The following is a 59,950-nucleotide window of genomic DNA, read 5'->3' on the forward strand; positions in this document are numbered from 1 at the left end:
TTAAACAAAAGTGTGGACATCATAATATTCTACCGCTAAAAACTTCAGTAGTATTTCTCAAAAAGAACATTTTCTCATAGCACTGAAATTACATTATCCCCCAACACAATTAAAAATAATCCCATGTGATACCCAGTACATCAAGCTTCCTCTTTTGTAAGAAAGGCTGATTGGGAGGAGTTTGGGTTGAGGAGGGACTTGACAAGCCCTCAAGAAGGAAGTGGGATTCTGGGGCTTCCCTGGTGGTGCAGTGATTAGGACTCTGCACTTTCACTGCCTCAGGCCGGGGTTCAGTCCCTGGTTGTGGAATTAAGATCCTGCAAGTCTTGGGACATGGCACACACCCTCCCCACCCCACCCCCCAGCCCCCAAAAGAAGGAAGTGTGATTCTGAACAAGGCCTAGAATGAAAACTAAAAGCTAGCTCGCTGTGGCAGGCTGACTCCAAGCTGGCCCCAGAGGATCCCTGTCTTCTGGTATCCACTCCAGCCTTGTGACTTGGTTTTAGTTCACAGAACATTGCAAAAGGAGTGAGATGGCAGTTCTTTGATTAGGCTACAGGAGCCTGTGACTTCCATCTTGCTAGCAGACTCTCTCCCTCTGGTTTTGATGAAGTAAGCTGCCATGCTGGAGAGATACATGTAGCAAAGAGCTGAGACCCTCAGTCCAACACCCTTCGGGAACTATCAACAACCACCTGAACCTGGAATTAGATTCTTCCTCATCCAAGCCTCGGTTGAGACTGCCTCCCTGGCTGACACCTTGATTACAGCTCAGAGCACACAACTAAGCCATGCCCCGAGTCCTGATCCACAGAAACTGAGCTAGTTACCATGTTTAAGGTGTTAAATGTGTGGTAGTTAGGCAGCAGTAGATAACTAATACACTCATTTAGTAAAACAGCCTTGGAAAAAGAATTCACTTTCATCCCTTTTTACCAAAGAGGAAACTAGAGCTGAGAGAGGCTGGATCAATTGTCCAATCAATGTATCAGTCATCTTCTTGGTTGTAAAAGCAGAAATAGACTTCGACTAATGTGAACAGAAGAGATATTTATTGGAAGGTTATTGGAAGGTTAGGGAATATCTTGAATTTCCCTGGTGTCTAATGATAAAGAATCTGCCTGTAATGCAGGAGACCTGGGTTCGATCCCTGGGTCGGGAAGATCCCCTGGAGAAGGGAATGGCAACCCATTCCAGTATTCTTGTCTGGGAAATCACATGGATAGAAGCGCCTGGCGGGCTACTGTCCATGGCGTCACAAAAGAGTTGGACATGACTGAGTGACTAACAACAGGGAATAACTTGCTCATAGAATTGATAGAAAGGTCAGAGTACCAGGCTTAAAAAACAGGCAGGAACAAAGGGAAATTACTTCCCAGGTGGCTCAGTGCTAAAGAGCCAGTGCAGAAGACGCAGGTTGATCCCTAGCTTAGGAAGATGCCCTGGAGGAGGAAATGGCAACCTGCTCTAATATTCTTGCCTGGAAAATTCCATGGACGGAGGAGCCTAGCCTAGAGGAGCCTAGCCTAGAGGAGCCTAGCTTCAGCCCATGGGGGTCACAGAGTCAGACACGACTGAGAGACTGCATGCGTGTGCACACACACACACACACACACACACACACACACACACACACACACACACACACACACACACACACACACCCCACCATGGAAGAGTCTGGTTCCGATAGTGTCCCCTGCCCTGCCCCAGCACGGATTGTAGCTTGCATGGTGAAAAACTGGAGAGGCTAACTGTGGGCTGCAGTGTCAGGAATCTGCCACCAGAGGGCACACAAGACTCAGAAATCAAAGGGAGCTGGAGGGCTTGGGAGCAGTAAAAACCGAGGGGTAGAGAGAAGTCGGGCTTGGCTGGGGCTATGGTGTGTTGAGGCTGTAGGGGCTCAGAGAAGCGCGAGCGCTGGTGTGGGCACCATCTGGTTTCTCTTGTCCTCATGGCCCTGACTGCCGCATCTCCCCATTGTTGGAGCTTTGGACTCTTTCAGTCTTTGCTCTGAGATCTTGGGAGGACTTTGGACTCATTTTTTATGGCATCAATTCTCCAGCTGTTAACACTTCCCCCACCCCCATGCCATTAACTCCAGCTCAGCGTTGGAGTCTAGTGCAGGGGTGAGGTGAGGGTGTGGCCATGGCCCTGAAGGTGCGACGGGGCCCGGGGTGGGCAGTGGCTTGCTCAGCCTAGAGCTTGATATGGTGGTGGGGCAGCAGAGGGTAGGTTTGTCTTCTCTGGGCTGTATGGAGAAGGCAATGACACCCCACTCCAGTACTCTTGCCTGGAAAATCCCATCGAGGGAGGAGCCTGGAAGGCCGCAGTCCATGGGGTCACTGAGGGTCGGACACGACTGAGTGACTTCACTTTCACTTTTCACTTTCATGCATTGGAGAAGGAAATGGCAACCCACTCCAGTATTCTTGCCTGGAGAATCCCAGGGATGGCGGGGCCTGGTGGGCTGCCGTCTATGGGGTCGCACAGAGTCGGACACGACTGAAGTGACTTAGCAGCAGCAGCGACTGTAACTTCCAGCGTCTAGCACAGTGTCTGGCATACAGTGGCTGCTCAATACATATTTGTCAGTTTGGGATTATTATTTGTTGTGGATCAACCATGCAGAGGGAACCAAGACAGGTCATCAGGGTACTTCAAGTCCAAACCTTTCACTTCTCAATAGCCCACTATTATCACCATCCTTGTCTAAGACATTGCTGTTTTCCACCTGAACCACTATAATAGCTTCCTAAGTGGTTTCCCTTGCATCTCTTGATCCCTTGATTTATTCTTCATCTAGCAGCCAACATGATCTTTTAAAACCATAAATCAGATCATGCCGCTTCTGAGCTTAACATATTCCAAAGGCTTCTCATTACACTTTGAATGAAATCCAAGCTCCTCACCCTGGCCTCCAAGCTGTTGCACTAGCTAGGGCATGCCTCCCTCTCTGACCTCATCTTTACTCTCTTCCTCCAGCACACTGGGCTTCAACCTCATTGACTTGCTTTCTGTTTCTTGAACCCAGTGAGCTTGCTCTTGCCTCCGGACTTTTACATTAGTTGTGCCCTCTGCCTGGATGCTCTTTACTCATATTTTTTGCACGGCTGATTACCTGTCATTCAAGTCTCCATGAAAACATTACTTCCTCAGAGAGGAACTTACTTCCTATCTGTCCCCGCTTTTTTTTTTTAATATTTATTTTTGGCTGTGTCAGTTCTTAGTTGCAGCATTGGGGACCTTTCAGTGAATCGCACGGACTCTCTAGTTGTGGCACGTGGGCTCAGTAGTTGCACAGCATGAGCTTAGTTGCCCCGAGGCATGTGGGATCTCAGTTCCCCACCAGGGATCAAACTTGGGTTCCCTGCGTTGCAAGGTGGATTCTTAACCCCTGGAACCAGGGAAGTCCCTGTCCCCATTTCTAAAGATTATCATCACACCTATCACCATCAACATATCTTCTCATCTATTCATTTGTTTCTTGTCTCTTCCCACTAGAAGGAAAGCTCCATGAGAATGAGGACCCAGTCTGCTGAGACTGTAGCCCCAGTACCTATGAACAGAACAGTACCGGGCCTTAGTAAGCACTTGATAAGTATTTGTGGAAAGAAAGAGAGAATGAATGAATGATGGGGAGCTAAGGAATGAGGAAGTTCGTATCCATCTTGGGTTGACAGTTAACCATTCCATTCCCATAGATGGCAGTGGCTGTGGGACTGGTGGCAGCCAAGGGCTCCTGCAATCTGGGACCTAGAGGAAGCCAAGAGTCTCTGGGGTGGTGATGGTGGCAGTAGCCATGTTCCGGTGGGGTAGTGGACAGGGGATATACGAATGTGGGTTGTCTTGACACATCTTTCCTACTTTCCAGAAATGAAATACACAGAAATCTGATCTTGAAGAGAGAAAAGTCAGGGAATGGTTGTTTGCACTGTAAAGGAATCCTTGCCTTGTAAAAGGGAGTAGGCAGAGGCTTGCTTAGCTGTTTCCCAAACAACCCAGGGAAAGCTCAGGGGACTCAAGGTCTTCCATTACTTATGTTCCAGGGTGCTTTCAACGCTGGATATTTATAGCACTGTCCAGATACACTTACAGTGATATGGAACTTGCATTTACATATGATGCACTTTTCTCATAGGAATTTCCTCTTTGTGAAAATGGGTTGAGAGTATATCACTCTGTGACTGTGGTCTGTATTAGAAAAAAACCACAGTCATTGACATTAAGCTAGACTTGGACGACAGAAACAGTTCATGCCAGCTGCCTCTCTCTTTTTAATTCTCTTTGTTAGGGTTAAAACTTTCCAACTGATTCCCGACTGGTTTTATTTCCCACCCTGGGATAAGAAGGTCTTTTCTGAATATTTCACTTATTGTAGTGGTTCTCAAACCAGGCTTCGCAGGGCTGGTGTTCCCTCAGCTGGATCAAGGTGTTCCGCCATGAAAATTGAGTAATAGCCATTGTGTTCTGGCTCAAGGACTAAAAATTAATAGAATTTTCTCAATTTTAAAGTTTCTCCAATATTTTTTGTAAAACATAGGTGCCTGTGATTCTAGAGTTGTTAGACCTGGCAATGCACAACATTATGTATTTTAATATATTAATATTTCATCCTGGTCTGCTAAGAGTACCATTTCTTCCAGGGGCTCAGGATTAAGTCTGAGAACCACCGTCTCAAAAATTCCATGTTTGCTATGCAAGCTCTTTTAAATAGCCTTGGTGCATTTCAGAGGGAGGTGATTTGACTTAAAAATGTCCCACACGTGCACCCTTCTCTCACTGAGGGGCTGGTGGAAGGCCCAGACTCTAACCCGTGCTCTAATCTGGAGTCCCTGGTCCCCGACAGTCAGTCACTAGCATCAGGTCTCACTCTTCCAGGGTAAGGAAGCTGCAGATCAGGGGCCCACTGTCCCTACCCTTCAGTGCATTCCCCACAGCCAAAGGGGAGAAAAATGTTGCCGCCTGCCAGCAGAAGAATGTCGTGCCTCTGAGGGAATATAGGGAAGGATAACAACTCACGTCTATATGATCTTGGGTTGGCTAAAAGTTCATTTGGGTTTTTCCCTAAGATCGTATGGAAAACCCCAAACAAACTTTTGGGCCCGCCCAGGGAAGCTGAGTGGAGAGGGAAAGGAACCAGGGCCAGGGCTCTGTGTGCCCGTCCTCTTCTGTTGCCAGTCAGCTGTGTGACCATTCGTTGTTGTTGTTCAGCCCCTAAGCTGGGTCTGACTCTGTGACCCGATGGACTGCAGCACGCCAGCCTTCCCTGTCCTTCACTATCTCCCAGAGTTTGCTCAAACTCATGTCCTTTGAGTCAGCGATGCTATTCAACTGTCTCATCCTCTGCCACCCGCTTCTCCTGCCCTCAATCTTTCTCAGCATCAGGGTCCTTTCCAATGAGTTGGCTCTTTGCATTAGATGGTCAATGTGTTGGAGCTTTAGCATCAGTCCTTCCAATGACTATTCAGGGTTGATTTCCTGTAGGATTGACTGGTTTGGTCTCCTTGCAGTCCAAGGACTCTCAAGAGTCTTCTCCAGCACCAGAATTCGAAAGCATCAGTTCTTTGGCACTCAGTCTTCTTTATGATCCGACTGTCACATCTGTATACAACTACTGATAAAACCATCGTGCTGTGCTAGATCACTTCAGTTGTGTCCAGTTCTTTGTGACCCCATGGACTGTAGCCCTCCAGGCTCCTCCGTCCATAGACTTCTCCAGGCAAGCATACTGGAGTGGGTGGCCATGCCCTTCTCCAGAGGATCTTCCCAACCCAGGGGTTGTACCTGCGTCTTTTATGTCTCTTGCATTGACAGGCAGGTTCTTTACCACTAGTGCCACCTGGGAAGCCCATAGCTTTGACTATATGGACCTCTGTCAGCAAAGTGATATCTCTGCTTTCTAATATGCTGTCTAGGTTTAGGTGATCATAGGCAAGTCCACTCCCATTTCAGGGGCTGGGTTTTCCAGAGTCAGCAGAAGACAGTGGTGACACACAGACCCTGAAGCCAAGCAGCCCGTGCTCAGAATCTGGACCTACCACTCTATGACCCTGGGACTACTGAACCTCTCTGTGCCTCATTTTTCATCCTCATTCCAAGGTGAGGATAGTAACAGCACCATGAACGCAATTATGAAGATTAAATGAATTGTTTTAAGTCAAGGGCTTAGAAGACTAGTCAGTGCACAGTAAATGATATGAATGTGCTTGCTATTTTGTTTATGGAAAGTATAGCAGCTGCATTACATAAAGATTTCTTCCTGCTCTAATATCGTATAGATTAAAATGTTTAATGATTGAATATTCCCCACATGCCTAGCACTAGCTCACGTTTCCTATCTGTGAAGTAAAGGGCTGGAATCATTTTTATGGCCCCAATAGCGCTAGAAACAGATTCTCTGTGTAAGGTGCTGATAGTAGGGATCAAAGGAACATGCTGGTGCCAGCCTTGCCCTTCAGAAACCAGAAAAGGACTGCAGGAGGCCAGACCGCCGTAGCAGCTTCCCAGGAGGCAGAGGGGGGCTAGGGACGAGATGCGTCCCTAGCATGTTTCTCCAGCTTACTTGGTTGATGTCCCCCAAATTTTCTTTTTCATTCCAAAATAAAATGAAGGATCAAGGCTTCCATTTTGAAATATAAAATTTCATAACACACACATTTCTTTCCCTCAATGTCTTTTGTATTTCCCCAATACTGTCTGTAAACATATTATTCTAAGAGATAAATGGCAGATACTAGATTCAGATTGGAGAGGAAATTTTGACAGTGGTCAGAACACTGGCTACTTGAAGGGAGAAGTCAGGCAGAAAGGCCCCAAAGGTCAAATTACAGGCCAGGCCTGCACCACTGAGACTCATACATGGAAGAATAAACTGTCCCTTTTTCACTTTCAATTTTCAAACATTTTAACCAACATTTTTCTAGCGTATCCTGAAAATTTTGTAAGACAAGACAGTTTTATCCCTATTTTATAGATGAGGCACCAAGAGAGTAAGTGATGATTAACTGCAGATGAAGAGTTTCCAATTATATATGCCTGATAAGTGACTGAAAGAGGCTTTTTTTTCTCTTGTAAAAAATATTTATTTGATTGTACCAGGTCTTAGGTGCGGCATGTGGGATCTAGTTCGCTGACCAGGGATGGAAGCCAGGCATTGGGAGCACGGAGTCTCAGCCACTGAACCATCAGGGAAGCCCCCTGAAAGGGATTTTCTTAATTCTTCCCCTCTCTTTCTGGCCTCAGGCTCTGTCCTGGGCTTCGGGATCCTAGTAGGAGTTTGGCAAGGACAAGAGTTGGGTCCTGAAGCACAGTGCAAGTGAGGGCAGGAGGGCTGGGTCTGAAGAGCAGCTTCCGATATCTAGGCTGGGACCTCCGGGTGGGGAACGCGCTGCCAAAGCAAGGATGAACTGCTGGTCTGGTTGAGGACCCTGCGAGCCGCCTCCAGGGGAAGGCTGACAAGCTGCCCTCTCCCCAGCTCGGGAGGGCTGGCACCCCCTCTAAAGCCAGAATCCTGGGTGAGTTCACTCACCCTCCTCTCCTTTCTGGCTACACCGTCTTTCTAACCATCAAAGGGTTAAAGCGGTTTCCACGTGATTTTCCCATCATCCAGGTTACTTGGGCTGCAGCTCCCGGCTTGAAAACCTGGGAAATAAATAAAAGTCCCAAACAATTTCTCAGTGCCCTAGCAATGCACCCTCTCTCCACCCCAACCCCCACTCCACAGAGAAGGACAACCCTTTGGGTAAAAAGTGTGTGTGTGAAAGGTGCAGGTGTGTGTCTACATATGGGCAGGTGCTGGGGAGCGGCCTCCCAGAGAGAGTGGGGCCACGTGGTGAGTGCCCCTTCCCTCAGTCCCCCTGGGGCTCTGGGTGCAGGAGATTCACGTGGGGCCAACGCTCCGGAGGGAGGAGGACGAGGAAAAAAGTGGTGTGTGGGGAAGCAGGCCGCGCACACCTGGCGCCTTGTGGAATGAAATCTTTATTAATTATTAAACCGAGTTCCCTCGGGAGCGAGCAGAGCCGTGGCAGGCGGGGCGGGAATGGCGGGGTGGAGGCTGGGGTAGGGAGGAGGGGTGAGGAGTGGGTGCTGGGCACCCGTTCAGTCCCAGGGTACCCCGACAGGAAGGAAGCTGACCCTCTGGGCGCGGGCCGGGGGCGGGAGGGGGTCGGGTAGTCGCTGCTGGAGAGTGCGTTTCCCCTGCGCGTGGGGGGACCCCGGGAGTGAGGGTGGGAAGAGAATGCTCGAGGAGGCAGCCCGGGGGTGGAGGGAAGTGGGGAGAGTGCCGGCCGGCCGGCTCCTCCCCGGGGTCTTGATCCCAGAACAGTAGCCGCCTGTTTTCCCGAGACTGGGGGAGGGAGCGGCCGGAGGAGAGGAGGGGGCGCGCGGAGGGAGGGTTTCCATTCTTCTTCGGGCTCGCTCGCCCCTACCCCGCTCCTCCGAAGGGAATCGGGCCGCTCGGCCGGGCGTCCGGGGTGGTGGCGGGGGGGAGGGGGTGCCCAGACAAAAGGAGCTTGTGCCTTTAAGGCGGGGAGTCCGGGAGCCGGCGGGGAGGGGACTTCTGGATCCGGGGTAGAGGGCGGCTGCGCTGGACAACAAGGGAGGGGGCGCGGGCCCGGCGCTCGGCGGACGGCGGGCGGCACGGCCGGGACGCACGGGCGCGGAGCAGGACCGCGGGACTGCCGGCCGGCCGGCCGGAGCCCGCGGGGACGGCGGGGCGGGGGCCCCGGGGACGCGCCGACCCCGGCCGGCAGGTGAGACCGCGCGGAGGAGCGTCCGGGGAGGCGGCGGCGCCCGGCGCTCGGGTCTCGGCGCGGCGGCGGGCGGACTCCCGCGCAGCCCCCGGGAGAGGTCTGTGGTCGCGGAGGAGCGGGGAGCTCCGGGCCGTCGGGACTGGCGGAGGGAAGTCCGGGAGGGGATGGATGGGGCACGGTGGACTCAGGCCCGGGGCTGCAGCCTCCCACCCTCACCCCTCGCTGGGCGCTTCTCTTTCTCCACCCGGAGTGAGTTCCCGGCTGGCGGGGAAGATGGGGAGAGGCATGTACAGCGGGGAGGGGCTGCCCTGAGGTTTTTGCAGCCGGGCTGTGGGTGCGTCTCCGAGTTTGAGGTAGAGTGTGGTTGTGCTTGGGGAAGAAGGGAGGGAGGGGTGCCCTCTGCCTGCAATCACCCACCTCACCCCAGACCTTGGGAACAGAAAGGGTTGGTGTGCTGGCTGGCTGCTAAGGCAGACTTTATTCAGAACAGCTCTGGGGCCCGACTGAAAAGCTTGAATCAAGAGTCAGGCGGTGGACTCTTTCCCCAGCCTCCCCTGCCCCGAGTGCCTTGTGACTGGAGGAGCCTGATGGGGGTTTTCTGGCTGTGGCGGAGGACGGAGCTCAGTGCCATCTTCACGGAGACCAGGGGCTACGGAAGGGAGGGATAGGGTCGCCGGACCTCCTGATACAGGCCCTGGCCAGGCTCATCCACATCTGGATAGGCCTGGAATTGAGGCCCACGTCCCAGCCTGATGGGTGGTGCTGGCACTGAAGTGCCCAGCCTGGGCAGCGCCTTCTGCCATGAACTTTCTGAAGTCCTTTTAAAGTCCCCCCGGAGCTTCCTTTTGCCAAGGAGGGCAGGGGCAGAGGGGTCCTGGGAACAGGAGGTGGCCAGGAAGAGGGTGTAGAGTGAAGGGTGTAGGGCGAAGCAGCAAGTACAGCCATCCTTGGGGCTGGGGCCTGGCCTGCTTCAGGCTCCCAAGTCGCAGACCCACCGGAGGATCCAGATTTGGGGTCAGGGGCCCTGGGCCTGGGTCTGCCAGGCTGCATGGACACAGCTCCCAGATGGAGCCGGAGGTGCCTGTATCTGTGTTGGAGCAGAAGATCGGTGAGAGAGAGCAAAGAGACCAGGAGCCTGGGGAGGAGGGGTCCCGGGCACAGGCTCAGGAGCCTGCATCTGGGGAGGAGCGGGTGGTCTGTGGTTCACAGAGTTGGGTTCCTGGACATGTAGGGGTGGGGGCCTATATAGGGAGGTTTTGTGGCTTTGAACAGTACCCTGCCCTGTTCCCTGCCGTACCAGCCTGGCATGGGGTGCCAGGAGTGAGTTCTCCCAAGTTGGGCAGCGCCTGGAGTGGAGCCCAGGGTGGGATGGTTGCAGTTGGTTGGACAATTACAGATCTCCAAAGCTATCCGCTTGTGGGGTCAGAGTGTTCTTGGGAGGGTCATGCGTTCTGCTGGACAGTGTGTGTCCTTCCTCTGTGAGTACAAGCCACATGCTAGAATGTGCTTCCAGGGGGCGGGAACATGGCCAGAAACGGGTCCTTTGGGAACAGAGGTCTGGCCAGTGGCGAGGGGTGGTGGTGGTAAGGACAGGTCAGGGGACGGGTGAGGGTGAGGAGACTGAAGCGAAATATCACAGGGAATGGGCAACCTGCTCGCTCTGGGCTGTGTCTCATGCAGCTCTGGAGACTGACAGTTGAGGACATAGCGACACGTGACTGGCTGGCAGGCGTGGGGTTTTGCTCATGATTTTTCCTCTCTTTCCATCTCTTGGACATTGACAGGCTTTTGGGTTCAAAGTGGTGGAAGGCGGGGAGAAGAGCTCACGTTTATTAAGTGTGTACTATGTGTGTGGCAGGGACTGTTATTCTTTCCTCGCAACACTTCTTATTCCCATTTTACAGATGAAGAAAGTGACATAGGGAGGTGATGTAACTTTGTCCAAGGCCGTGAAGCTAGCAAATAATCACAGTACGGTTTGAAGCCTGGTCTCATTCCCAAGACCCCGTATCCAGGGAAGTGTTTTGAAGAGCCAGGCTTTCTTCGGTGACCTTTTCCAAACGCCAGCCTGGCCAGAAGTCTTAGGTTTGGATCTGTTTCTCCAGATGGTGCTGTTGGTGATGTTAAGGGGTTGAAGGACACCGAGGGAACTCGGCGGAGTGTGCTTGGGAATGGGGGTTCCCCATGTGAGGAGAGGTCCCCAGGCTGCCTTCTGCTCTGGGGGTCCCTGGCTGTCAGCTTGAAGCACTGCTGCTGTGGCCACCTGGGGCAAGTGCTGGGTACTCCTCTCGTGAATACGAATGTCAGTGCTGCTCGCTCTGCAGGTTTAAGTATGAGGAGCCCCTCAGGGTGCCCCGTGGCCATGGAGGAGTGTAGCCCTGGAGGGGACACAGGCATCCGTGGTGGCAGGGCTCTCACCCTCACCTTCTGAGCTGGGCTCAGCTGGAGACACGTCCACGGTTTTGTCAGGGAGTCCTCCCGGCCCAGGTCGAGACACTTGCCTCCCGGAGACGTGAGATCTGGGGCTGTCTTGGTTACTCGTGATCTCTAGAGTCTGGGCCGGCCGTGTAAGACTACAGTGGACCTCAGTTGCATTTTGTTTTGTTTGGCTGTCAAATCTGTCCTGTGCACTGGGTGGCCACAGGACCAGCCTCACAGCGTTTTGGTGATGATCAGATAGTAGTTCAAAGCAGAGGGAAAGTGCATGGAAGTGTTATCTATCCATCCGTCCCCTAACCCACCTGTCCACTCAGCGAACATTCATTTAGACCCTTCTAGGTGTTGTAGATGTGGCAGTGAGCAAAACCAGCCAAAATCCTTGCCCTCGTGAAGTTGGCATTCCAGTTAGGAGAGACAGACAATGAACAAATAAGAAAAATATATAGAATGGCAGTTGCCGATAAGAGTGGTAGAGAAAAATAAAGCATAAAGCTCGGAAGAGAGATAGGGAGCGCCAGGAAAGGGGGTTGCTATTTTAATAGAGTGGTTAGGGAAAGCTCACTGATAAGGGGGTGTTTGAGCTGTGACCTGGAGGAGCCCTTGTTCTAGGCAAAAGGGACAGCAAGCACCAAGGTCCCAGGCTGGCTTGTGCATGGTGTGTTGGGGAACAGCAAAGAGGCTAAATGAAGCAGAGTGCAGAAAGAGAGATGGAGAATCATAGGATTATCACTATTAGTTATTATTTCACGTTAGCTTCTCTGAACTAGTCCCTTGAGCTTGCTTTTTTCCTATCTTTTCAACATATAAATTGGTTGAGTACCTGCTATGAGCCAGGCTCAATGCTCGGGGTACTTGGGGTGGGGATAAAGTGCTGAAAAAACTAGGTGTCATCTGTCCTTTCATAATATTGTAGTCTGGGGGCAGAGTCACACAATAAACAAGGGCTGTTGTGGTTGCTGTTCCGTCTCTAAGTCTTGTCCGACTCTTTGTGACCCCCAGGACTGCGGCACACCGGGCTTCCCTGTCCTTCATCATCTCCTGGAGTTTGCTTAAACTCATGTCCACTGAGTCAGTGATGCCATCCAACCATCTTGTCTTCTGGGCCCCCTTCTCCTCCTGCCCTCAGTCTTTCCCAGCATCAGGGTCTTTTCCAAGGGATGGTTTAGTTTCAGTTGTGATCAATACTACGGAGGGAATGCATGGAGAGTGAATAAGGGACCAAACCTAGTCTGGGTGGGGGCACTGGGACACCTTCCTGAGGAAGTTACGTTTAAGCTGGGACCTGAGGGAGAGTTTGACTTTCACTCGGTGAAGTGATCGGTGTGTGTACACGAGCGCACGCGTGCAAGATCCCCCCCATGTACAGAGGTCACCAATTGGCAGCTCACAGGCTGAATTCATTCCATAGATGTGATTTATTTGGCTTGCAGTATTGAGAAATGTTGGTTACTTGCCAAAGTTTAATTTTTCTTTTTAAATCTTTTGACCGCGCCACATGGCATGTGGGATCTGGTTCCCTGACCAGGGATGGCTCCTGGGCCCCCTGCTTTGGGAGAGTGGAGTCTTAACCACTGAACCACCAGGGAAGTCCCTTGCCAACATGTAAACCCAGGAGATGTCGTGTTAAAGTCTATTTTTTTTTTTTTAAAGCTTCTGTTGAAAAATCAGATCAGATTCCACTGGGACGCCAGTGGCACCAGTCCCCCAGTGCGGGGTGGTGCTAGCCCCTGTCTAGGGTGTGCCCTCTCTCCTGAGCCAGGCGGCTTTTCTCACTGACAGGTCACACCAAATCAGTGCCTTGTAAGGAAGAGGTGGATGTTTAAGTGAACTGCTTTGGAGTCAGACCAATCTGGGTTAGAATCTCAGCTCTTACACTTGTGTGGCTGCTTGACCTTGGGCAGGTGACCCTACCCGTCTCTGCTTCGATTTTCTCACCTGTTGACTAGGGCTACCCTGGTCTTCCTCAGAGTCATTTTAGGAGGAGGATGTCCCTGAAGCGCTCAGCTTGGCAGCAGAAAGTGCTCAGTTAGTGAGAGCTGCTGGTGGTGGCAGCCCGTGATGGGGTATTGACACCGTCTCATTCCTTTCCTCCCCGCAGGATGTCGTGGTTTAGCGGCCTCTTGGTCCCCAAGGTGGATGAACGGAAAACAGCCTGGGGGGAGCGCAATGGGCAGCAGCGGCCGCGCCGCGGGACCCGCACCAGTGGCTTCTGCACGCCCCGCTACATGAGCTGCCTCCAGGGTGCGCAGCCGCCCAGCCCAACCCCCGCCACTGCCCCTCGGTGCCCCTGGCAGGATGAGGCCTTCATCCGGAGGGGCGGCCCAGGCAAGGGCCCGGAGCTGGGGCTGCGGGCAGTGGCCCTGGGCTTTGAGGACCCTGAGGTGGCCGTGGCCGTCGGAGCAGCGGAGGCGGCCCCCGCCGTGGCCACCAGGAGCAGGCGGGCTTGCTGGCGCCAGCTGGTGCAGGTGTTCCAGTCGAAGCAGTTCCGCTCGGCCAAGCTGGAGCGCCTGTACCAGCGGTACTTCTTCCAAATGAACCAGAGCAGCCTGACGCTGCTCATGGCGGCGCTCGTGCTGCTCACGGCCGTGCTGCTGGCCTTCCACGCAGCGCCCGCCCGCCCTCAGCCCGCCTATGTGGCCCTGCTGGCCTGTGCCGCCACCCTCTTCGTGGCACTCATGGTGGTGTGCAACCGCCACAGCTTCCGCCAGGACTCCATGTGGGTGGTGAGCTACGTGGTGCTGGGCATCCTGGCGGCCGTGCAGGTCGGGGGCGCCCTGGCAGCCGACCCGCACAGCCCATCTGCAGGCCTCTGGTGCCCCGTGTTCTTTGTCTACATCACCTACACGCTCCTCCCTATCCGCATGCGGGCCGCTGTCTTCAGCGGCCTGGGCCTCTCCACCCTGCACTTGGTCTTGGCCTGGCAGCTCAACCGTGGTGATGCCTTCCTCTGGAAGCAGGTGGGTGGTCAGGGAGGTAGGCCTTGGGGCATCAGGCCAGGAATGAGAAGGGGTCTGGTGATCAGGGTGGTGGGTGAGCCCTGGATGGACACTGGGTGAGGGATGTCTGGCTGGATCTGGAAGGAGGGGCAGGGGTCGGGAGGCCTGGTTGCGGGGGTCAGTCTCCATCTGGGGTTTGGGGCAGAAGGCCCTGCTGAGGGGGAGGAAGGCTACAGACCCTGTGCTCTGCTCCCATGGGCCACTGTCCGCAGCTCTTTAGCCTGAGGCTTTTGAAATAGTATCATCTGCAGAGACACCGTGGAGGGCTGGAGAAGGGCAGGTGATGTTTAGCCCCTGGGTGGGGGCAAGGCTGAGAGGGCAGGGGAGGCTACATCCTACCCTGACCCCTGACCCCCAGCCTGAGACTCCGGGCTTGGTGCCTGCCTTCTAGGCAGCTCTCGGCGGTGATGCGGGGGGACCGAGTAGGCTTTCGATGGAGTTAGCAAGGGAGGAGTCACCTGTCTCCTGGACCGAGGCCAGCTCCAAGAGGACAGGGGAGGTGATGGGTGGTCTCTCCTCTCCTGGGCTGGGAGTAGTTTGGGGTGGGACTGTGGACAAGAGGGGCATTAGGCTCCGACCTCATCTCGCCTACTTCCCACTGAGCACCAGGGCTCTGGCAACTGCCTTGAGGCTCTCTGCCCATGTGGGCTTCTGCCTCTGGGTTCTGAGCGGTATGTGAGGTGAGGCTCTCGTAAGAGCTTGGCTGCGGGCAGACCTGGTTGTCCAAGGGGCTGAAATCTTCTCTGTGAGAGTGCGGACAGCACATCTTGCCTCTCCCAGTCTTAGTTTCCCATTCTGTAAAAGGAAGATGCAAATGGCTTCGACCTCGTGATGCTGCTGAGGACCCTGCCTCATAGGGTGGTGTCCTCACCTGCAGCAAGGTGTAGGGAGGCTGGAGGGGACTGTACCCAGTAAAGGGGCTTCCAGGACGTCCATTGCAGAGAGACATGAGCCAGTGGAGTCGGCTGTCTCATGTCGTCCCCTGACCAGGCACAGGGACTTTTGCCCAGCTGAGCCTTTGGGGCTGCTGTAGACACAGTTCCCCAGCACTCCTTGTGATCCCTCCATTGGCCCCTGCTTTAGATGGTGCTGTCCTCTTTCTTGCTCTGCCTTGCCCAGAGCCTGTGGCCTGTAGCCCACCCAGCCCCACCCACAAAGAGGAAGTTGCCTGGGGCTCCCAGGGTGAGAAGCTGGGTGCTCTGGCATGATGCCCTTCCCTGCCTTGCCTGTGGAACAGAATGTACCTTTTTAAGAGTAACCTTATAGCCAGTTTGTTTGTAGAGCACATACCCGCAGGGCGCTGTCAGATCTCTTAAAGGGCCAGGGTCCTTCTGCCGTTGCTAGCCCCCCATCTCTCTCCAGGGGAGCTGTCACACTGGGCATTGGAGTTGGACTGCCCTCTTGGGGAAGGAGGAGCTTGGAGGTGGGACTTCCCATCCCCCATCCTTTCTAGGGTAGATAGGTGTCTCTTCCCTGCTCTCTGCTGGCCTGGTGCCCAGAGCCAAGCCCAGGGCCTGACTAGAGAGGCATAGTTCCATGGAGGCCAGGACTGCAGCAGTCTCCCGCCTCTCCAGGGTGCCCAACCAGTGGGGCTCAGTGGGCACGTTCCTGGGGCGAGTGGAGGAAGCTGCCCATGGCCTGTGCCAGCCCTTGGGGCCAGGGCAGCCCATACCCCTTCTCTGAACTGAGGATTCCCTGCACCCAGTTGGCTTTCAGGTTTCTGGGTGGGGCTCTGGCCTCCTTTCTATGGTCTTTGGGCAGCCCCTTTCCAGATCCAGGCCCTTCATCCTCCTCTGACCCGCTCACCCAGACACACTGAGCAGCTTCACCCGGTGACCCAGTCCAGCCTGGCGTGTCCTGCAGTGTCCTGGCAGCCATTTTTTCTCACAGTCGGATTGGGGTCTGTGTACAGATCTATTTCAGTCTCTTGTCCCCCTTCCCCTTCCCTCCACCATGACTCACATTTTCCTCTTGGGCTCCTGGGGCCAGGAAGGGAAGTTGCCTGGTTTGCCCCCCCTTTTCTTCTCCCCCACTGGGGGCTATTCTTAGAAACCCCCGAGGGAGATAGTGTGCCCCCCTTCTTCACCCCTGCTGCTGGGAAGGGGGTGGTCTTGTGAGCTAGACAGAGAAGGGAAGCTGGGAGACCAATCCTAGAGGGCGGGAGCTGGGAATGGCGGGGGTTAGCTGGCCCACCCTCCATCTTACCCAAGGAACAAGAAGCTGAGGTCCCAGAGACTGAGTGACAGGCCCAATTTTGCAGGATGAGTCCTGGTTCCAGGCAGAGCCCAGAACTCCTGGCTTCCAGTTGGTGCTCTTGCCCTCCCTTCTCCCAAAACCAGAGCCCTGCCCCAGCCAACTCTGGGGTGGAGCCACGAGTGCCAGGTTAACTCCTGAAGTTCCAGAATCACTGAGCCCAGCTTCCCTTAGACTCGCTCTCTAGTCACTGTTGCTGCTGCTGACTGAGGATGGAACACCCTTGGTTTGGGGTCCTAGGGTGTAGGGACCTGGCTGGACCAAGTGTTGGGAGTGGCCAGGCGTGGTGGCCCCCCATCCCAGCTCAGAAGGGTTCTTCGTGTCTGTGAAATTGATGACTCCCCAAGCCTGGGTTCTGAGGTGGGCCTCAAGAGCGTTGGTGAGTGGAGTGAGTTGGAGTCCTGGGAACGTGGGTTGTAGTACACGGTAGGGTTAGGATACAGCCTGGAGTCTGACTGTCCTGGACTCGAGTCCCATGCCAGCTACTACCAGTGGTGAGATCCTGGGCAGCTTATATAACTTCTGTGCACCTGAGTCCCTCACCTTTAAAATAAGATCATGCTCCCATCTCATAAGAGTTGTAAGAAATGCATCCATTAATGTATAAAGCACACCTATAGAATCCAGGCATGTTGTAAATAGCCAACAAATTAGCTCCGGTAATAATAACAGTAGTCATTATTATATTAATTTATGTCAGGGTAGGGAGGAACCTTGGAGATCTTACTGTCCCTCTCCAGGTTCTAGACAAGCAGACAGGCCCAGAGAGATGAGGTGACTTGTCCTGGGCACGCACAGGAAGATTTGGAGCTCAGGTCTCCTGGGTGTCGTCCTGTGAGGAGAACCACATGCTGGAGCAGCAGCATGTCTTTTGTTTGGGGTGTTTGTGGGGCAGGGAGTCAGAGAGAGCTGGGCCCAGGCCCTGTGACCTACCTGGCCCTGGCTGGTGCTTCCACTCCCAGGAGCTGTGAGAAGATCACATTTCTCACCACGGGTGAGCCAGGCAGGGAGCTGGACCCCTGTGGGAAATGGGGAGCTGGACTGCAGGGGTGGGGCTGGCTTGGGGAAGACAAGGCACAGGATCCTGGCTTCCTCCCCAGAGCAGTGCGTCCACCGAGAGCCTAGCTAGTTGCAGCTGTGTGTGTTGGGAGTGGTCACCATTTGCCACTGCTACCCCTCTGCAGCTCGGTGCCAACATGCTGCTGTTCCTCTGCACCAATGTCATTGGGATCTGCACACACTATCCGGCTGAGGTGTCTCAGCGCCAGGCATTTCAAGAGACCCGCGGTTACATCCAGGCCCGCCTGCACCTGCAGCATGAGAACCGGCAGCAGGTGGGGCTGCTCTCCCTCGTCACAGCCTTCCCCAGCCCCCTGCCAGTAGCCTGCAGGTTGGATCTGCCACCTGTGCCATGGAGTAGTGTGAATGGTTCCCCCTGACTGTGCAGCACAGAGGCTCTCTGACTTTGGAGTTGCTGGCCTGTCAGAGGAGGGGAGGGAATAGATGCAGTGCACCTGAGGGGTTGAATGGGGTGTTGTCAGAGAAGACTGAGGTGTGTGTCTGGCAAGGGCTCTAACGGAGGAGGGTCAGGCTACGGTCCAGGAGGGAAGCTCAGGTCTCCAGAGAGGTCAGGGAGGGTTCCAGGATGTGGAGGGACCAGGAGGGATTAAAGTGTGGGGCCAGGAAGATAGTGGTGCCCTGTTGAAACCACTGGTCTAGGAGCGGCTGCTGCTGTCTGTGTTGCCCCAGCATGTTGCCATGGAGATGAAAGAAGACATCAACACAAAGAAAGAAGACATGATGTTTCACAAGATCTACATTCAGAAGCACGACAATGTCAGGTAGGGTGGGGGTGGGGAGGATACTGGGAGAGGTGGGGGCGGTCTGTGAGTCTCTGAGGGCCACACCGTCCTTCCGTCTTCTGCCATCGTCCACAGCATCCTGTTTGCAGACATTGAAGGCTTCACCAGCCTGGCATCCCAGTGCACGGCGCAGGAGCTGGTCATGACCCTGAATGAGCTCTTTGCCCGGTTCGACAAGCTGGCTGCGGTGAGGGTGCTGGGGCTAGGGGGCAGGGGTGACCGGGTGGGGCACACCTCTCTGGCAGCAGCTGGGGGGTGAGAGCCTGTGGAGTCTGCAATGAGAGTAGTGGGCTAGGCGGGCTGGCTGGTAAAGAGAGTAAAGGTGACTGACTCTCCCCCAACTCTTTCTGCTTCAGGAAAATCACTGCCTCAGGATCAAGATCTTAGGGGACTGTTACTACTGCGTGTCAGGGCTGCCAGAGGCCCGGGCAGATCATGCCCACTGCTGTGTGGAGATGGGGGTGGACATGATCGAGGCTATCTCGTGAGCACTGTTCCCTCCCAGGCTTCCTGGGACTGAGGGGGGCTCCGCCTGCCCCTGCCCTTCAGTGTATCCTTATGACCTTTCGTCAGTCTTGGCTGTCTCTCTGTCTTGGAGATCCATGCCTGGGAAGGGGAAAGGCTTCAGCCCATGTGAAGATCCACGTGTACCTTAGACTCCAGTGGCTGGGATGGGGCAGGGGGAGTCAGGGTGAGGGGGGATTTATGCTGGAGAGAATGCCAGCTGTAGGCCTGCTGGGCGGGTGGTGATTCCTCATCTCCTCGCCCAGTCCCATAGGACACTGCTGGACCCCTGCTGGTGAACAGGGTTCCCAAAGGTTTGTCCTTGAGCCCTGTGCAGCCTCCTACCTGTGTCCCGCCAAGGGTGTGTCCTGCCAAGGGTGTGCCGTGTGCCCTGTGGCTGGGTCTGTCCTTGCCCACTTGGCTCCAAGGCGAGCTCAAGGCCTGGGCTCTGGGCTGGGGGTGGGGAGGACTACCGAGAGCTAAGCCAGGCCACCTCCTCCCAGGCTGGTGCGCGAGGTGACAGGTGTAAACGTGAACATGCGCGTGGGCATCCACAGCGGGCGTGTGCACTGCGGTGTCCTTGGCTTGCGGAAATGGCAGTTTGACGTGTGGTCCAATGACGTGACTCTGGCCAACCACATGGAGGCCGGGGGCCGGGCTGGGTGAGTGCTGGTCCAGGGCTAAGGGGTGGGAGCCATCGGGTAAGCCGGGGTCTTACCCACCTGTCCCACGCAGCCGCATCCACATCACCCGGGCCACACTGCAGTACCTGAATGGGGACTATGAGGTGGAGCCAGGCCGTGGTGGGGAGCGCAATGCCTACCTCAAGGAGCAGCACATTGAGACCTTCCTCATCCTAGGAGCCAGCCAGAAACGGGTCAGGGTCGGGTTGGGGAAGGCGGCTGGGGAGGGGGCAGATGGAGGGAGCAAGCAGAGGCCTTCTCTGGGCGCCTCTTCCCAGCCGGTACCTGTGCTGTCTACACAGAAAGAGGAGAAGGCCATGCTGGCCAAGCTACAGCGGGCGCGGGCCAACTCCATGGAGGGGCTGATGCCACGCTGGGTGCCTGACCGTGCCTTCTCCCGGACCAAGGACTCCAAGGCTTTCCGCCAGATGGTAGGGTTCTGCCACGCCTGGCCTGGGCCTTGGTTTCTTGTTTCCCTCAACACTCAGTATCGCCCTGCCCTCTTCCGCCTCCCTTGTGGAGGCTGTTGTCTCTCTAGTTTCTGCAATTGGGAATGGGAGGGCTGATTTCATCCCAGGGGTCCCAAGCTCCCCAGAGTCTATGGGGAAAGCCCTCAGAACAGTGTTGGGGGTGGGGAAGGGACTGTAGAGGTGAAGGTGGCCTGCCCGTCACCTCACTCACACACTGTCCCTTTCTCTAGGGCATCGATGATTCCAGCAAAGACAAGTAAGTCAAGTTGTCGAGGAGGGCGGGTGGGTGAAGGCACTTGCAGCCTGGGGTGAGGCGGTGGGGAGCTGAGATCCCCCTCTTCCCTGGACTTCAGACGTGTCGTGTGGGACCGGGTGCCACCTGCCCCTCTGAGTGCTGCCCGTGCCCCTCCCTTCTCATCACCTGTCACGTGGCCGTGGTCAGGCGCCTGGTGAAGCCATGTCCTCTGCCCTCAGCCGGGGTGCTCAGGATGCCCTGAACCCTGAGGATGAGGTAGACGAGTTCCTGGGCCGGGCCATTGATGCCCGCAGCATCGATCAGCTGCGCAAGGACCACGTGCGCCGGTTCCTGCTCACCTTCCAGAGAGAGGATCTTGAAAAGAAGGTATGAGGGGTGCAAGGGCAGCAGGAGGAGGTCCCGGCAGGGCGGTCTGAGCACAAGTGAGGGAACAGGAGAAGTTTCTAGGGAGCGGGGGGTGACCACAGGGCACTGGGGATTCACCTCAGCTGGGTCAACTGGCAACACCGTGCCTTCCGAGGGCAGTGGCAGCCAGCTCAGTCTCCTCTCCCTCAGTACTCACGCAAGGTGGACCCCCGCTTTGGAGCCTACGTGGCCTGTGCCCTGCTGGTCTTCTGCTTCATCTGCTTCATCCAGCTTGTCGTCTTCCCACGGTGAGAGCTCTGCCCCTCCCTGCTGGGCTTCTCTTCCCGCTGCCACTTCCCAGGCCCTTCTTAAACACCCTCGCAAGCACACAGTCCTGGGGCCTGCCCCCCGCCTGCCCAGGGAGTGGGGAAGGACCCCCAGATCTCCCAGAGTAACATCTTCCCTGGCCCTCTCCCACCCAGCTCAGCCCTGATGCTTGGCATCCACGCCGGGATCTTCCTGCTGTTACTGGTCACTGTGCTGACCTGCGCCGTGTACTCCTGTGGCTCTGTATGTGGGGGACCTTCCGGGGCTGGTCGGGGAGGCCAGGCCGGGAGTGGGGAGGGAGGAGAAGGCCAGGCCTCTGCCACTAGGCCTGGCCCTGGGTGGCCTTACCCTTTGGGTGACGTGGCCTCTCTCTCTGTCTCCTGCCTCCTGACAGCTGTTCCCTGAGGCCCTGCGACGTGTGTCTCGCAGTATCGTCCGCTCGAGGGCACATAGCACCGCAGTTGGCATCTTTTCTGTCCTGCTTGTGTTCACCTCCGCCGTCGCCAGCATGGTAAGGGTCCAGGGAGAATTCTCCTGCTCCTCCTGTGCCAAGCACTGCTCTGGGTGCTGGGGCTACAGAGAGGAACGAGACATATTTCCTCCTCAAAGCAGGAGTGAGGTTAACCCCTGTCCTCCTGGCTTTCTCCCTTTGCCTCTTGTTATCCCTCAGTGAGAACTTGGGCCTCTGGCATATAAGGCACTTGGGCATGGCCCTGGTAACCCCTCCCCCCTCAGTTACCCTAATATATACCTCCTCTCCCCCTGTTTTTGCAGTTCACGTGTAACCACACCCCCATACGAACTTGTGCAGCCCGGATGTTGAATTTAACCCCTGCCGACATTACTGCCTGCCACCTGCAGCAGCTCAATTACTCTCTGGGCCTGGATGCTCCCCTGTGTGAGGGCACCGCACCCACCTGCAGCTTCCCCGAGGTGTCCAGGCAGTGGTCAGGCGGGGTGGGGGGGTCCTGATCAGTGCCAGTTCCTGACCTTTCTGTGCCAGGCTTGGTGGTGGGCACTGGGGACCCAGGATCTCACCAGAGTCTCCAGCTCCAGGAGCAGCCCTGGCGTGGTGTGGTGTCAGGGTGTGTGGGTGGTGAAGGAGGCTTGGGTTTGAGGCGGTCGAGGGGGCTCAGGCCAGGCGGCGGCGTGCCTTGTGCTCTGCCCTCTCACCCAGACTTCCTCTGCCTTCGCTCCGCAGTACTTCATTGGGAATGTGTTGCTGAGTCTCTTGGCCAGCTCTGTCTTCCTGCACATCAGTAGTATCGGGAAGTTGGCCATGATCTTTGTCCTGGGGCTCGTCTATCTGGTGCTGCTTCTGCTGGGTCCCCCAGCCACCATCTTTGACAACTATGACCTCCTGCTGGGCGTCCATGGCTTGTGAGTTTATTCTCAACCCCTTTAATCCCCCAGGAGCCTCTTGACCCTGCTAGGTCACTGAGAGCCCTTTGTGCCCTGGCATGCTACCACTCATCCCTCACATGGGGGGAAAGGAGGTAGCAACTGACCCCCAACAGTCACCTCAAGGAAACCCCAGGCCTGGGAAATCCCTTTGTCTTTAGGCTACACATTAACAATAAAAACTCCCTCTTGCATTTGCATGTTTCATATCCACTCTTAACTACTTGTAGGTCACATAGCTGCTTGGGGTAGAGCCCCGGCTAGGAAAGGAACCAAAACTTGGGCTCCTGCTTTAGGGCTCTGCCTGGGACAACACTGGCTTTTCCTCTGTAAAAGCCCACACCTTATGTGGCAGAAACATATGGTGTGGTAGAAAAAGCCTCTGCAGCCTGCTGAGTTTGAATCCCTACTCTGCCACTTATTAGCTGTGTGACCTTAGATCGGTGAGTTAACTTCTCCGAGCCTCAGTTTCTTCATCTGTAAAATGGCAGTGCCATCTATATCACAGGGTAGTTGTAAAGATTATAGTAACTAACATTTATCGAAGACTTGCTGATGGCCAAGCACTGTGCTAAGTCTTTTTTTTTTTTAATTAAAAGCATTTTTTAAGAATTTAGACTGTGCTGTGTCTTTATTGTGCTACTTGGGCTTTCTATAGCTGTGGATGTGCTAAGCCTTTTGCTCACATTGTTTAGATCTGATCACTCTTGTATTGATGAGGAAACTGAGGCTTACAGAGTTAAACAACTTGTTCCAGGTCACATAGTTGGTGGGTAGAGGAGCCAGGAGTGGAATCTCTGCCCTTAATATAAGCAAATGCCTTGGTCTGGTCCCTGATCTGTGGTGCTCAGTAAATGCAGTTTCTGTCTCCTCTTCCATGCCCTGACCTGGCGACCCAGGAAGAATCAATGACTTTGTCTCTTGTATCTTCTTGCCAGGGCTTCTTCCAATGAGACCTTTGATGGGCTGGACTGGTGAGTGAGGGCTCCAGGGCAGTAAAGGGCTGGGCTGCCAGACGCCTCTTTCAGCCACTGAGCCCGCCTCTGCTTCCCTCAGCCCAGCGGCCGGGAGGGTGGCACTCAAATACATGACCCCCGTGATTCTGCTGGTGTTTGCGCTGGCGCTGTATCTGCATGCCCAGCAGGTGGAGTCCACCGCCCGCCTGGACTTCCTCTGGAAGCTGCAGGTGACAGGGCAGGCCTCCGGGGTGGGTGGGTGGTTCCTGGGGGCGGAGCCTGGGCCGTGTCAGGCATCTCTTAGTCTGGTCAAGGTTCAGCCTGCCCTGAGCCACCCTGGCTCCGTGCTTTCCCTGTGCCCACCCCCATCCCCCGCCTCATCCTGTCCCTGCCCCCTCGGCCCCTCTGCCTGTTCTTCGGCCTCATCTCTCCCTGGTTTTCTTCTCCCATGCGGTTCCCTTAGATACCCTTCTCCAGGTGTTGGCTGCTGTACCCACACCTTATGGATGTTGGGCAGTGGGTGATGGGTGTGGTGTCCACAGGCAACAGGGGAGAAGGAGGAGATGGAGGAGCTCCAGGCCTACAACCGGCGGCTGCTACATAACATTCTGCCCAAGGATGTGGCCGCCCACTTCCTGGCCCGGGAGCGCCGGAACGATGAGCTCTACTACCAGTCCTGTGAATGTGTGGCTGTCATGTTCGCCTCCATTGCCAACTTCTCTGAGTTCTACGTGGAGCTGGAGGCCAACAACGAGGGTGTCGAGTGCCTGCGACTGCTCAATGAGATCATTGCTGATTTTGATGAGGTACTTGTCCCTTAGGCTGGTGCTGGCAGAGGGTGGGGGGGATGAGGGGTGGGAGAACTTTGGATAAGAAGGCAAGGATTGGAGGGGCTCATCTCATGAGACCCAGAGATGTGAAGGGCAGGAGTAAAGGTAGGCACCGTGGAGTGAGGGACAGATATGAATGTGTCACAGGCAGCAGGGTCAGCTCCAGTGGGGCAGGGTCATTGTTACTGAGGAGCAAAGGAGGACATGATCTGTGGAGGGGCCAGTAGAGTTAGCAAATGGATGTCATTGAAGAAGGAGCTGGTAATCTGTAGACTACAACCTCAAGAGGCCAAGTAATCAAGATGATCCCCTGAATAGATAAAATTGAAGTAAAATATGAGGAAGCGTCCTGAACATCCAGGTCAGGTCTGGAGAGAAGGCACTTCCTCAGTCTGGGACTCTCTCCAGCGGTGAGGGTTGGAATCATTAATGCCTGATATCCCTCCTGTGGTTCTGGGTTCTGTAGCGGGCTGTCGAAGTTGTCCTGGAGTTGTGTGCTCAAGTCCCTGCTTGGGTTTTGACGGCTGCCTAGTAAAGGAAACATTTTCCCAGTTCCTAGCCCAGCACCAAGAGCAGTAGTTGGAAGCGGGGCTCACATACTGGAGGGAAGTATGAGGCAGGGAAGTGGGGCAGGGGCCAGAGCATGGCCAGGAAGGAGCCTTGGGGCAGGACTGGGTCTGGCCTTTCTGCCTTGACAGCCAGGTCCCCCTGTGCTGTCCAGATCATCAGTGAGGAGCGCTTCCGGCAGCTGGAGAAGATCAAGACAATTGGTAGCACCTACATGGCTGCCTCTGGGCTGAATGCCAGCACCTATGATCAGGTGGGCCGCTCCCACATCACCGCCCTTGCTGACTATGCCATGCGGCTCATGGAGCAGATGAAGCACATCAATGAGCACTCCTTCAACAATTTCCAGATGAAGATCGGTAAGAAGGCCTGGATGATGGCACGTTTTCCCAGGGATGTTTCTGGGGTGAAGCTGAGGCAGCAGGCTAGGGATGGTGTCTCAGACTCCCCATCAGGAGTCCTGTGGGGGTTTCCTTTTCTCTCGCTTCCTATATCATCTGATGTTAAGAATAGATACCATTTATTAAGGGCCTCCTATGCGCTAAGCATTGTCTCAGACTTTTTTTTTTTTAAACACATATCAATCCTCACATTATCCCCTTTTACAGAAAAGAGTTGGATTTTCAGAGTGGGTAAATAACTCAGCCAAGGTCATACAACTAGTTACGGCTGAACTGGGATTCAAGACCAGGTTTATGTAGATACCAGTACCTACGTCCCTATCTGTGGCTGGTCTGGTAAGAGGCACTTCCTCCCAGATGAGCTGGTGGATGGGAGTTAATAGTGTGGGTTCTGGAGTCAGAATGTCAGAATGTTTGAATTCTGGCTCTTCCACTTATGGGCTTATTTAGCAAGTCACCTAACTTCTGTAAGCTTCAGGTACCATTTCTATAAAATGGGGATGATGAGCCCTACCTTGTAGGGCTGTTGAGAGGCTGAGATAGTGTAGAATGCTTATAGAGCGGTTGGCACAGCATGAGCCTTTGGTGGATTAGCTGCCGTTCTGGCATAGCCCTTCTGACTCAGGGGAGCTCCTTGGCATTCTTTACAACCAGGAGACTTGTCCCTTTTCCACTTTCTTCTCTGGGTCCTTCTAAAGGTGCCAGGAGGTGGTGCCTCCCTGGGCTGACTGGGGAACATCCACTGCTCTCAATTTCTTACTTTTATCCCTGCCCACCCCAGGACTGAACATGGGCCCAGTTGTGGCAGGCGTCATTGGGGCTCGGAAGCCACAGTATGACATCTGGGGGAACACAGTGAATGTCTCAAGTCGAATGGACAGCACCGGGGTCCCCGACCGAATCCAGGTGAGGGGGTTGTAAGCGGAAGCTGGGAGGGGTCTGGGTGTGGGGAGCTTCCACAGGGCCCCCTCTGCAGTCAGCCAGGACAGGGGTAGGGTGGCGATATTCTGTGTTTGGTGGAGGGGGTTATAGGGGGAGATAGTAGCATGACCAGAGAACCCCTGGGCCCCTGCAAATGCAGCAGGAAGGATCCTGGCCTAAGCAGGTTCCCCTCCCGCCCCACCCCCCCAGGTGACCACGGACCTGTACCAGGTTCTAGCGGCCAAGGGCTACCAGCTGGAGTGTCGAGGGGTGGTCAAGGTGAAGGGCAAGGGGGAGATGACCACCTACTTCCTCAATGGGGGCCCCAGCAGTTAGCAGGGCCCAGCTACAGATCAACTGAAAGGACCAAGGTGGGCATTTGGGTGGACTCTGTGCTTGCTGGGGGAAGCTGTGGCAGGGGTCACTGAGCTTCCAGACCCTGCTGATCACAAAGGGAACACCCCAGCAGGCTGTTCAACTACGTCCTCAGGCTGGTGAACGAGGGGATACCAAGAGGATTATGCAAGTAACTTTTAAAATCTAGGGTAGGGCTGTTTTCCCTCCTTTCTTCCAGCTTTTGGGAGCAGGGGAGGGGGCGGCAGCAAAGGTGGGGGGACCCTTCCTGCCTGAGAGATTAAAATGGCAGCTTGTCACACCTCCCCTTTCCCTGTCTGTCTGGGCAACACGCTTAGGGCTGGGCCCTTTCTTTCCCTTTTTCCTGGGAATCTTTTGTACAAAGACTGGGGCAGGGTTGAAGAGTGCCTGTTCCACGCTTGCCTTTGCTGTGCCTGCATCCCCAGCATGGGTCCTGGGCCCTCCCCACCCCGCCAGGTCTCCCTCAGGGACACAGGGCCAAGGAGGGAGAGGCTTGGGAGACTCAGCTCTGTTCATATTTCAGGGGAACGTTTCCATTTGCCAAATCCTAGTCCCACGATCTGTCCCCAAAGGGGAACAAAGGGACTTCTGACAGCTCAGATTAGCCTCAGTTCCTGCACAGCTCCAGGGAGAGGGGCATCTGGTCTCATTGGTACTGTGAAAAGACCCAGCCAGGGAGCAGGCACGTGCATGTGGGTGTTAGAAGACTGGAAGGTGGACGTTCACCTGCAGGTGCCAAAGAGAGCAGGCCGGCCAGGGATGGGGGTGGTGCCAGACTCTGAAGGTCAGGATCAGGCCACTCTGCCCCCGCGCACTCTTGCTGTCTGCTGCAAGAGACACAGAGCGTCTCTACCCCTTCTGTTGCCAAATAGAAAAGGGTCAGGGCCTGGAGGAAGACGACCTTGATCCTAAACCCGTCCTCCCAGACCTCTGGCACTGGGGAGGGCCTGTGTGTCTGTGTAACTGTGTGTGCACGGTGGTCCGTGTGTGTGTTTTCCAGGTCTATGTGTCCTTACGCTCCTGCTCCTCGACTCTCCACCCTGGGTTGCCTCTTTCCTGTGGGCCTCTGTCTTCTGGGAATAAGGCAGGATGTCTGATTTCAAGGGATGGAGACAGATGCCCAGTTTGCACAGGAGTGGGATGGGGTGTGGTAACAAGAGGAGGGTGACTGGAGAGAGGAGGTCTTTTGTGCCAAATCCCTAATTGCCTTGTGGGGACCACGTGTGCTCTGCTAGGGCAGGGACCCAAGCGCCTGCTGGAGCCCCCATGCTCCTTGCACTTGAACGCTCTGGGTTTGGTGGGCAGAGGCTCAGGAGTCCCCTGGATTTCCCCAGCTGGTATCCTGGGATGTGGTAAGCCTCGGGGCTTAGGTAGCATGGGACCCCCAAGGACCCAGACTCTGGTACTAGGGGCAAGGGGAGGGGAAAGCCGGACCTCTGCCGTCCCTAGTCTGCAGCCTGGGCCCAGCGTGCTGCAGGCTCCCCAGTCCCCATGAAGCCTGCGGGGGGCTGGCAGGAGGATTAGGAGGACTGGGCCTTAGATTCCCTTCTTGTCCGCACCTGCCTTTTACCCGCTTCCCTGCAGCCTTGCCTCTGGCCTGAATGAGTCGGTGCCTTGATTTCTCTGTACCTGTTAAGCTGAGGCAGTGGCCACAGTTTTGCTTGAAGATCGCTTTGTCTCAGAGGTGTTAAGAGGCAGAGGGGAGAGGGTCCCAGAGTTGCTGACTTTGGGGACTGGAAGGGGCAGGTGGTACTCTTGCCCTTCCTCATGCCCCTTCTGACTCTAGTTCCTTGCAGAGGTTGTTTCTGGCTCGTACTGACTGCTCTGGGGGATCTTCATGTATCAACCAAGTGGGCCATCAGTCACTTCATTAGCCAAGGCAGGAGAAGAGAAAAGACTAGGTGGTCCAGATGAAGTCAGCTCCCCTTCCCTCAGCCACAGCCCTGGACAGGAAGGTTCTGCATGGGATCCTGGGGTGGGGAGGAGGCTGTAAGGAGGCCAGAGTGGAAGACTGCTTCACTTACAGCGGAAGTGAGTGACTTGTGTCTGCTTCTTGCTAGTGGAAGGGGCCTGTCTGCACCCTGGCTCCCTGCACCACAGTGCCAGCCATGCATTTCCCCCGGGCTGATATTGCCCCCTTCCTTGCCAGTTGGTGGGGGAGTCAGTGGATGGGAGGCCCATGGACTTTGGTTTTTTAATGTAACCAGCGTGGAGGCCGGGGGGAGGGTGGCATACCGTTGTATTTCAATGAAATATTTAATATATTTAAATATCAATAAAAATCAAACTCTTTGTAAAATTCCCTGTTCTCTGCAGCTGTTCTGGGCCCTGGGTTGGGTCCGAAGTGGCAAAGCCTGGTAGAGGGGGCAGGCCCCTGCCGGGGGTTCTGTAGACCTCTCTCATCTGCTAAGATGAAGCTGCAGAGTCTGCAGAGAACGTGACCCCTCTGAGGCCCGGCAGCATTCGTTACTCTGACTCCTACCATACATGAGCTCAGAACCCCTTGTAGTGGTCTGTCCTGGCCCCTCCCAAACTAAGTACCAAGCTCTGACTCCTTCAGGAATCTCTCACAATCCTGATCTCACAGGAATTGGGGAATAATTTCCCACTCACTCATTTCCTGTGTACACAAGTTACTTCTAGATCAGTCTATTTATTGCACTTTCTCAGTCCCCTCTCCCCACTAGTCAGCCATCGGAACCAGGATACCACCTCTTCATTGCTCCATCCGCAGTACTATCTTGTCCTTCTGCAAACATATCCTGGTTAATACAGACTGAAGTTCCTGTCATTGAGAATAGAGTGATCCATAAACCTGGAAAGAGACAGTCTCCGATTCAGCTAGGTTAGGCTGGACTGGGGGTGGGGTGGGGCTTAAACCTTGAATGGGCAGGGGTAGTGATGAAGTGGAGCTGCTGCCAATGGGCGGTGCTTAGAGAGGTGGGAGGTGGCAGCGAAGGGAGCAGAAACATTCCAGGCCTCCCACAGGAATGCTGTAGATTCTCGAGTGTTCAGAAGTCATAGCCATAAGGTGAAACACAAAGACATGGATGAATCTTTAGCTCCTCTGAATAGCCACTACTAGCAGTAGCCACTACTGCCCAGATTCTGGGGCCAGTTTTCTCTGGAAAGACCAAAACCTCCTATTCCATTTCCCAACTCTGAATAAGATGGAAAGCATCCCTAAGGATTTAAGTGATCTCCCCACCCTCCCCCCTCCCAGCCTAACCTGGTCATTGCGCTTTTGATGAGGCAGTGGCGGGGGTTCCGGATCCATGGCATGGTCTCTTCTGGGCGCACTCCTGCAGCATTGGACCGCCAGAAGCTGAAGTTCTGAGCATCAGTCAGGGGGACCCTGAAGACCTGATTAGGGACTGAATGGTTGGGCAGGTTATCAGATTTCTTAGAGTTTGTGCCTCAGGGCACCACAAGCCCAACGTAGCAACTAGGCTTGACTAGATACTGAGAAGTCCCAGAAATGTAGTCACCACACTCAGCTCCACTTCTGGATTTCACCATCTGACACCCTACATGGTCAGTGGAATCAGTCTTGGTTCTTCCTGTGTTTACCACAAGTCAATCTCTAAGAGCACTTTCCCCAAGTGCTAAGGTGGTGCAAAAACAAGTGGTCTACCTACTTGGTTTCTTTTCTATTTGGCCATGCCACATGGCTTGTGGGATCTTAGTTTCCCAACCAGGGATTGAACCTAGGTCCTCAGCAATAAGAGTGCAGAGTCCTAACCACACATCCCACTTAGAAAATGTGCAAGAAGGGTCTACTGGTTCTTCCTCCCCTCCCCCTTTGATTATTTCAGGAAATTCTCTGAAATTTAGCAGTGATACTGCCTTATATTTAGGTATTGCTAACATATAATTGTGAGAAGGCAATGGCAACCCACTCCAGTACTCTTCCCTGGCAAATCCCATGGACGGAGGAGCCTGGTAGGCTGCAGTCCAGGGGGTCGCAAAGAGTCAGACATGACTGAGTGACTTCACTTTCACTTTTTACTTTCATGCATTGGAGAAGGAAATGGCAACCCACTCCAGTGTTCTTGCCTGGAGAATCCCAGGGATGGGGAAGCCTGGTGGGCTGCTGTCTCTGGGGTCACACAAAGTCAGACACGACTGAAGCGACTTAGCAGCAGCAGCAGCAACATATAATTTATCAAGTGAAAGTGAAGTCGCTCAGTCCTGTCTGACTCTTTTCGACCCCATGGACTGTAGACTACCCGGTTCTTCATTCGTGGGATTTTCCAGGCAAGAATCCTGGAGTGGATTGCCATTTCCTTCTCCAGATCTTCCCGACCCAGGGACTGAACCCGGGTTTCCCACATTGTAGGCAGACGCTTTACCGTCTGAGCTACTAGGGAAGTCCTATAATTTATCCAGTACCTGTTAAATTCTAAATGTTGTATTAGATATTTAAAAATTTTTGAATATCAGACTTACCTAGATTTTCTTTATTTGGATTTTCACTATTGTATAAATCTAATTATACCAGTGTATAAAACTTGTATTTAAAACTTAGAATTATAGCCTAATATTCTGGCTATCTAGTCTTTATAATTATTATTTTTTTTTAAAAAATCTCTACTATATTATTGGGGCCTTCCAGGTGTCTTAGCGGCAAAGAATCTGCCTGCCAATGCAGGAGTCTCGGGTTTGATCCCTGGGTTGGGAAGCCCCTCTGAGGAAGGAAGTGGCAGTGCACTCCGGTATTCTTGCCTGGGAAATCCCATGGATAGAGGAGCCTGGGGGGCTACAGCCATGGGATTGCAAAGAGTCCAATACGATTAAGCAAAAAACAAAACAAAACAAAACAAAACAAAACACCACACTTCCACTTTTCACTGTTACAACTAGGCTATTAACATACTGATACAGTTCTGTCACCACAGGATCCCAGAGTTGCCCTTTTACAGTCACATACTCCTCCTTCCACTCCTTGGTAATCAGTAATGTGTTCTTCAGTTCTGTAATTTTCTCAGTTCAAGAGTGTTGTATAAATGGCATCATACAGTACGGGATCTTTTGGGGACTGGCTTTCTTTACATAGCAGAATTCCCTGGAGATTCCTGCAAGTATCTGCCTATATCAGTAGCTTGGCCTGCTGCTGCTGCTGCTAAGTCGCTTCAGTCGTGTCTGACTCTGTGCGACCCCATAGATGGCAGCCCACCAGGCTCCCCCATCCCTGGGATTCTCCAGGCAAGAACACTGGAGTGGGTTGCCATTTCCTTCTCCAGTGCAGGAAAGTGAAAAGTCAAAGTGAAGTCGTTCAGTCATGTCTGACTCAGCGACCCCATGGACTGCAGCTTGTCCTAGGTATTTTTTAAAATGTAAGTTTCTCTTTCTCAAAAAACACTAGAGTGTTATTCCAGTTTTCAGGTGGTCTAGAGGCTTCCCTGGTGGCTCAGAGGTTAAAGTGTCTGCCTGCAATACGGGAGGCCCGGGTTTGATCCCTGGGTTGGGAAGATCCCCTGGAGAAGGAAATGGCAACCCACTCCAGCATTCTCGCCTGGAGAATCCCATGGACAGAGAAGCCTGGTGGGCTACAGTCCATGGGGTCGCAAAGAGTTGGACACGACTGAGCGACTTCACTCACTCAGAGAAGTTACGTGATCAAAGGATTTTGCCCTAGGTCACACAGCTTGTTTGGAGTTGAAAGAAAGTGAAGTCGCTCAGTCGTGTCTGACTCTTTGCGACCCCATGGACTGTAGCCTACCGGGTTCCTCCATCCATGGGATTCTCCAGGCAAGAGTACTGGAGTGGGTTGCCATTTCCTTCTCCAGGGGATCTTCCCGACCCAGGGATCGAACCCCTGTCTTCTGCATTCCAGGCAGACGCTTTAACCTCTTAGCTACAAGCTTTGATCCTCATAACAATCCTGTAAGATTGGTGGAGTCGGCATTTTCTGCCTTTTTTTTTTTTAATGAATGAGGAAACAAGTTTAAAAAGGATAAGTGACTTATCCACGGTGAGACACTTGAAAGAGACAGAAAGTACTCACAGGTAGGTCTTCTGCTGTCAATTCTGATTCAGTTTTTATCTTATCTTGTTTACCTCACTATTGGAGCCCACTTTCTCCCTCTTCTCAGTCTCTTCTTGGCTCTTTTTGACCTCGCCGCCTGCTCTAAAACAGCGCCCACCACATCCCAGCCACTTTAGCAACTCAGACACACTTTTCCTGCCCCTAGAATTGTGACGAATCCAAGATACTTACATGTCTTTAACGATACCTTCCGAACAGCTTCGTGGTACTTTGTGTGGCTATTTTGGTGCACAGAATAATTCCCATCTTCTGAGGAAATAGGGGGAAGCCTTGTGGGCACTGGATCCTTCTGGTCTGAAACGAGAGCAGACTTGGTCTGAGTGCCTAGCAAATGGGATTGTTTGGCTTTCTCAGTCTCTGGTCTCCACGCTAACCCGGCACAGGCAGGGGTCCCTCCAAGCCCCTCACAAGCCAAGTGCTGCAGGGTAAGAAGGCATTCATGGGACACAGCAGTATCAGGAAGAGCATTTTGGGCAGCAGGCATCAAGTATGTTAGGAGCATTAGAGAGCTCTCAGCTTGCTATTGGTTTAGAGCTGGACTGGTGCTGGGTCAAATGGAGAGGGACAGGGCCAGGAGCTGGAAAGGCAGTATAGAGTGGGATGGTGTAGTCTTAGCATTCTTACGGGGGTTTAGAAATCTTCTCAGATGCAAAATCTGTATCTTCTTATAGTGACTGAAAAGATGAGATTTTCCTTACCCAGTGCTGTGGTCTGAATGTTTGAATTGCCTCCACTCCATCCTCCCCCTAAATCCATATGTTGAAAACCTAATGCCCAAGGTAATAGCATTTGGAGGTGGGGCTCTTGGGGTGTGATTCATGAGATGGAGCCCCCATGAATGGAATAAGTGCCCTTATAAAAAGAGACCTGAGAGAGCTTCCTGGCCCCTTCTGCCACGTGAGGGAACAACAGGAAGTCTGCAACCTGGAAGAGAGCCCTCACCTGGCTTCCTGATCCTGGACTGCTAGTCTCCTGTGAGAAATAAATCTTTGTTTATAAGCCACCCAGTCTATGGTATTTTGTTATAGCAGCCTGCATGGACCCAGCCTCTCTTGTAGGAAGGCCAAGGGCCAAGAGTTTTGGCTAGGCTAATCAACATGTCTTCTTCAGATTTTGAATCAAAGATTGGGGTTGCAAAGAAGCTGGACCACGTGAAGTCTTTTTCTGTTGATGGAGGCTGGGGCAGTGAAGCTGCCTCTTGTCTCCAGCAGCGCTGTCTGGGGCCCAGTGTCCTCGGTGCTGGCAGCGCCCACCACAGCACTGAATGCATTGGTGGAGCTGCACAGCCAGGTCTGTGGCATGACTGTGAACCTTGTTTCTGGTTACTATCTGCCCAACGTGGTTCTCTGTCCCTTCTACAGTTTTTATGTGCCTCCTAATATTTTTTAAACAACTATTTCAAGGACTTGCCTGGTGGTCTAGTGGTTAAGAGTTTGCCTTGCAGTGCAGGGGGCTTGGATTTTATCCCTGGTCAGGGAACTAAGTCCCACATGCCACAGAGCAACTGAGCACACGCACCATAACTAGAGGGTCTGTGGGCTGCAGTGAAAGATCTCACGTGTTGCAACGAAGACCTGACACACCTGAATAATAATTTTTTTTAATAAAAATTACTTCGTTGTGTAACACACATAAAAAAAGTTGTATGTATATAATTTATACAACTTAATAAGTTTGGAGATAAGTATACACCTGTGAAACCATCACCAAAATCTATGCCACAAACATATCCATCTCCTCCAAAAACTTCCTCTCACCTTCTTAATTACTATTTTGTAACAAGAACATCTAACATAAACTCTAGTCTCTTTGTAGAGTTTTAAGTATATAGTATAGTGTTAACTATACTGTGCTGTACAGTAGATCTCTAGGATTTATTCTTCTTGCATGAATACTTGCATGAAACTTTGTACTCCTTGATTATTGCCCTCCTGTTTTTTCCTCCCCTGAGCCTCTGGTAAACACTACTGTATTCTTTGCTTCTACTGATTTTAATGATTTTAGATTCCTCACATAAGTGGTATCATGTAATATGTGTCCTCTGTCTGGCTTATTTCACTTGGCATCTCTTCCAGGTCCATCCATGTTGTTGCAAATGCCAGGATTTCCCTATTTTTTTAAAGGCCAACTAATATTCCGTTGTATGCATTTACCACATTAAAAAACCCATCCAAGCCCTAATGGACATTTCTGTTACTTCCATGTCTTGTAGTGTGCATAATGCTGCAACAAATATGAGTGTGCAGACATCCCACTGAGACCATGATTTCAGTTTCTTTGGGGATATATGTACCAGAAGTGAGATTGCTGGATCATATGGTAGTTCTATTTTAGTTTCTTGAGAAATTTCTTGAGAAATTGCCCTGTTTTCTACAGTGGCTGTACCCATTTGCTTACCTACCACAATGCATGTGGGTTCCCTTTTCTTCTCACCAATGCTGTTATCTTTTGTGGATTTTTTTTTTATTATACCCACTTTAAGAGGTGTGAGGTGATATACCGTTGTGGTTTTAATTTGCATTTCCCTGATAATTAGATGTTGAGCATCTTTTCATATACTTGTTGGCCATTTGTTTGTCTTCTTTGGAGAAGTCTATTCAGATCCTCTGCCCACTTAATTGGATTTTCTTTCTTTTTTTGCTATTATAGGAATTCATTATGTGTTTTGGGTATTAACCCTTTATCATATATATGGTTTGCAAGTATTTTCTCCCATACTGTAGGCTGTCTTTTCAATTTGTTTCTTTTGCCACATGGAAGCTTTTAAGTTTGGTGTAGTCTTACCACTATCTTTAAAAAAAATTCATGTTCTACTTAAATAGGCTAGATTTGGCTTGCATCTCAGAATCCTGAGCTTGTCGTGAACTGGATCAAAGCTTGCCATTCTCTCTGGAAATTGTTGAGATTGCGGACTCATCTTGGGTGGGTGGTGGGGATGCCTGCTGTTCTGTAGTTCTTTCGCAGTTCCTGCTTTCCCCTTTCTTCTGCTTGGCCCCACACGTTGCTCATCATCTCTGTCCCTCCACCCTCCTTTTTGCCCTCCCATGGACATCCTTAACATTCTCTGCGACGGTGACACCACCAGAGTGGGGCAAAGTTTGAGTCCCCTCCACTGACAGTTGAGGGCTGGGACAGGTGGAACCCTGGAGTGAACCAGGGGTTGGCTTCGTACTTCATCACAGGTTACATTTCCTAGAAACAGTGTCATTTGAGTTTGGTTGTTTGACTCTGGGCTAAGTGAGGGTGGCAGAATGTCCATGGCCAAGTAAGTGTAGACCAAGAAAGAGCCTAGTGAGCAATGGGACCTGGACTGCAGGCAATTATTGATTAGGGTGCAGGTGACAGAGGGAACTCTTTCTCTGGTCCTGAGGCCTCAGGCTGATAGTTCTTTAAAGTATAGCCATATGATTATTATCAGATAACTGTTACGTCAGTTTCTGAGTAGTGGGTGCCCAGTTTCCTGTGTGGGTTACCATGTGCTTGGAGGCATATTAGACAGTGTCACCCACTTGGATACCTTCCTCTTGAATCAAGCACCAGTTGGCCTACTCCTCGGATTAGTATTTGGCAAGCTGGAAGATATTTTTGGTAACCCATAGCTTTGCCAAGTTTTGGAAGCCACCCGAGGTGAAGGGTGGTGAGGGGTAGGTAAGAATCATGCCACAGCTACTGTGAAAGAGCATGTTCTGGATAGCGCAATGCAATGAACTCTTTATAAGCAAATTCCACTGTGGCAAGGGAGAAAAATTCATCATTTTTTTTGGCAGATGGTATAACAGAGGTTCTTCATCCACTTAGTTAATACTATACTCCATATGGTTTTTTGTGGTAAATAGATAGGAAGGGCCCTGACAGCTTCTTCTAGAACCAGGCTATAAATTAGGAATTGCCAAAAGACCAGATTTAATGCTTTGGGTGGACTGTGAAGGATATATGGGGTAATGCAAAAGTATGGCTGGATCTTCTACTTTTCCAAATTTATGTTGCAGATTTCTCAGTAGTATAAGCTTCCCAGCGCCCCTAAGAAGGTCACAAAATCTTAGTTTCCCACTGCTTTGCCCACTGTTTCTGTTAGTTGGAACTGGGGCTGATTTGCCACAATGTTTTTTTAGAATGGGTCTACCTAGGATGGTTCAGATGGTAAAGAATCTTCCTGCAATGCAGGAGACCTGGGTTTGATCCCTGGGTCAGGAAGATCCCCTGGAAAAAGGAACAGTTACCCACTCCAGTATTCTTGCCTGGGGAATTTCATGGACAGAGGAGCCTGGTGGGCTATAGCCCATGGGGTCACAAAGAGTTGGACATAACTGAACAACTAAGCATGTACGCTACCTCAGTGGCTCCCAGAATTCTGAATTTTAAGTTAAGGTATTTGCCTGTCTGTTCCAGATTCTTAGTACATAGTGATGATAATATCTAACAGATATTACTTGAAGTTGGTGTCACTGTAAGCAGAGTAATACCACCCAGACTAGAAATGCATACAAGATATTTGTAGAACATACTTGTAGAAATGCAAACAAAATTTCTAGATGTTATGGTATTGTACATAAAATATGACTCCTATCTAAGAGGTCGTATCAGATATGAGGCAAGTTGACTGGAGTATTAACACAGACTGAAACTGGTTGAAGTAGTTTTGGAAGCTATCTTGCACTTAGTCTTTCCTGACATCAGGAAATTGTCAGTGATTTGGGAGAAAGTGAACAAGAACATAAACCCAGGCAACCAGACCAATTCTCAGGGCACATTTTACACATGGGGGCAGTTCCTTTACCTCTGAAAATATCTTCCTTAAAGTGGTGCAGGTCTTCAGAATTCTGAACACAGGGAAAGTTTGGGGGGTGCATGAGATAAGAGAGAGACAGTGCTGGTTGCAGACTGCTGATACAAAATGGACTGCATGGATCTTCTAGCGATAACAACAAGAAGAAGAGCTGATATGCAATGAATGTGCTTGGCACAAGTATAAAACGTGGGTACTATTACCTTATTTCATAAATGGAGAAACGGAGGCCCAGAGAAGTTAAGTGATTTGCCAAGATCACATGACTAGCTTATGGCCAAGACACGAGTTTAACCCAGCACTTTGGCTCAACTGCCCATGCTCTTAACCACATTAAATTGGCTTCTGAAATATCATCAGGGTTTCCAGGAAAGACCAAAGGCTAAGGAAAAAGATGAACTGATAGAACTACCCTCTTAGTGGGCTCTCTTGTGTATAGCTCAATGAGGGCCCTGTCAAGGGTGTCTTCTCACCCTGAAGAAGCCTGTGTTGGATAAGGGACTTAGTAATGATATTACCTTGTTCCAGAAGCACATCTTTGCCTCCCTGAGCGTCACTTAAATGCAGAACACCATTTCCTATGGCTAGCATCGAGGGAACAGAGAAGACGAACCTGGTGGCTCACTCTTCAGTGGATTAGACCAGCCTCAGTGGGGAGAACCAGCAGGGAAAGACCAAGCCCCTGTGAAAAAAGTGGTCTGTCTGCTGCAATACAGACACACCTACCTTGGAGGTGTCCATTCCTGAGGCTCTGGCAGGGTGGTATTACTCTGCTCGCAGTTATACCAACTTCAAGACAACTGCAAGTAATGTCTATTAGATATTATCTAACTGTGAGTAGCTTGAGTATCTTGTCCCTCTAGTTTCAGGTGGATGAAGATGACGGTCTCCAGCAGCTATGAGATGTATGAGTGTTTCCAAAAATAATAATTTCAGTACGTTTATCCATTTAGAAAGGCAGAGGGGCTCAGAGACTTTGGCCGGTTCATTCTTGGCTGCATTGTGCCATTCACGCTCCTGTTCGAAAAGCCAGAACTACAGTGCCCTCTGCTGGAGTCTAAGAATGGCATATCCAGCTGTCTTATAGCGGGTCATCAAACAGGCAGCTAGCAGAGGTCAAGAGAACTAGGAGACTGAGCAGAGTACTTTCCAGCAAGGGTAGGGAAAACCACGTATGGGATCCCTTTGACAAGATCCAGAAAATGAGAATACAAGTGATACATACTCAGTTTTTACCAAAGATGTACTTTTTCTTTGAAGAGATTCATTTGGAAGTAAGAGCAACTAGGAGGACTCATTATGGGATTCCTCTGGGAGGAGGAATGATAAAGGCTGCAGTGGAGGAAGATGGAGTGAGGCCCTTTGGATATGCAGAGCTCGGAGGTCACTGTGTCTGTGGCTGGAGGGCAGTCACTAGAGTCTGGCAGGCAGACTCCTTCATTTGTTTCCGATCAAGAACAAGCATAAGCACTCTTTACCACCAATCCCCATCAATTTGCCTCTGAGATGCCTGTCAGTGGGCAATGCCCTGCATGGAGATGTGTGTTGGGATTCTGTCTAGCTTGACCTAGGTTTTTCATATAACAAGGCAAGCTGTCTTAGCAAAGGGCCATATAAGGGAATTTTTCTGAAATTCTAAGACACTTCTGAACCAAGAAAAGAGTCCAGGTGTGATGCTAAAAGAAGATAGGAGAATAGGACTCAAAGCAACTGGTGAGACAGATTGAGCAAAGGAAAGGACAGATATGTGGCCAGGCTCTCCTGGGCAGGATAGGGAAGGGAAAGCTTAGGCACTCAAGGTGAATGAACTCAGGAAGCTGGGCTGAACCTGCAGGGGCAACTAGTAGAATCAGGATCAGTAAGGTGAGTCTGGGAGGGGTAGGAATTACTGATTGGTGGACAAGAGAGTTCTGGTCACTGGTCAGGGATGCTCTTCTGTGAGCAATTGCAATTGACCAGGCTCTTTCAGGGTCTGGATGAGCTATCCTTTGATGCCAGCTAGCATTTGTTGCTTCTCAGGAAATCTTATGGTTAAAAATATTGCTTTCCATGGGAACTCCCTGGTGGTCTGATGGTTAGGACTCGGCGCTTTCACTGCCAAAGGGCCCAGGTTCAACCCCTGGTTGGGGAACTAAGATCCTATAAGCTATATGACCCAAATATATATATTGCTTTTCAGGCTCTCTACCCTGGCAAGTATGTTTGGAGTAGCAAATATATTCCAGTCAGAGGAAAGGTATATATTCCCTATGTAAATAAAATTATGGTTTTTAACTTTTCTTCCAATCATCTGTCATACAGTTTTATGTGCTAGGTCTTAGGTGTATTACATACATTGTATGTTTAATTTACTCTCCAAAACAGATCAGTAAGGAAGGCATTATTATCTCCATTTACAGGTGAGGAAAATGGGGCACTCTGAATTTGCTTAGTGTGACTTAGCTTTGAGTACCTGATAAAAATGAGTTTCTGAAGTCAAGGATAAACCAAAATATGCTCTCCACACCTAGTATTCCCCTTTGGCTTTTCTATTTTAGTTCTTTATCAGGAGGAAAGGAAAGGAAGGGGGCAGAGACTGGCAGAATATTTAGTTACCTGTGTTGACTCACTTCAACAAGTTCTCATTATGACTATAATAAGGAAAGGTTGAGTGGGCCCTCATATCTACTAGAAGGGGAAAAAAACTTTCTTCAAAGAAAAATTGTGAATAACTAAAAAATATCATTATAGTATGTGTTAAGAATGTGAAGTGTTAATAGATTCATTTTAATGTTGCTGTTAAAGCCCTCACTGAAGAGCCAGGTAAGAGTGTGGCTGATCTGAGCATGGAGAACAGGTTGAAGTGCTAGTACAGGCAGTCAGAAGAGGGTCAAGCCACTTGAGTGAATGTATTAACAGAGTGAAATCAGTCAGAAAGCGAGCGGGGCCAGAGAATCATTCTGAATACAACTCACAGCCCTGTAAGATCACTTGTGTTGTGGAACTAAGGGTGAGCACAGTCAGGAACTGTGTGTTCCTTAAATTAATGAATATAGAAATTGAGATTAGAAAGACCTGGTTAAGCGTGGTGGATGGATGTGGTTTTGTAAGAGCCAAACAGAATGCAGTATTTTCTCCACACATACTTTTCCCAAACCAGTTCTGAAGTAACAGAAGGGTATGAAGCAAGTTCCCCATTATGGTGGTCCACATTCCCAAACCTCTACCAGCTGATGTACTGTAAGCAACATTAGCACCATCAGGATTCAGAACCAGGTGAGCTCTGTTGCTCTTTCTTGTTAATATGTTAAATAAGATGAAAGCTAAGAGTTTACCATTTAATTTGGCAACATCACCATGGATAGGAGCACTGGTGACTAGGTATGTTTCAGTGGACTGGTCGGGGCAAGAGCCCGATTGATGCAGGTTCAAGAAAGACTGGCAGGACATTTGGAGACAGAAAGACCCGACAATTCTTTTGAGAAGCTTTTCTGTAGAGGGGGTAGGCAGGGAAATAGGATGTAAGGTTTTAAGATGGAAAAAATTGTAGCATGTATGTATGTAGACAGGAATGGTTAGACACAGAAAAACTGAGGCAACAGTTGGAGTAGTATCTTTGAATAGTCAAAAATCTGATGCACCAGTGGAAAGGTTGGTCTTAAGTGTGTAGAACATTCACTTGTTATTCTAAGACATATATGGGCACAGATGCAGGTAGATGGATAGATATGGTTTGTGAGGGGTTATATAAATTATCTTCCAGTTGCTTCCATTTTCACTGTGAAATAGAAGGAAAACCATTATCTGAGAGTGAGGATAGGGGAGGAAGTGGTGGAGGTATGAGGGAAGAGAAGATATGAAGAGGCCTTCAGCAGAGTGAGAAAATGCATAGAACAAAGAAATGTAGTCTGACATTTGGGCAGCCATAAAGACCCACTTGAGTTTAGTGATCAGGAATTTTAAAGTGAGGTAAATCAGCATGGTGGTTTTTCTCCTGTTGATGAGTATAAACTACTTTTCCTAGGCATTTTGGTATAATCAGGAGTGGGAGGGGGGAGAGTGGTGGAGCAAGAAATGGCGATAACAGCTTGAGGGGATCATATGATCAGGAGAGGATTCCCTTTTTTCCCAGATGGAAGAGATTACAGCACATGTGTATACTTATGGGAATGATCTGGGAAGAGGGACAAAACTGAGGGAGAAGGGGATAATTACAGGAGCAAAATCCTTGAGGTTAAGAGTGGATTAGATCCATGACTTCCCTGGTGGTCCAGTAGTTAAGAATCCGCCTGCCAATGCAGGAACACAGGTTCAGTCTCTGTTCCCGGAAGATCCCACGTGCCACAGGGCAACTAAGCCTATGTGCCACAACCACTGAGCCCACGCTCCAGAGCCCGTGCTTCCTAACAAGAGATGCCACCACAATGAGAAGCCCACTGCACTGCAACAAAGAGTAGCCTCCACTTGCCACGACTAGAGAAAGCCCACTTACAGCAGCAAAGATCCAGTGCAGCCAAAAATAAATAAACCTAAAAAAAGTGGATGAGATAGAGCAGACAAATGGAGTTAGTTCATGCATTGTAGCAGAGGGAAGATAGAAATGCAGTGGAATGTTAGATGTGATGATGGACAGTGTCCTTTGATTACTCCTACTTAGTTAAATAAGGAACAAGGAAGTTACTACCTCAGAGTGAGGATGGGAGAGGGCATTTTAGAGATTTGAGGAGAGAATAGATGTGAAGTTGCCTTGAGGAGTAGGAGAGTGGCTAGGGAAATATAACAGGATTATCAGGAAGTCCCAAGTGCTCGCTTGAGATTTGTGGTTATTGTTCCTAATCATTATAGGAAGACTAGATATCCTAGGAGGAGAGCCATATACACATACCTTTGTCTTGATAGATTGCCCTGGAGTTCAACACTCCAACTCCCTTGAGTTTCATAGCCTTATCCTGAGCTTCTAGAGTCAGCCTATGTACCCCAGAGCTTGGTCACATGAGCCCGGACTTCAGTTCTGGGGCAGCTGAAGTGGCTTCAAGGGAATACTAGAAACAGAACATAATTGCTATTGAGTGGAATTTTTACGTAGAAGTTTCTGAATAATATAACTGAAACCAAACTTCACAGAGGGTAGTCAAGTTCCCTGACTGTCTTTGTGCATAGATATTTCAGGATGTGCACAATTAAAATGACTGGTGAAGAACACACAATATGCTGCCACTTTATGGCAAAAGACACACATGGATTGAAAGTGAGGGGATGGAAAAAGATACCTCATGTAAATGGAAACAGTAAGAAATCAGGGGTAGCAATACTCTTATTAGACAAAATAGACTTTAAAACAAAGTCCATGAAGAAAGACAAGGACACTGTATAATGATAAAGGAATCATTATATTACAACAAGAAGATATTACATGTGTTATTAATAACATATATACACCCAATATACACCCAACAAGACAAAATGGTTCTCTAAGGAGGTATTACAAAATAGCTGAAAAAAGAAGAGAAACAAAAGGCAAAGGAGAAAAGGAAAGATATACCCATCTGAATGCAGAGTTCCTAAGAATAGCAAGGAGAGATAAGAAAGCCTTCCTAAGTGAACAGTGTAAAGAAATAGGGGAAAACAATAGAGTGGGAAAGACTAGAGATCTCTTCAAGAAAATTAGAGATACCAAGGGAACATGTCATGCAAAGATGGGCACAGTAAAGGACAGAAACAGTATGGACCTAACAGAAACAGAAGACACTAAGAAGAGGTGGCAAGAACACATGGAAGAACTGTACAAAAAAGGTCTTAATGAGCTGGATAACTACCATGGTATGTTCACTCACCTAGAATCAGACATCCTGGAGTGTGAAGTCAAGTGGGCCTTAAGAAGCATTACTACGAACAAAACTAGTGGAGGTGATGAAATTCCAGCTGAGCTATTTAAAATCCTAAAGGATGATGATGCTGTAAAGTGTTGTACTCAATATGCCAGCAAATTTGGAAAACTCATCAGTGACCACAGCACTGGAAAAGGTCAGTTTTCATTCCTATTCCAAAGAAGGGCAATGCCAAAGAATGTTCAAATGACCGTACAATTGTGCTCATTTCACATGCTAGTAAGGTAAAGCTCAAAATCCAAGCTAGGCTTCAACAGTATGTTAACCGAGAACTTCCAGATGTACAAGGTGGATTTAGAAAAGGCAGAGGAACAGAGATCAAATGGTCAACATCTGTTGGATCACAGAAAACCCAAAGGAATTCCAGAAAAATATCTACTTCTGCTTCATTGACTAATCTAAAGCCTTCAACTGTGTGGATCACAACAAACTGTGAAAAACTCTTAGAGAGATGGGAATATCAGACCACCTTACCTGCCTCCTGAGAAATCTGTATGCAGGTCAAGAAGCAACAGTTAGAGCCAGACATGGAACAATGGACTTATTCAAAGTTGAGAAAGGAGGCTGTATATTGTCACCCTGCTTATTTATGCAGCGTACGTCATGTGAAACGCTGGGCTGGATGACTTGCAAGCTGGATTCAAGATTGCTGGGAGCAATATCAATAACCTCAGATATGCAGATGACACCACCCTAATGGAAGAAAGCAAAGAGAAACTAAAGAGCCTCTTGATGAGGTGAAGAGAGGAGAGTGAAAAAGCTGGCTTAAAACGCAACATTGAAAAAACTAAGATCATAGCATCTAGTCCCATCACTTCATGGCAAATAGGTGGGGAAACAATGGAAACAGTGAGAGACTTTATTTTCTTGAGTTACAAAATCACTGCAGATGGTGACTGCAGCAGCAGCAGCAGCGGGAGACTTTAACAACCTCACTGACATCAAAGGACAGATCTTCCAGACAGAAAATCAGTAAAGCAACAGAAATCCTAAAGAACACAATAAAACAGCTGGACTTAACTTATATCTACAAGACACTACATCCAAACAAAACAAAACAAAACAAAGAACCAGGACTTCCCTGGTGGTGCAGTGGATAAGAATCTGCCTGTCAATGCAGGGGGCACATGGGTTTGATCCCTGGTTTGGGACGATTCCACATGCTGAGGAGCACCTAAGCCCATGCACCACAACTACTGAGCCCATGCTCTAGGGCCTACAAGCTGCAACAGCTGAAGCCCACGTGCCTAAAGCCTGTGCACCACAACAAGAGAAGCCATCACAACGAGAAACCCATGCACCAGAATGCAAAGTAGACCCTGCTTGCTGCAACTAGAGAAAGGCCATACAAAGTAACGAAGACCTAGCACAGTCAAAAATAAAAATAGATAAATAATTTTTTAAAAAAGAACCAGAGTACACATTCTTTTCAAGTCTCAAGGAACATTTTCTAGAATAGACCACATAATTTCACACAAAGTTAAGAGGAGAGAAATAATTTCAAGCATCTTTTCTGACCATAGCAGTATGAAAATAGAAATCAACCATAGGAGAAAAAAATTCTTGTTACAAATGGGAGATGAGTCACAGGTCTCTGACTGGGATTCAGTGAAAGTAGTCTGTGATCAAAGTGGGAGTTGGAAGTGCTTTGCTATAGTTTTGGCCTTGAACTGCTTCTAGATTTTGAAATTTGCTCTTATGAAGTTCTTGCCTTACCTCTACACATGGCTGGTTTATTCTCATTCTTCATGAAGTTGCTCAAACATTACTTCCTTGATTATTGTCTAAAGTGGACCTCTCCAAGTTACTCTCCATCATGGGATCTATGAACTCAGTTGCCTCCAAGAGTCAGGCAGATAATGAATAAAACAAACTGAGCAAGAAACTTGTCCAATCAAAATGGGCAGCTGCTACTTTACTCTGGCCATTTGTGCTCATGTGGGAACTTAGGGCCAGTGCGGTCAGAGATCTTTAAGAGAAGTCAGAAATGTGGAATTTACATAAAATCTCCTGAGTTTTATGTTGGTCCAAATTTTTTCAAGAAATCACTCTGCAGGCTGAGTCTGGCCCTCTGGCCAGCAGTTTATAACTCCTGAGCCATTGCATCAATTCTCCCACCCTTATATCCTTTCTATACTTGTTATACTTGTTATAATCTGTGAATATCTTGTTTATTATTGTTTGTGTTAGTCACTTTTGTATTCCCAGCGTCTAACACAGTGCCTGGCACAGTCAGTTCCCAAAAAATAAATATCTGATGTTGAATGAGAAGGGGAATCTGGATTGATGCCCTACTTGGGGGTTTTCTATGTACTCTGAATATTATACATATGAATTATAAATGTGTGTTTTATATGTATGTGTGAATTATAAATTTGTGTGTGTTTATATAGAGGTGTGTGTATATATATAAATATGTGTATATACACATACATATCTATAAATAGCAAATATTTTCTCTTAGTCTTTCTTTTATTTATTTAATTTTGGCCATGCTGCACGGCTTGTGGGATCTTAGTTCCCAGACCAGGGATCAGACCCAGGTCCTTGGCGATGAAAGTGTGGAGTCCCGACCACTAGATTAACAGGGAATTCCTCTCTTAGTTGCTTTCTTACCTTTAACTTTATGATGTCTTTTGATACAGAATTTTTATTTAGGAAAGGTTGTCAATCTTTAATTTTAGGCTTCTGGGCCTTATGTCCTATAAGAAAGTTTTCTGAAATCATCCTAGGATTGTGAAAATATTTTACATTTTCCTCTAATATTTCTATAGTTTTGTCTTATATGCTTAGGTCTTTACATCATCAAGAATTTATTTTTGTGTATAAATATGAGGTGGATATCATATTATGCTAATGATGTCCTTTTTTCTTAATTTACAAAGTATTTTCTAAAAGTATCAAATGCCTTTTTAGTTCCTAGTGATAGTTGGATATAACTTTTGGACATACAGGTGTGATGTATTTATATTTATCTATTTCCTAATAGTAAATCATCATTGCATTTCTGGAATAAATCCTACTTGATGGTATATGATTGTCTTTATTCTTGAACTTAACCTATTAGTGAATTTGTCCATTTATTGGTCTATGGGTTCCTCTTTTGTACTGTATTCTGTATTGTTTTATGTTATTTTATCAGTTTGTGTTAGTATTGTAAAATTAATTGGTTATTTTCATTTTTTTCTATTAAGAATGGAATTATCTGTTAACATTTTGAAAATATTTCCTATCAAAATTGTCTGAGCCCACATTTTGTTCTACACAACTGTAATAACTTTCATTTTCTTATGATTGTTGATTTAATAAGTTTATACTTATTTATTTTAAAATCTGTCTTATAATCCAAACATTTACAAAAACACATAAACCTCTTTTCACTTACTTGACAGTGTTCTTTGAAACACAAAAGGTTTTAATTTTTATGAAATCCAATCTATCTTTTCTTCTGTCATTTATGCTTTTGCTGTCATTTATTACAAAACATTGCCTAATCCAAGGTCATGAAGATTTTTCTTCTAAAAGTTTTAGCTCTTACATTTATGTCTGTGATCCATTTTGAGTTTATTTTTGCATATGGTGTGAGGTGGGGTCCAATTTCATTCTTTTGCATGTGATTATCCAGTTTTTGCAACATCATTTGTTGGAAAAACTATTCTCTCCCATTGAATTGTCTTGGCACCTTTGTTGCAAATCAATTGACCATAAATATAAGGGTTTATTTCTAGACTCTCAATTCTGTTTCACTGATCTAATATGGCAATTCTTATGCCAACATCACCATGGTCTTGATTATAGAAGCTTTGTAGAAGAATTGAAATTGGGAAGTTTGTCCTCCATCATTCTTATTCTTCAAGATTACTTTGGTTATTCTGGATACCCTACATTTCCATGTGAATTTTAGAGTATCTTGTCAATTTCTATCAGATATCATTATCGTTGGGTAATATTTCTTTGTTTTTTAACTGAAGTATAGTTGACATACAATATTACATTAGTCTCATTTGGGTGATATTTCACTACAAGGAATTCTAAGCTTCTAAAATATGTCTGGAAAGGGACCTCACATTTATTCCCCCCCGTATCTTAACTCACATATAGAATTTGGCAAATATTCAGGAAACTCTAGCTTGGTCCAGGACAAGCATATCCAAGTTTTTATCAATAATTCTTTACAATGCCCTAGTTCCTTGGTGTATTTTAGAATATTAAATGTGAATAGCTCAATATTATAAATATTAGGAGCTCTTCTAAAGAAGCTCCATTGAATAGGTTTGCTAGATTAATTAATGTTCTGCATTTCCTCTGAAAAACATATTAAAAGATGCCTGAATCACTCCAGTTGCAGCCAAGAGCCACTCTTTAGCATACCTGCATACTTATGCTCCCACCAGTGGAACTGTATGCATACCAAGTGTCAGCTGTGATTTTTCTCCCCGTAAAATTTTCTCCAGTTTTACTTTGTAATTGCAATTTAATGATATATTATTTAAACTAATGGAATATATATTTTTAAAAAAGGATCAGTGGGTGCCTCCATGAGATTTACTAGGGGCACCCCAAGCAAATAGTCCCAACCTTTCTCTATAAAATGTATCAAGCAAGAATTAAATAAACTTCTGGGATATTAAAAAAAAGAGCAGTGACTTTGTATAAAAATGAAATGGAATGCTTTGGAAAAACTCATGCCTAAATTTTACACTTGGAGTTAAAATGGATGTGAGTTAGAAAATTACCATTTTGGAACTATCATAGAGATAACCGAATCATCAGTAGATGCTAGAACTAGTAAGAAAAAGTTTGATGTAAAATAGGGTATTTACATTTCTTCAAAATATCTTCCTGGAAATCACTACTAATTACAAAATAAAAATAGCAACTTTGAAACTGTTTGGGTTTAGTCTCAGGGGCTCTGAAGAGCTCTGATACTGTAGTACTTTATGTCTCAGTGCAGAAAAGAATTCAACAAGAGACAAAGTGATAGATAAGAAGTAGCTGATTAGAGAAGGACACTTGGAGGCTTACAAGTAGGTGGGCAAGGGGATGCCATGCTCTGAGAACTTACTGGGCTAGTTTTATAATCACAGGAAAAGTGGGGAGAGGGAGAAGGACTTCTTTGTCTTTCTTGAGTAGATGTCATGCTTCCATCATCAGCTCCTCCTCCAGGCTGGGCAAGGGAGTTTTTTTGTCCATACATGGTCAAGCTAGGTACACAAATTATTGTTTTTTATGTGTGCAGAGAGCACGTTCTAGGGATCATTAACTTACTGAGCTCAATGGGCAGGATGTGAGTCTCATGCCACCATTGTTTTATTGTTTTGGGTCATGTCTTCTGCCGCTGTGTGGTTCTGTTGCTAAGCTAGTCTGCTTGGTTTCGTGGTTAAACAAATCTGCTTTCTTAAGTAATCATTAAATTACAGGGTCTCCCATACTGTTTCGTACAATCTCCCAGTGGGATTAACTACTTATTCACCTGTTTTGTCCCTTTACTCTGTCATTATCAACTTGGCAGTGAAGAAGACTGGAAAACACCACCTTAATCAAATGGTCAAAGTTAACATCACCAATAATGGAACAAAATGACATCTCAAGCCTCCTGATGTGATGTATTAAAGACGTACTATTGCTTATTCCTGCCAAAAACATTTAAACCTGATCTAGAGAAAGGAAGTGTTAGTTGCTCAGCTGTGTCCAACTCTTGGCAACCCTGTGGACTGTAGCCCACCAGGCTCCCATGGCCATGGCATTTTCCAGACAAGAATATTGGAATGGGTTACCATTGCCTCCTCCAGGGGATCTTCCCGACCCAGGGATTGAACTTGGGTCTCTCACATTGCAGGCAGATTCTTTACCATTTGAGCCATAAGGGAAGCCCTTAATCTTAATAAACATCAGATAAACCCAAATTAAGAAAAACTGTATAAAATATCTTGCCTGTACTCTTAAAATTGTCAATGTCATGAAACAAAGGAGCAGAGGAATTTTTCCAGATAAAAGGAAACTAAAGAGCCATGCCACCTAAATGCAATGCCTGATCCTTAATTGGATCCTAAAAGGGAAAATTTTGTTCTAAAGGACATTAACAGGGCAACTGGAAAAATTGGAATATAGACTGTAGGTAATTAGATAACAGTACTGTATCAGTGTTAAAATTGCTGAGTTTGATAACTTATGCTGTGGATTATCTAAAAAAATGTTCTTATTCTTTTTAAAGAATAATTTTATTTATTTGTTTTTGGCCGTGCTGGGTCTTTGATGCTGCTTGGGCTTTTATCTAGTTGCAGCGAGCAGGGGCTGCTCTCTAGTTGAGGTGTGCAGGTTTCTCTTTCTGGTGGCTTCTGTTGCAGAGCATGGGATCTAGGGCATGTGAGCTTTAGTAGCTTTAGTTACTGCGGCTCCCAGGCTCTAGGGCACACACGTTCCATAGTTGTGGCACACTGGCTTAGTTGCTCTGTGGCATCTTCCCAGATCAGGGATTGAACCCATGTTCCCTGCATTGGCAGGTGGATTCTTTACCACTGAGCCACCAGGGCAGCCCCTAAAAAAGTGTTTTTATTTTTGAGAAATACAAACTGAAATATTTGAGAGTAAAGGACATAATATGAACTACTGATTCTCAACTAGCTGAGAAAAAAATAGATGTTTATATATAGATATGCTAATATATAATTATATATATATGAGGGGAGAGAGAACAAGCAAATATGGCCAAATATTAACAACTGACTAATTTGGGTAAAGGGTATAGGGAATTTCTTTGTACCAGTCTTACAAATTTTCTATAATTTTGGAAATACATCACAAAAATCAGTTTTAAAAATGATTAACCATAAAGTTTATTTTCTTTCCCTCCTAAATTTCCTAAAATGACATCAAAATAGCAACAACAAGGACTTCCTTGGTGGTCCTGTGGTTGAGAATCTGCCTGCCAATGCAGGGGACGCAGGTTCCATTCCTGGTCTGGGAAGATTTCACATGCCACGGGGCAACTGAGCCCATGCACCACAACTACTGACACCAGTGTGCCTAGAGCCCATGTTCCACAAGAGCAGCCACTGCAGTGAGAAGCCCACACATTGCAACCAGAGAGCAGCCGCCGCTTGCGGCAACTAGAGAAAGCCTGTGCACGGCAAGAAAGACACAGTGCTGCCCCCAGAACAAACAAGCAAAAACACAATGATGAAAATGGCACTAACCTTCAGGGGCAGAGAGAGAGTAAGGGTACAGAAGCAAGATGATACAGTTCACTGGAAACATTTTTTGAAAAATGGAAGTGGATGAAGGGGTAGCAGCTGACTTATCAGAATGTGCATGTGTGTGTGCTACCTCACTTCATCCTGTCTGACTCTTTGAAACCCCATGGACTGCAGTCCCCCAGGCTCCTCTGTCCATGAGATTCTCCAGGCAAGAATAGTGGAGTGGGGCATCATGCCCTCCTCCAGGGGATCTTCCCAACCCAGGGATGGGACCCACATCTCCTGCATTGGCAAGTGGGTTCTTTACCATTAATGCTACCTGGGAAGCCCCAGTTTATCAGAATAGGAAAAGTTTTAACTCAAGTTTCTGCAATGGAGGATATATCTAGAATTGACCTAATGTGCTTGAGAATCTCAAACTTTGGTATATAGCAGGTACCACAGAAGGTAGGAGTAAAAAAATAGGTCGGAGAACAGGGAGGTATTCACTGAAACTCTGTCTACAGAGCACACGGCACAACCAGGCTCATCATATTCACCATGCCCCAGCAAGGAGATAAAAGATTTCTCTGTCCAGAAGCCCCATTTCTGGCTATATATCCAAAGGCAATAAAAACAGGATCTTGAAGAGAAATCTTCATTTTCATGTTCACTGCAGCATTATTCACAATAGCCATTTACAGAATCTTAAGTGTCTGCCAATGAATGATGGATAAAGAAGATGCAGTATAAATACATATACAAAGAAATATTATTCAGTCATGGGAAAAAAGGAAATCCTGTTATTTGCTGCCACATGAACGAACCTTCAGGGCATGATGCTAAGTAAGATAAGTAAGTGAGTCAGACAGAAGAAGACAAATACTCTATGATCTCACTTATATGTGGAATCTATAAAAGTAGAACTCAGAAAGTAGAATGGTGGTCACCAGGAGCTGGAGGTGAGCGGATGAGATGTTGGCCGAAGGGTATAAACTTCCATTTATAAGATGAATAAGTTATGGGGATCTAACGTACAGCATGGTGATTATAGGTAATTAAATAGTATTATATATAATTGAAAGGTACTGAGAGAGTAGATCCTAAATGTTATTACCACAAGAAAGAAATGGCAATTATGTGATGTCATGGAGGTATTACAGCTAATGCTACAGTGGTTAACATTTTGCAATATATTTTAAATGTATCAAATCAACATATTGTACACCTTAAACTTCCACAATTTGCTTGTTGTTGTTTAGTAGCTAAGTTGTGTCCGACTCTTTGCAACCCCATGGACTGTAGCCCACCAGACTCCTCTGTCCATGGGATTTCCCAGGCAAGAATACTGGAGTGGGTTGCCATTTCTTTCTCCAGGGGATGTTCCTAACCAGGGATTGAACTCACGTCTCCTGCTTGGCAGGTGGAATCTTTACTGCTGCACCACCAGGGAAGCCCAAACTTACACAATGTTATATGTCAATTATATCTCAATGAAAATGAGGAAAAAAGAGAAAGATGTCTTTGGAGGAACTCAATCTTGGAGGCACTGCACTCCTGGACAGGATTTACTATGAGGGATGGCATATGGTGTAGGACTAAAAATACCATGATTAAGTGAAAACCAAGATCCTCAAAAGTGAGACCCTCAGTCTTGGTCCCAGTATGCTAGCAACAAACACATAACAATCCCCAGAGAGGCAAGTATGGTGTTCTTCCCTGGAGAACACGTAGAAAGCCAGCGGAAAGCTCCTAGGGAAGCCCCAAATGGATAACCAATCCTGTCCTCCAGGCTTCTAGTCAGCTTTTTAGTTCCTCACTCTTAGAATAAAGAGCCAAGGATAACCAATTATTTGACAATAGTTATCAGTGAGGAAAACAGAGACCAAAATAAACTCATAGGAAAGAAAAGAGCAGGAGAAAAAGAGCTAATGCAGAGAACAGAAGAGAATTTCAAATAAAGTATAAATATCCTGGAAGAAAAAAGATGTGGAAAAGGAAAACCAGAGGACCAAAAATAGTCCTTGGAAATTAAGAATATAGTCACCAAAATATTCTGATACAAAGATATGGTGATTTGCCCACGTCCACAGCTTCTTTATTACCCTTCCTCTTGTGTGTGGGCTGGATTTAGTGACTCTCTTCTAACAAAAAGAATAAGGTGGAAGTGACAGTCACTTCTGAGACGAGGTCATAAAAAGACATTTGGCTTCCTTCCTCCTTCCTCCCTTTCTCTGATCAGCTCTCAGGAAAGTCAGCTGCCAGGTTAGAACACTCAAGCAGCTTATGGGGAGGCTCATGTGGTGAGAAACTGAGGTGTCGTGTCAAGAGCCAGAGATGCCCAGCTGCTGATAAGAACTGAGGCCTCCAGTCATGAGATGACTGGAGCCCCTGTTGACACCCTGTCTGAAAACACATGAGAAACCTGGAGCTAGAACCACCTACCTAAACTCCTTCCAGATTCCTGATTCACAGAGACTATAAGGTAATACATGTTTTGTTGGTTTAAGCCTCTATGTTTTAGGGTAATTTCTTACACAGCAAAAGATAATTAACCCAGAAGGTTGGAAGATAAAATTGAGGAGGCTTCCAAAGAGTAAATTTTTTAAAACCCAAAGGAAATATAGAGAAATATGAATAAAGTTAGAGGATCACCTCAGGCTTTACAGCTGATAAATGGAAGTTCCAAAAAGAGAGAAGAGAGAAAATAGAGAATAAATTAATAAAGAAGCAATAGAGGAAAATTTGTCAGAAATGAAGGGTACAAATGTCCAGGTTGAAAAAGCTCATGGAAAGTCTATCACAGTGAATAAAAAAAGACCCATACAGAAAGTTCCAACATTATGAAATTTCGAACACTTAGGGTACAAAAAAGAAAACAAAAAGCTTCTGGAGACAAATACATCCTACACAAAAGAATACAGCCGGAAGTTAGAGGGCAATAAAGTATACCTTCAAAGTTTTCAGAAAATGACTTTCAACCTAGAATTCCATATCTGGAAAAGCTGACAAGTGTGATGGTAGTCTAAAACCATTCTTCACTCAAAAATATACCTCCGATACATTCTTAGAAAGCTAGTCAAGGATATATTCCAGGAAAAGGAGAGAGTAAAACCAAGAAAGAAAGAATCCAGGAAATAGGGAATAAAATCTTGGAGAGAGGCAAAAGCAAGTTTTAGGAAAGAGCTATGTGCCAGGAATAGAAGGCAGAATGTAGGAGTAGCAGAGAGAAGTTTGGGAAAAAAGGAATTGGTAGATTAGTTGTGTTTTGAATGACTGGAAAAAATATCACTGGGCATTGGGTAGAGTTGTTGAAGTAATAGCAGAGAACCAAGCAAATGCGGGGGAAAAAAACAATGGTGGCAGTTCTTAACTCTAGGAATAAACAAAAATTGAACAAAAAAGTTATTATAGTCAAACTAATTGCCTTAGAAGTAAACAATTTTTACATATTTTAAGACTACAAGACTATAGATAGAAGCTTGTATTAGGGTGTCTACTGCTACATCTCAAATGACCACAAATTTAGTGGCTTAAAACAACACCCTGGTGGTCCAAGTGGCTAAAACTCCGCTCTCCCAGTGCAGCTGGCCAGGGTTCAATCTGTGGTCAGGGAACTGGATCCCAAATGCTGCAACTAGAAGAGGATTCCCGTGAGCAGCAATTAAAGATCCCACATGCTGCAACTAAGATGGGAGAGCCCATCTGCCTCGACGGAGACTGGACACAGCCAAAATAAATAAATACTTAAAACAACAACATCGTTCACTCACTGTCTGACACTTCTGTAAGTCAGAAGTCTGCAGTCTCTACTTAGTCTCACAAGGCTGAAATCTAAGTCTTGGCTGGGCTGGGGTCTTATTTGGAGTCTCTGGGAAGAATCTATTTTCAGGTTCATTCAGGTTATTGACAGAATTCAGGTTTTTGTTGTTATAGGACTGATGCCTTGCTGACTGTCAGCTGGGACACTTTTTTCAGCTCCTAACTGCCACCCTGGAGAAGGCAACGGCAACCCAGTACTGTACTTTTGCCTGGAAAATCCCATGGATGGAGGAGCCTGGGAGGCTGCAGTCCATGGGGTCGCGAAGTCAGACACGACTGAGTGACTTCACTTTCACCTTTCACTTTCATGCATTGGAGAAGGAAATGGCAACCCACTCCAGTGTTCTTGCCTGGAGAATCCCAGGGACGGGGGAGCCTGGTGGGCTGCCGTCTCTGGGGTTGCACAGAGTCAGACACGAATGAAGCGACTTAGCCGCAGCAGCAACTGCCACCCACATTCCTTGGCATGCAGCCCCCCTCCATCTTCAGAGCCCCACATGCTTCCAATCTCCAAATTCCACTTTTTCTGTTAACTGGAAAAAACCACTCAGATTTTAAAGGGCTTGTGTGATTAGATTAGGCCCACTCACATAATCTCCTTTTTTTCCTATGTAAAGTAACAATCACCGGAGTGTTTTCCATCATATTCAGAGGTTCCACCCACATTCAAAGGGGAGGGGATGATATAAGGCCAAGATTCATTGAGGGTCATTCTTAGAATTTTTCTTACCATAAACCTAAAATTGTGACATAACTATACTAGAAGAACTAGGATGGAAGAGGGGAAGCTAAATTCTCAACTATCATTACAGGAGGGCAATATATAAACCAAAATGGAACATGGGAAATTAGTGAGTAGGCCACGTGTGTTTCTCTGAGAGAGGGTGATGAACTAATTTGGAGACAAAACTATCCTCACCAGGGCACAATGCTTTGACCCAGCTGGGTGGGGGCAAGTAGGGTGTAGGGCTATTAAGGGATTCCTAGGGTTTATTCAGAGAAGGCAATGGCACCCCGCTCCAGTACTCTTGCCTAGAAAATCCCATGGATGGAGGTGCCTGGAAGGCTGCAGTCCATAGTGTCACTGAGGGTCTGACACGACTGAGCGACTTCACTTTCACTTTTCACTTTCATGCACTGGAGAAGGAAATGGCGACCCACTCCAGTGTTTTTGCCTGGAGAATCCCAGGGACGGGGGAGCCTGGTGGGCTGCCGTCTACAGAGTCGCAGAGTCAGACACGACTGAAGCGATGCAGCAGCAGCAGCAGCAGCAGCAGGGTCTATTAGTGGGACCCTTTGTACAAATCTTACCTGAATGCTAAATACATGAAACAGAGAGAACAGAGAGTGCCCAATGGAGTCCTACACAAGCTCAGTCCTTCTCAGCCTTAACTTTGTGCTTTATCCTTCCCCGCTTATCCCCCCCCCTTTAACCCCAATACAACTTTTGCAACAGTTCCTGCCCACATTTAATTTCCTTCATATGTGTTCTTCATTCTGCCTGGAGTACCCTTTCTCTTTTATTTCCGTTTTCAAGCGATTCATCTTTTACTATCTTAATCTTGTCACATCTCCTGTAAATCCTCCCTTTAGAATTAGTCATTCAGTATCACTTATTCATTCATTCACCCTACAAATACATTTATGAGACCTCTATTAGATATGAGGTACTGCTAGGTATTGCAGATATAATACAGGTCTGATTATTTACTCACTGCCTACTAAAATTCCTTCAATAGTTCCTATAAAGTTAAAAGGTTAGCATGGATAACATAATCCTCAATTATCTGGCCCCTGCCTAGTTTTCAACACCTGCTTCTTAGCTCCTGTCTACCGTTTGTCTGTACTCAAGGACTTGGAGCTCATTTAATAAGACTCTCAATTCTCTGTTCCTTTGTCTGTGCTGTATTCCCTTCTTGTCTACTCGGTTAATTCCAATCATCCTTTAATACTGAGTTCTAGAAGCATTTCCTGTGGAAGTTCTTCTCTACAGGATCCTTGTATTCTCATTTCAATCTAATAGCATTAGGTACTTCCTCTTTAGTGGTTCTACAGCATTCCATATTTAATTGAATCATACACCATATTGCAAATTTTTTTGTTTGCATACTTATCTTCATTGGATAGTTGGCCACTTTATGGCAGAGAGAGGTCTAATCCTATCTATCTTTGTAACCCTAGTCACCAACATAAAGTCTGACTCATAGTTGATGCTTAAAAAATATTGATTAAATGAGGAAATGAATTCACTCAGTTGAACAAACTGGGTGTTTTAACAAGGATATTAAATGACAGGAGAGGGAATGGATACTTTCTCTACTCCATAATTTTAACTAGTGTAGTGGTTAATCTTGGGGGATAAAACTCCAACCCAAGGTAGGAAAAGAAATGACTAAGAAGTGGCCCTTCTAACCCTCTAGTTTATGTTTCCCTTACTTGTTTCTTCAGGTTTGTCCCTCTTCTTGTTCTGAAAGGAATTTTGATATCCTAACAGATATAAGTTGAAGAAGGCCATCTCAGGTCCTCCCTGCCTTCTTCTAGAATGTTCAGGCAGGAGCAGTGGAGTCTGTTTGGTAACCATGGTAATGTCCTGAAAAGGACATCTTTTTTGGGTGTTAGTTCTAGAAGGTCTTGTAGGTCTTCATAGAACCATTCAGCTTCAGCTTCTTCAGCATTACTGGTCGGGGGATAGACTTGGATTACTGTGGTATTGAATGGTTTGCCTTGGAAACAAACAGAGATCATTCTGTTGTTTTTGAGATTGCATCCAAGTATTGCATTTTGGACTCTTTTGTTGACTGTGATGGCTACTCCATTCCTTCTAAGGGATTCTTGCTCACCATAGTAGATAAATGATCATCTGAGTTAAATTCACCCATTCCAGTCTATTTTAGTTCACTGATTCCTAAAATGTTGACGTTCACTCTTGCCATCTCCTGTTTGACCACTTCCAATTTGCGTTGATTCATGGATCTAAGATTCCAGGTTCCTATGCAATACTGCTCTTTACAGCATCGGAATTTACTTCCATCACCAGTCACATCCACAACTGGGTGTTGTTTTTGCTTTGGCTCCATCTCTTCTTTCTGGAGTTATTTCTCCACTGATCTCCAGTAGCATGTTGGGCACCTATTGACCTGGGGAGTTCATCTTTCAGTGTCCTATCTTTTTGCCTTTTCATACTGTTTATTGGTTTGCAAGGCAAGAATACTGAAGTGGTTTGCCATTCCCTTCTATAGTGGACCACGTTTTGTCACAACTCTCCACCATAACCCATCCTTCTTGGGTGGCCCTACACATCATGGCTCATAGTTTCACTGAGTTAGACAAGGCTGTGGTCCATGTGATCAAATTGGTTAGTTTTCTGTGACTGTGGTTTTCATTCCATCTGCCCTCTGATGCAGGATTAAGAGGCTTATGGAAGCTTCCTGATGGGAGAGACTGACTGAGGGGGAAACTGGGTCTTGTTCTGATGGGAGAGGCCATGCTCAGTAAATCTTTAATCCAATTTTCAGTTGATGGGCAGGGCTATGTCCCATCCCTGTTGTTTGACCTGAGGCCAAACTATAGTGGAGGTAATGAAGATAATGGCGACCTCCTTCGAAAGGTCCCATGTAGGCACTGCTGCACTCAGTGCCCCCAACCCTGCAGCAGGCCACCACTGACCCGCCCCTCTGCCAGAGACTCCTGGACACTCATGGGCAAGTCTGGGTCAGTCTCTTGTGGGGTCACTGCTCCTTCCTCCTGGGTCCTGGTGTGCACAAGGTTCTATTTGTGCCCTCCAAGAGTCTGTTCCCCTAGTCCTGTGGAAGTTCTGGTGGCTCTACGGTGGGGTTAAAGGCCACCTCCTCCAAGAGGGCTTATGCCCTACCCAGGTCTACTGCACCCAGAGCCCCTGCCCCTGCAGCAGGTCAAAGGCTAACAGAGTTTTGCCAAGAGAACACACTGGTCATAGCAAACACCCTCTTCCAACAACACAAGAGAAGACTCTACACATGGACATCACCAGATTGTCAACACCAAAATCAGGTTGATTATATTCTTGGCAGCCAAAGATGGAGAAGCTCTATACAGTCAGCAAAAACAAGACCAGGAGCCGACTGTGGCTCAGATCATGCAAAAACAAGACCGAGAGCTGACTGTGGCTCAGATCATGAACTCCTTATTGCCAAATTCAGACTTAAATTGAAGAAAGTAGGGAAAATCACTAAACCATTCAGGTATGACCTAAATCAAATCCCTTATGATTGTACAGTGGCAGTGACAAATAGATTCAAGGGATTAGATTGGATAGACAGAGTGCCTGAAGAACTATGGATGGAGGTTCATGACATTGTACAGGAGGCAGTGATCAAGACCATCCCCAAGAAAAAGAAATGCAAAAAGGCACAATAGTTGTCTGAGGAGGCCTTACAAATAGCTGAGAAAAGAAAAGATACGAGAGGCAAAGGAGAAAAGGAAAGATATACCCCTGGGAATGTAGAGTTCCAAAGAATAGTAAGGAGAGATAAGAAAGCCTTCCTCAGTGATCAATGCAAAGAAATAGAGGAAAACCATAGAATGGGAAAGACTAGAGATCTCTTCAAGAAAATTAGAGATACCAAGGGAACATTTCATGCAAAGATGGGCACAATAAAGGACAGAAATGGTATGGACCTAACAGAAGCAGAAGATATTAAGAAGAGGTGGCAAGAATACACAGAAGAACTGTACAAAAATGATCTTCATGACTCAGATAACCACGATGGTGTGATCACTCACCTAGACCCAGATGTCCTGGAATGAGAAGTGAAGTGGGCCTTAGGAAGCATCACTATGAACAAAGCTAGCGCAAGTGATAGAATTCCAGTTGAGCTATTTCAAATCCTAAAAGATGATGCTGTGAAAGTGTTGCACTCAATATGCCAGCAAATCTGGAAAACTCAGCAGTGGCCACAGGACTGGAAAAGGTCAATTTTCATCCCAATCCCAAAGACAGGCAATGCCAAAGAATGCTCAAACTACCGCACAATTGCACTTATCTCTCATGCTAGCAAAGTAATGCTCAAAACTCTCCAAGCCAAGCTTCAACAGTATGTGAATCGTGAACTTCCAGATGTTCAAGCTGGATTTAGAAAAGGCAGAGGAACCAGAGATCAAATTGCCAACATGCGCTGGATCATGGAAAAAGCAAGAGAGTTTCAGAATAACATCTACTTTTGCTTTATTGACTATGTCAAAGCCTTTGACTGTGTGTATTACAACAAACTGGAAAATTCTGAAAGAGATGGGAATACCAGACCACCTAACCTGCCTCCTGAGAAATCTGTATGCAGGTCAAGAAGCAACAGTTAGAAGTGGACATGGAATAACAGACTGGTTCCAAATCAGGAAAGGAGTAGGTCAAGACTGTATACTGTCACCCTGCTTATTTAACTTATACACAGAATATTTCATGTGAAATACTGGACTGGATGAAGCATAAGCTGGAATCAAGATTGCCAGGAGAAATATCAATAACCTCAGATATTGCAGATGACACCACCCTTATGGCAGAAGAAGAACTAAAGAGTCTCTTGATGAAAGTGAAAGAGGAGAGTGAAAATGTTGGCTTAAACTCAACATACAGAAAACAGATCATGGCATCCGGTCCCATCAGTTCACGGCAAACAGATGGGGAAACAATGGAAACAGTGAGAGACTTGATTTTGGGGGGCTTCAAAATCATGAAATTAAATGATGCTTGCTCCTTGGAAGAAAAGCTGGACAGCAACCTAGACAGCATATTAAAAAGCAGAGACATTACTTTACCAACGAAGGTCTGTCTAGTCAAAGCTATGGTTTTTCCAGTAGTCATGTATGGATGTGAGAGTTGGACTATAAAGAAGGCTGAACACTGAAGAATTGATGCTTCTGAACTGTGGTGTTGGAG

General features: G+C 48.2%; 2 protein-coding genes and 1 long non-coding RNA gene across 6 annotated transcripts; 1 reads left to right on the top strand and 2 right to left on the bottom strand.

Annotated features, from left to right (window-relative positions):
* Positions 1 to 7,061: 7,061 nt before the first annotated feature.
* On the bottom strand, positions 7,062 to 8,495 carry LOC138435802 (uncharacterized). The gene is made up of 3 exons (XR_011255237.1): positions 8,431 to 8,495; positions 7,533 to 7,645; positions 7,062 to 7,391 (listed from the first exon to the last, which is right to left on the bottom strand). It is a non-coding gene; the product is annotated as an uncharacterized lncRNA (long non-coding RNA).
* A 90-nt stretch (positions 8,496 to 8,585) lies between these two features.
* ADCY6 (adenylate cyclase 6) lies at positions 8,586 to 28,639 on the top strand. 3 transcript variants are annotated; one of them, XM_069580877.1, is made up of 23 exons: positions 8,586 to 8,754; positions 13,292 to 14,150; positions 17,627 to 17,776; positions 18,162 to 18,283; positions 18,380 to 18,491; positions 18,661 to 18,788; positions 19,312 to 19,470; positions 19,544 to 19,685; positions 19,794 to 19,922; positions 20,192 to 20,217; positions 20,436 to 20,583; positions 20,773 to 20,870; positions 21,045 to 21,132; positions 21,284 to 21,400; positions 21,664 to 21,822; positions 22,091 to 22,269; positions 23,229 to 23,264; positions 23,347 to 23,476; positions 23,789 to 24,052; positions 24,798 to 25,002; positions 25,826 to 25,950; positions 26,176 to 26,336; positions 26,435 to 28,639. In XM_069580877.1, the coding sequence occupies exons 2-22, from the start codon at positions 13,293 to 13,295 to the stop codon at positions 26,299 to 26,301; spliced, it is 3,501 nt and encodes a 1,166-aa protein (XP_069436978.1). In that variant the 5' UTR covers positions 8,586 to 8,754; position 13,292; the 3' UTR covers positions 26,302 to 26,336; positions 26,435 to 28,639. The 3 variants fall into 3 exon arrangements, with proteins under 3 accessions (XP_069436978.1, XP_069436976.1, XP_069436977.1); XM_069580875.1 differs by having other exon boundaries at positions 26,176 to 28,639; XM_069580876.1 differs by lacking the exon at positions 8,586 to 8,754 and adding an exon at positions 9,471 to 9,862 and having other exon boundaries at positions 26,176 to 28,639.
* SPMIP11 (sperm microtubule inner protein 11) lies at positions 22,906 to 42,196 on the bottom strand. 2 transcript variants are annotated; one of them, XR_011255240.1, is made up of 5 exons: positions 42,040 to 42,151; positions 32,561 to 32,683; positions 29,570 to 29,714; positions 29,050 to 29,155; positions 22,906 to 25,131 (listed from the first exon to the last, which is right to left on the bottom strand). XR_011255240.1 is itself a non-coding variant. In XM_069580885.1 (4 exons), exons 1-4 carry the CDS (start codon positions 42,092 to 42,094, stop codon positions 29,107 to 29,109), a joined length of 372 nt encoding a protein of 123 aa, XP_069436986.1. In that variant the 5' UTR covers positions 42,095 to 42,196; the 3' UTR covers positions 28,974 to 29,106. The 2 variants fall into 2 exon arrangements, 1 of the variants encoding a protein (XP_069436986.1); XM_069580885.1 differs by lacking the exon at positions 22,906 to 25,131 and having other exon boundaries at positions 28,974 to 29,155; positions 42,040 to 42,196.
* Between the last annotated feature and the right edge of the window lie 17,754 nt (positions 42,197 to 59,950).

The sequence above is a fragment of the Ovis canadensis genome, chromosome 3 (assembly GCF_042477335.2).
Source record: "Ovis canadensis isolate MfBH-ARS-UI-01 breed Bighorn chromosome 3, ARS-UI_OviCan_v2, whole genome shotgun sequence".
NCBI classification, from domain to species: domain Eukaryota; kingdom Metazoa; phylum Chordata; class Mammalia; order Artiodactyla; family Bovidae; genus Ovis; species Ovis canadensis.

What these genes read in the sequence shown, in the direction of transcription:
- ADCY6 (XM_069580875.1), top strand. Translation starts at nt 13,293, where the DNA reads ATGTCGTGGTTTAGCGGCCTCTTGGTCCCCAAGGTGGATGAACGGAAA. An exon ending in CCTCCGCCGTCGCCAGCATG is followed by an intron (nt 21,401 to 21,663) that starts GTAAGGGTCCAG and finishes CTGTTTTTGCAG; the next exon opens with TTCACGTGTAACCACACCCC. An exon ending in CAATTTCCAGATGAAGATCG is followed by an intron (nt 25,003 to 25,825) that starts GTAAGAAGGCCT and finishes TGCCCACCCCAG; the next exon opens with GACTGAACATGGGCCCAGTT.
- SPMIP11 (XM_069580885.1), bottom strand. Translation starts at nt 42,094, where the DNA reads ATGAAACTCAAGGGAGTTGGAGTGTTGAACTCCAGGGCAATCTATCAA. An exon ending in GGCAATCTATCAAGACAAAG is followed by an intron (nt 32,684 to 42,039) that starts GTATGTGTATAT and finishes CTCTCGTTTCAG; the next exon opens with ACCAGAAGGATCCAGTGCCC. An exon ending in GAAGGTATCGTTAAAGACAT is followed by an intron (nt 29,715 to 32,560) that starts GTAAGTATCTTG and finishes CCAACCATTCAG; the next exon opens with TCCCTAATCAGGTCTTCAGG.